At 43.3% G+C, this 64,019-nt stretch overlaps 1 protein-coding gene across 2 annotated transcripts; it reads right to left on the bottom strand.

Moving 5' to 3' along the window:
• Positions 1 to 13,674: 13,674 nt before the first annotated feature.
• lnx1 (ligand of numb-protein X 1) lies at positions 13,675 to 47,795 on the bottom strand. 2 transcript variants are annotated; one of them, XM_080032401.1, is made up of 11 exons: positions 47,525 to 47,795; positions 42,387 to 42,901; positions 25,825 to 26,072; positions 23,311 to 23,466; positions 21,045 to 21,253; positions 20,538 to 20,960; positions 18,852 to 18,986; positions 17,214 to 17,391; positions 15,720 to 15,963; positions 14,944 to 15,102; positions 13,675 to 14,731 (listed from the first exon to the last, which is right to left on the bottom strand). In XM_080032401.1, exons 2-11 carry the CDS (start codon positions 42,794 to 42,796, stop codon positions 14,596 to 14,598), a joined length of 2,298 nt encoding a protein of 765 aa, XP_079888527.1. In that variant the 5' UTR covers positions 42,797 to 42,901; positions 47,525 to 47,795; the 3' UTR covers positions 13,675 to 14,595. The 2 variants fall into 2 exon arrangements, with proteins under 2 accessions (XP_079888527.1, XP_079888528.1); XM_080032402.1 differs by having other exon boundaries at positions 25,831 to 26,072.
• Positions 47,796 to 64,019: the final 16,224 nt, after the last annotated feature.

Genomic DNA, 64,019 nt, shown 5'->3' with positions numbered 1-64,019 from the left:
TTCTTTGGTTGTTTTCTTGAAAGGAATTGCCTGAAGTGGTTCCTCAGCACTAGAGTTCTGGCCTTTCTTTCTAATACTGTTCAAAGTGTTTTGTGTGTATGCACGTGTGTCTTCCCTTGGGTGTCTAAAGTGTCTGAGTTATCAAAGGCCTTGCTGGGTCAGTGTTCCATAGTGAGTAGTTCAGGCCCTCTCAACTCTGTGGGACTTGTATTTGAAAGGGAAGGAAGATGTTCTTCATTTCACTTACAAAGCACTGGAGCCCTGTGCTCTTTTTCATATTCAATCTTGCCCTTCCAACAGCTCTTATTATTCTTCCTCCTGTTTCAACCTTTTTTTTTTGCAGTTCTTTATGTTGTTGAAAAAAACTCTTAGTCTCGTTCACGTTAGGGGTCTTTACTGAAGAAAGAAGGGGATGGTAGCCAGATGTTGAAAGTGTGTTTTTGCCTAGACTCTTCAAAGGAATCTCTATGTGTGTGTGTGTGTGTGTGTATGTGTGTGTGTATGCGGGCACACACTTGAGAGCGTGTGTACTCAGTGCAGCCTAAGTGTGTGATTTAAAACTGATTGTATTGCTCGGTCACGTAAAATAGAAGCATTATAAAAAATGGGACCATTAACTGTGCACCCAAGCGTTCAACTCATTCTATTTTATTGATGGAGCAAGGCAAGTATATGACGCGCCACATTTTGTTGCTCTGACATTTTGAGGCTGATCTAATTCCTCTACTTTAAAAGGACTAGCTTCATGAATTATTAGGTAATGGTGTTGGTATTGAGGGATGTTTTTGAATTTGTGACTTGTGTTCCTGTTATTTGTTCCACTATTACTGCTGACACATTGATCTTCCCACAACTTAGTGTGCCTTCCTTTATATAGATATTTCCATATCAAACCAACTGAAATATGTATCTGTGTTGAACAAGATTACTCGGAATTCATTTAATTGCATTATTCTTTTAAGGTATTCTGAAAGCCAAAGGCAATGATTGTAATATATGTTGTAAATGTGAAACTATGCCAGGTTGCTTCCATAATTTTCATGTTTTTCATTTCAGTACGCCAAGTAATTTAAGCACACAATATTAAGTCAAATTAGCCATATGAATGTAAATACCCTAGCATAATTATCCATTAAACCCTGTCAAGCTGTCAGGCGCTCTATACAGTGCCAACACCTCTGCTCTTTTTCACAGCTTTTAGTTTTTCCTGCTGACTGTTTTCCTTGCATTTTAAAGCAAAGTCATCTTCTGCAAAGTCAGAAATTCAGTTAGCGAGCTGGACACGGAGCCCCAGCCACTAGCTACCAAAATCATGTTGTGTGTTGTCGATAATATGTCTACTCCCTCCCATGACTCCATTGAATTAGGAAATTGGACTTTCTAAATTGGTGAGAAAAAACCAGGGGAGAAATAAAAAAAGGATTCCACTGAAACATACATTACATTTTTCTACTTTCATTCCAGTACGAGCATGCACATTGTTAAGGGAAAAAATAATCTCAAAAGTAAAGATGATGGATACAAATTATTCTGGATTTATTGGATCGTTTTTACAGTTTCAGGTTGGATTTAGTCACATTAGTGATATTATATCATAAAATCATTCCATATTACATCATATGTAAACCTGGTCAGGAACCTTACCCAGTACTCATGGCGTTGTCTTCTTCCCTTTCACACAGCTATGCCTTACCGATCTGGACGCTCTCCCCTCTCCCCCCGTTCTACTTTAGACAGGTGAGACCTTGCATTTGTCTTTGTGTATGTGTTGTACCACAAAGGTCTGTACTGTATGTAGTGGCTGCAGTATGAGAGCAGGACAAACTGCAGGTGGGATGGATTGTCAGGGGAACAGTACATTTATTTCTATTTCCCAGAGGCGGTTTTGCTCAGGTGCAGGTCCAGGTAAGACACACATTCAGCAAAACTCTGAGAGAAAAGAAGAAAATCATTAGTCAGGGGCTGGACAAGAGATCATTAATAAAATAGTGGAATAAGTGCTGAAAATTTAAAACGAGGTAATTGCTGTCGGAAGCAGTTCCCTGATGGCACTTAGACAGCCCTAGTTGTTCTTAGAAACAACAATGGACAACCTGTATTTATGCTGCTTTTTCTTCTGAGATGGATGCGTTCTATCGCTGTACACTGTGCCTTGTTACTGATCTTGCAGCTCAAGCAAATGGCCAAATAAGGTAGAAAGCGAGACAGCAACCTTGTTTGTGCCTGTTTATCAGTACCCACTCCTCTCTTCCGATCTATGTCACAACCTGTCTCAAAACTCCCACATCTCAGCAATAATTTACACTACTTAGATCACAACAGTGGGCCATGTTGTACCCTAGGTTGTCCTGCATTCTCTTACAGGGCTCCCCTCTTGTTTTGTTTGCAGCTGAGCTTGTTGCTCTTGAAGGTTGCCTGTATTCCGCCTGTCTCATTTCATCTCTATGTTTGTCTGTCTCTGTAGCTTCCTGTCCCTTCATCTTTTTTTGTCTTTCCTCAATCCCACTCTTTCACTTTCTTTTAATTTGCTGTGTCTACGTGTGTCTGAATTCACTCTATAGGCCTACTCTATCCTAAAAATATGTCTCCCCCCTCACATCTCAGTCCTTTGGCCAAACCCTCACATCCTTTCTGGAACTTAGTGTTCATAGAAACTCTGCCAACCATCTCCTGTACGCCTTATGAATCATTTCCTTTATAACTTTTCTTTTACACACACACACACACACACACACACACACACACACACACACACACACACACACACACACACACACACACACACACACACACACACACACACACACACACACACACACACACGTGTACACAGATAGTCCCTGCCTCACAGTTGGTGCTCAGCCTTTTTCCCCTGGGGATATTAGGAACAGCAGGTATTTCTGGCACCATCTGGGCCCTGGCTTCCCATCCTACATGTAGGGGCCAAGGGTCCATTGGGCTCCCAATGTCTATATTTAGTTTTTCTAAATACACATTTATGATGAGAGTCAAATAAATTCTGCTGCTGAACATCCATGGGTTTCAGCTTCACGTTCGGCCTAAATTTAAATCTAATGTATTTGTTGAATGAAAACAATCATCACTGAAAAAATGCTGAAGAAGTGAAACCAGATCAAAACACTTTAACATGCTGTTTCATCCAAACCCATCACTACTGTACCTGCAACTGATTTTCATAGAAACGCTTTCCAGTGAAAATAATTGCATATGGCTTTTATCCTGATAAAGCCACAGGTGTTAATCCCTGGCCTATAGTGTACTTTTTTGAGGGGGGGGTTAGGCCAAAGTGATTTTTATAACTTTATTTCAGTTATGTTATTTGATTTATTTGGTTGAGTTCTTTGTTGGAAATATGACAGTTTTATTGCTTGTGCACGGTCATACTGTATTTGCTGGAAAGTATATAGTGCTAGAGAATCCAATTTGGATATATTTTTCAGTAAAGCATGCCTTATACAACAGGTGATAGGACTTTTACATAGACCAATATGTATTATGATACTCCTTCCATTGAAAATGTATCAAAACCATAAAATATACTATTGGCCATTAAGGGACTCGTGTTGCATTTAGGATGAAGCTAGAATCATCAGTGTTTACATTGATGAAAGACAGAGGCCACATAGTGAGGTGTGAGTGAGTGAGTGAGTAGTGCAGAGTGCTTTGATGAACCATTACATATACAGTTATTATCCCCCTGTTAGGGCCCTGCCAGCAGCCACATGCTCACTCAGCCAGACTCACTCTTCCATTCACTCATTCCGTCTCCATTCACAAACAAGCCTCGCTTACATATCCACGTCTCTGCTTCACCGCATGAGATTTTCACGAGACAGAAAACTGGCCAGGTCAGTGCTGACATACACAGGAAATGATGGACTTACAGTTGCTCGCTATGGGATCATTGTGATTGAACTCACACCTGGCAGGGAGCAGTTTCATTAGATTAGCTTTGAACACGCAATCAGACACACCGGGAAGTTTTTAATTTGAAGCAAGTGTGAAGTCCAGGCCACGTGGACAGTCAGAAGATCCAGATAGTATCAGTAATATGCCCGCCATCCGTTCCTCATGGGTTGGCCAGCGCACACTGCTCCTTGACAATGAGCCAGTCACTTCAAACGCTTGGAAAACACAGCTGTGCATTTGGATAATAAAAGTGTTTTTGATCAAGATGCAGACCCATCCACTTGTTCTTCTTTTGTTTATTGATTCATTTGTTTGCTCTCCACTCTCTTATTACTTTTGTCATTTTTTAGAAACTATAGTTTACAAGAAGGTTGCCAACTACTATACACTGTTGAATTCACACCAAAGGCAGCTCTGAAAATTGGTTTCAGCAAAAGTTGTGTGTTGCAAATGATAGGGTGTGGAATCATATAGATATTGTATGTTTGACTTGACAGTGTGTTTACTTTCTCAGTCTTGGACAGTCCAGAGGTTCCGATGGCCCCTCCACTTCACTGTATCCATGTTCATCAGGTACATGTCCAGAATACACAATGTCATAATGACTTCCATACACAATATGCCATCATGATTTTACATACAGCCTATCAACCCACTTAACAACCCCTCTTTCTCACTTCACGCCCTCAACTGTCTTTGAGAAGTTCCCATCAGGACACTGAAAGTATGTGATTTGGCCCCAAAAAGCCTTCATGCCTTTTTGACAGATCAATGTATATTTACAGCCTTTTCAGGGTTTGCTCTTGTTGTTTTCAGCACCGCGTTTTAATGTATTTTCCTTTCATTTTCAGTAGAAACCCTTTTATTACCTGCCGTATATATTCTGTTTGAACCTCCAGTGAGTGTGTGTCCTAAATATGCTCTTTGAAAGAATGTTACTGTTGAAGAGTTGCTCCCAGAAGTAACATGAATCATAAATAAGCATTGTTTCTGAAGTATGTCAACGGAAAACGACCCACACCGTAAAGGGGTGACAGGTGCAGCTCTGTATTCAATGGTTTGGTGAATGCTTAGTTTAAACGTTGAATAAATGAAAACGGATGCATTTGCCATCTGCTGCTGTTTGTTGTCCTCTCCAGTCAGCTGTACTGTATTTCTTTATTGTCTTAGGTGTGTCATCCTCAAACCCAAAGAGTAAGGCCTGCAGCGCTGGAGCTATTGACGCTGCCAAGGCCTGGGAATGCTTCATATGGCAGGAGAGGTGTGACAAGGGCAGAGAAGAGCAAAGCCACAATAGAGACAGTAAAAGAGACAGGGAAAGCTGTGCCTCCTCACACAACAGGTGGGTCTCAGTCACTTATTATTATTAGTGGTAAAATTACCCAAGGTCAGTTGATTTAATGTATGATATTCTGGTTCCCTTTTGTATATCATGTTGATGAAGCACAAGTGTACCCCCTTCCTTCACATATCCCTCTTTCCACTCTTGGGTGTAGTGTCTGTAGTGCATTCATGTAAATGTCTGCTGAGCAGCTGTGGCCTTCTGGATTGGTTAATATATAGTAGATTGGTTCTGGTCCACATATCCAGTCTCTTTTGGACTTCTTCAATATGTGTGCATTCGCAGACAGCCTCTCTTTACCTCTATCTCCCTCATGATAACCTCACAGGCACGTACACATGTGTATAGTAAGAATGATTTGCTGTAAAGTGATTGAAAACTTCAGAGAAGGACACATATAGAACAAAGAACGAGGTGGAGGAAACAGTCTGTTTGCCAGGTGAGACAGGAGATTAATGCAGATATGGAGTTGGCACCAGTGCTGGGTAACATTTCATCACGACTATATAGTAGTATGGGATGGTTTCTGTATAAGCCTGCGTAAAACTTAATGCCTCAAGTGGCAGAGAACCAAAGCTTTGAAGAAACGTGAACGAGGAAAAATGAATTGGAAATATATTTGGCTTTCATGTTTCTTACTAACGATACTAAGTATATTTGTATATAGTTCTAAGAGTGACTTTTAAGTAACTCTTCCAACTCTCTTGCTGATAATATAGCCCCACTTGTGTTTTAAGTAGTGTTAAGTCAGAGTATGTTCGTTCGTAGTGTCCATTGTTGCAGACAGACAGGAGAAAGTTACAGCTGGGACTGTGCTCTGAGTCACTTGACTGGTTCCTCTCTATATCTCCAGCTGATAGCTTTAATATAACCAGCTATGACTGTGAGAAAATGCAAAGCCATTATGAAGAAATGCACACAGTTGCAGAAGAGGGTTAGACTATATAGTGACAGATATCAAGACTATTGCAAGGCCAGGAGAAAATGTTGCCAGCGTATGCAAAACTCCCTTTTTTTCTTCTTTTCTTTCTTTTCTGGTGCAGTGAAATGGGCCATGGTGCAGTTTAGATCTAGGAATAACTATATTTCCAGCAAGTGTATGCTTCTCTGCATGTAGCTTGAGCCTTTCCTCCCTGTTGCTCACTGATGATAAGAGTCAATCTGCAGATGTACAATCCAAAATGTCCCATAGTGCCCTACTGCCCTGACAGCCATTAATGCAGTATATCACTCTTGCTCACATACATGCACAAGCCAAATCCTGCCCTACATTTCCCTTGTAGGCCCAGTGTTGACCGGTAGCCAGACGTCTCTTTAATTATTATCAAGCTCAGGCAGTTGCCAGCAGTAATATACAGATACACATCTTTACTCCTTCTCACACACTCCTTAGTTGACCTAACTGTATGAATGGATGAGTGTGACATTTAGCTGTGACAGAGCATTATTTACTAGAGTGTGTAAATGTTAGGTGTCAGGGATAAGCATAATTGATGAAATGGCATCAGATCTACAGCTAGGACTCTTGCATTAGACTGTGGCCAATTGTGCCTAATATTTAAAACTATATATCTGAACTTCAGTGTATAATGAAATAAGTGAAAAATGGCAAACTGAGGTGTCTCTTAGTCCACTAAACTCTGTTAAAATATTCTCACAGACTTGTTCTGCTTTTCAGCACTTATTCTACTTAAAGTGGTGAGCTTTTGAGTTCTGAAGTACTTTGACTGGCTTCAGCTTTGTGACATAAAGCTCAGAACTTGTGGGTCAAACGAGGGAAGTGGGACACGGGGACCGCTGGGAAGCTGTAGGCTAACTACAGAACATCGGAAGCACAAGAATCCCATGTGCGTGACAGACACACAGGGAATGCACAGGAGATTTGGGTATTTACACCATGGATTTGCTCCCCTGTCCCAGTCACATAGGACTGTTCCTGAGTTCAATATGTGCTTTTCAATATTCTCCTGGCTCCACTGTTGTGTTTGTCCTACATTCTGGTCACATGATTAGGCATCACAGTGTACACACACACACACACACACACACACACACACACACACACACACACACACACACACACACACACACGCTCACACACGCTCACATGTGCAGGTTATGTGTTTTCTGTTACATTGATTTATGACTTTGCTCTGAGCTATTTTTAGACTGTATCCAGAGGGATTCATTGTTAGTGTGTATGTGGGGAGTGTGTGTGTGTGTGGGTTGTATGTGTGTGTGTGTGTGTGCATGTGCAAGTGCGTGTGTGTGTGTGTGTGGGTGTGTGTGTGTGTTTGAGAAAGAAATATAAGCAAATGGAGCCTTCAATAGCTCTGCTGCTAGCCACCCTTATTGTTCAATGGTGAGGTCAGTGTGAGTGTTAGATTGTTCCATTTGGCTACTGACGGCTGGAGCTGTGTTTGGTAGGCCACATGTTCTGAGTCACACACATGCAGCGGGTGGCAGCCTTCAAGGCATCAGCTACTGGTTATCAGCTGTGGTTGTGACCGCATGCCTCCTCAGATTTAACATCACCACTAATGAGCTTAAGACTAAGGTTTTTGACCATCCGTTCATCTAGTGACTGATATACAGTGGGTGTTTTGCAACCAAACACCTTAAAGGACTTAAGACATAAAGGACATAACTTTAACCTTTTACCAGTGATTGAAGGCTGAGGAGATGATTAGCCATTAGGTTGATAAATGTTGCTTTATTATTTCCAGCTGGCACTGCCTCTGACTCATCATCTCTTTCATGTGCACATATGCACACACTCGCACAAGACAATTGCAAGACTCAAGATCCACTTTTTTGTCTTGGTCCATTCCTTGCACATGGTAAAAGTTCACATGTTAAAAGAGAGTACATCTAATTTAATCCCCCTGGGCTGGTTTGATCACCAGTTGACAGAAAAGCTTGCATTGATAAGCCAGCAAGTTTGTTGGCTAACAATTGAGTGCAGAATTCCAAGTGTGAAGAGAGAATTAAAATTATAATTGTTTCCCTGCTTAAAGGTGCTAAACGCTTCATTAGAAAATGCTGTACGGCTGGTTCCGGTGTTAAGAGTTTTGCTGACTCTGAATATGGAACTAGTCATTGAAAAAAAAGGCAGCTGTATTACAATGCGTCCAAACCGATTCCGTGCGCCGCTAATTCGGAACAGAGAAAGCATGGCAATAACATTTTACAGCCCGACAACAAATTTGCACCTGTCGACAATAACAGCCTCCTTCAATTTGCATGAATGCACAATAGAGGGATTTCCATTCATAGCTGAGAAACATTTTGGAGAGTTACACTTCCAAAAGTTTTATAAGTCCATGCCTTCAATGCAACTTTGATGGCAGCCTTGTGGTTTGGATCAACAGCCCTGTCTCCCTTTCAGGTGTTGTTTAAGATTTAGGAGGAATAGTTAGATCCAAACGGCCTCTTTCCTTCTACCATATGCGGGGAAGGGTACGGTTAAACCTGTCTTTCTCTTGATTTTCCTCAGCTGCATTTGCGCCTGATGCCACTCTTATCCTGGCTTCAGGGCCTGTCTATACTTCCACCTACATCTGTTTTGATTCTTGCCGTACCAAACTTTAGAGCTTTTTCAGAGCCAATCCCCGAGGCCTGTACCTAATCACTTTTACTGTTCCTTCTACAGTGCCTTTACCATACTGTCTGTCTGTCACTTCCTGTTTTAGCTTTACATACAGTACATAACTCTTGTCATAAACATTCCTCTACATTTGGATCGTCTTATCCCTGCCACTAAAAGACAGCAACATTCGCTCACTTGGTTGCTTTGTAGAGGTTAAAGTTATCTCTGTGCTCCTTATCTTTTGCAAAACACGAAGGCTGATAATTAATTAGCTTTTTCAGGGGACTGGGCCACACAGCCAGATTAATAGGTTGGACAGCTATCTTTGTGGCTGACATCAAAATATGTACAGGCTCTAAAAACTATTATCATTTTCATTCTAATTTCATCACTGTAGCGCGGAATAACTTAATGTGACTTCATGATGATATTTGGAAATAAAAGGCATTAACCAACTTTTTCTTCTCCTCTCTCTCTTAAAGTTGGACATTACCTAACTCTTTTATATACGTCCCATATTTAAGTAAATAGATTTATGAGCCGACAAACAAAAAGCAAAAATACTCACTATACCAAAGACATAACTTCCCCCACTTATTTTTAGCTGGAGCCTTACTTTTAATATTTAAAAATTATTTGTAGGGTTTTTACCACTTCTAATGCTATTCTAGTTAGTTGTTTGTATATTTCACCTCGTTAAATATAACATTTTGTTGTGGCTTTTAACAACTGTTCTTGTGCGTATCACTATTTTAATACAATTTAATACTTTTAATGAAATTAAATTCAAATACTTTATTCATTCTTAACAATTCAGTAACACTTCGTAAATTCATCAATGGTTCAGCAGCTGCTGCTTGAATGAAACACTCTGCTTCTTTCACATGAACGTGCTCATAGCTGAAACATGAAATCCAGAGTTGAGAGTTGAGCCAGTTGATAAGCAGCTACATAATACCAGTAATCTAGGATCACAAATGGTCAGGTCAGTGAAGCCAGGTAATCCAAAGAGAGACAGACTATAAGTGAAACCTGCCTCATTCTGTCATGCGGTAACTAATGTCGAATCAAATTATAAGCCTTATCTTCTGGGGAACAATTTTAACCGACAAACATTAATATATCTTTATGTTAAAAAAAATCCCTACAAATCCCAAAGCCTCTCACTCTCCAAAGAACTAAAACAAATGGTGTTGAGGGCAGATAGACAGCACCAGTCTGTCACTGGCGTCAGGTGGGATCCTGTTAGTAACTCTAAACTTTATTCCTTAGTTCAAACCTTCCATATTTGGTCTCTGCAGTAAACAACACAGTGTTTACATACTGGTGCACAGTTAGAGAAAATACAAACAAGGCAAGTGTCTGAATTCTTTCGCAGTGGGACAGAATGTGCAGTTTCACCATGGGATGTGTCATAATGACCAAATAAGGTCACATTAGTGGAATGTACATATTAATTGGCTCTTGTATGTAAATAAGCATGATTATCACAGCATATAATTGGACGTAGGAACAGGAGAGAAGAGAGATAGAGGGAGCGTCATCTTAGCCTAATAAGGTCGCATTAACTTACCTGAATTGCCTTAACATGACCTTAACAATGTATTGAATGATATTTGATAGAACAAACACTTGCCAAAAGTACTGCCACACTGGCACAGTTGCGTTTCTATTGGCGAACATATTCTCCACCGTAATGTTGCTGAATTAATAACCTCTCCTGCTCCACCTGTCAAAAGATAGTAGATTAATTCCATCCACACACAGCTGCTATTCATTTATGTTGTTATTACTTTCATGCTAATTGTGTCAACCATAAATTGTGTTTGATATCCACAGTGCGGCTCACTGAATCATCTGGGGGTTTTTCTTCAGTTAAATGACTGCAGGGATGGAGTGAACAAAATAATGCTCAGGCATCTAATGAAATCTGTAATACTGCCCCCGCTGACAGGCCTGGGAAATACTAATGAATAATATCTTTAATGTGAAAACAAATCCTGAGGCTGCCACGCCAATAATTTAGTCTCTCACACACACTGTCTCCTTGGGAACCGTTACACTGTGTTGTGTGAGGTGGATGTCTCAGTGTTAAAGCTAATGGCTCTGAGCAAGAACACATGCGGGCCTTAGGTTCTCATCCCTGCTGCTAACAGAAGAGCCGTCTCCAAATATTGAATATATTTAGCTTTGTACTTGCAACAACTGCCCCTTGAGGCTCTCTCTCTCTCTCTCTCTCTCTCTTTATTGAGCAAGGGAATGGTAATAATTACTCCAGCCATGTGTGAGCTGTTTGCTATAGCTGTCCTTTTCCCATAGACTTCTTTGAGCAAGGGGATACTTTTATAGTGACAGTGGGGGAAAAAGTGAATTCAGTGGAATGATCCGTAAAGGTCACAGTGATTATTCTAAAAATGTAGGCTGCCAGAAGTACCGTGCATTAAGGTGAGGGGATGTGTGTGTGTGAGAGAGAGGGAGAGAGAGAGAGAGAGAGAGACAGGGAGAGCGAGAGAGAGACGGATGCACACGGCAGCTTCCTCTTCAGACTAATTTCATTTGGATTGAGTGTGTTCTGTATGGACTTAAATACCCATCTTCATTAACTGGAGCACCTCCCACAGAGTGTGCCGTGTGGGACTGTATATTGAGAGGCAGCATAGGAAAGACAAACAGACCAAATTGCTTTTAATAAAACAATGTCACGAACAAGAGCTCACACTGATGTTGCAATTGAAAAGAGCGGAACATTTCTCCTGGAAAAGTAAGCACAAGTTGCATTATGCTACATTATCTAAATTATGTTTTTGGGAAACCAATAGGCATGTAAACTGTAATCCACATTACGTAGAAGCAGGCAAAGTGGAGCTTAACATGCCATCTTCACTGTGCCGTTTGTCTTATATAATTACTGTGGAAAAGTTTACGTAACTGATGAACTTAAACATGACAAAGTAAAAGTCTAGTAGTGGTGACATCTCATTATGTTCTGGGGAATCTCAGTGCTGCAGCCAACCAGCCTCTGTTTACTACTGTAGAGATGCCCTCTGAAAGTCACACACTATAATAGACAACATCCTTCAAAGGTGGCAGCCACTGAAATGGGAGGCTATCCTTCTTTATATACAGTCTATGGAGGCTATGCAAGTGGTTCCCACATTTTTTTCAAACCATGAGGCTTCATAGTGATGTTTATCATGGCACTCCCTTACACTAAAATGTAATACAAATGTGGTATGCTAATAGGGAATTAATACTTTTCTTTCCTTTTGTTTAAAATTAAAATGAGTTTCCATTTGAGGTTTTTCAAAATGTTGCTTGGTTGTACTTTTTCAGTGAAGACAGGGGATTCTGGTGTGGGATGGCATGAAGAGCTTTCACGTAACTTTCCGTGTACTATGCTCTTTCTCGGCTTGGGTTCATTGGACTGTGTAGAGGCCTGAGATGTATCAACATGCATTGAGATTTATTTTCAGTGAGAGATATTTGCAATGCTTGCTCTGCTTGCTGTTCACCGGAAAATATGTTGCCATAAGCAGAATATAACAACCAGCAACTAGAGCAGCTATTTTGCTATATTAAGTTTGCAAAGATAACACAATGTATGACACTTCATCCTGTTATGTGGTAAAAAGTTATCAAAAATGTATAGTAACCATTTGTTAATAGGCACCGCAGGGGGCTCCAGCCTCCTAGACTTAGACCTTGACTAAAAAATATGAGTATCTGCAGGTGTTTAACCTACAAGTAACACTTGATATCAGGGATCAGTCCCTCCACTGTGGCTTTGCACGTGTGTTTTTGTGCGTCTCATAGGACTACAGTGGATCCAGCAGTGAATAATATATTGTTCTCTTTAGCTCAGAGGATACTGCAGCATGGCCGTTAAGCTTGAATGTAAAGGGCATGCCGTGACACTCATGTTGGTCCTCTTTATCACTCAAAGTGTGGGCCAGAGGGCATGGTGCAGAAGCTAAGGTAAACGGCAGGCACTGTCGTTAAGGTTTTTGTCCCTTGAGTTGTGACTTACCAATGTCTCGGTGGAGAGGGGAAGAAGGCCAGAAGTCTCAATTCATGAGCTCTTCTACCCTTTGTATTTTTCTTCACAATGAATACCGCCTCCAGTTTCATCAATAGCAAATGCACATGATACTGCATATGTGCTTGGTATTTTCTTTTCTTCAGTGGACAGGAACAACTGAGGCACCGTGACACTGCGGAGCGCGTGCACAGACGCCACAGCTTTGAAAGATTCAGTGGAGAGAGAGAAGAATGGCTCAAGGAGAGGAGGCACAGAGACCAAAGCGAAGGATGGCACAAATCACCGTGCAGGTCTAACAGACACACACACACACTCACACCCACACACACACACGCACACACTCACACACACACACGCTCACACTCACATACTCCTAATGGAAAAAAAGAATGAGGGGCGACAGAAGTATCATGTGATTGTAATTGATGTCCTCTACAGCAGCAGCAGCAATAGGAGGAGGAGGAGGAGGGACGATGTGGAGGACAGGGACAGTCAGAGTAGACCCAAACATAAAAAGGCCAAAAGAAAGAAGAAGGACAAAGAGAGCAAGACGTGTTGTACTGACCAAGAGAAGAGAGGAAATTAAAATCTGAATGACTTTCAGCTGTCTCCCCATCTTTTTAATGAGCTGCCCCGTGGCATATTACTGTGCGTTTCATGATACTCTTAACATAATTCGATGTATGTATTGTATACAATGTCTATATTGTATCAGATTTTAAAGTTGTTTTTGTTGAGCTCACACAAGTAAGGGCTTTTTCTCACACGACACAAAATTTTCAAATGACTTTATTGATCATTTTAACCAAATGTACCATCAGATATACTACACAGGCTGAAGCGTGACAGACAGAACCACAGCAGACAGGCCCCAGTCCATCCACTGATACACAGAAACCAAGTCAGTTTTTTTTTCTTCTTAAAAGTAAGAAAAATTAGTAAGGCCTCCACAATGACACCTAATTAAATATACTTTTTTTAACATGTTATGAACACACTGATCCTTTATATTTTTTAATATACATTTTTTATTGCCAGTGGTTTGATAATTTAGCCATTGCTTCTGAAATAAAAATAAAAATAAAACCTCAACACTGACTACTACTTGGCAACGTGTGTTCAGGTCAAACAGATGAAGATGACAACCACTGTCAGTACAAACAGAATGGAGCCTATAGTTAAAAGGCCATACCACAAACAAACAAAATAAATGTATTACAAGTGCTTGGATCAGTACCTTTTTTTTAAAACACCCAACATTTACAGTAAAGTAATGTGAGTCCAACTTAACGCATACCCTAATATATAACTACTGGAATTGGCAACGTGTTGTGTCTCCACCCGTTCCACGCACACTACCGCTGGGTGCTGTGCCAGAGAATGTCCTCCGTGTCCTCTAAACAAATACTGCCCCCAACTTCCCAGTTAGAAGGGGGCTCAGTCTCGCACCCTCCCAGTTCATAGATAAGGGTGTCCAGCATTCTTGGAAGGGCAAGTTAACCTCGGGTTACAATCCAGTTTCATGTTTGTCCCTCTCCAATACTCCTGGCAAAAAGTCTCAGCTGTCCATCAGAAGTGAGTTATCCATACAGCCACTGCACAAGTCTAAGCTTCCACCACACAGCAAGCTTAGGGTGGTCAGCCATTCTGAAGCTCTTCCTTCCAACATTCCTTGGTCGGTGACTGTGAGCAGTGTTACAGCAGGCTGCCCGGCCAGGAGACAATGGTCAGGGTGATCCTGCCCCGAAGCTCCTTCAGAAGGCGCACCAATGCCGTGTGGGTCATCCCCCATGTACTCTTCCCATTCACCTCCAGCAAGATGTCCCCACACCTACGCAGATGGCCAATGTAAAAAAAGCCCGTTTGAGTTAGGATTGTGTAAATGGGCATGGGTAAGACATACAGTACCGAGAAATGATTCGATCGATATGATAACAAATAGTACCATCTTTATGCATAATACAGGTTGTGTCGAAGCTGCTATGAAACATTTTGTTAATGGGCAATAATTAGTACATATACCGTACATAGGCCGTGGCATACCTTATCCTGCCATCGTTATAGGCCGGTGTCCCCTCCACGATGGAGCGGATAAAAAAAGATTGATTGCAGTTGACCTCCTCCTGACCCCCCACTATACTGAAGCCCAGGCTGCCCGAGGTGCTCCGCCGCAGGACAATGTCTTTGCAGCAGTACAGATGCCTGCATGAGCCAAGAGAGAGAGAGAGACAGAGACAGAGAGAGAGAGAGAGAGAGAGAGACAGAGACAGAGAGAGAGAGAGAGAGAGAGAGAGAGAGAGATTAAAAATGTAATCTCTCAACTGCATCTTTAAATTAAATATACTATACATTCAGTATGTGTGCAGTAGCAAGATTCCTGAAAGCAGCCCCGCTCCGAAAACAAAGGTCTGGCTGCTCTTTGAAATGAAGGTGTGACTTTTTTTTTTGCCTTCCAGGAGAGGTAAAAGACTGAGAATAATTGGACATGTACTGTATGTATATCACCTTCATAAAGATAGTCCAGGGCTGTGTGAAAATGATATTCAAAGCCTTCTATTTGCATTGTCACAATGTGAGGGGAAAGTTTTTTCGTTCTCTGAAGTTCTACTGATATGACAGCAGCAAACATTCAAGCCGTAAAGTTAGTTTGAAAGTATAATGAGAATTCTCTCCCCAGCTGGCTCTGTCAAAATTTCATTTGGTACCAGCTGGCAGAGGTCACAAGGACCAGTGGGGGCGGGGGGGGGGGGGGGGGGGGTACCAGGCCCATACAAAGTAGTGAGGAAAAAGTAAGAGAAAAACACCATGGTATGGCTCACCTGGGTAGCTGCAGCCATGACACCCACAGTGGGGAGTGATCGTCGTTGGGCAGCGGGCTCTTGGTGCTGTCTGGTGAGGGGCTGAGACAGGGCGGCAACGTGAACTCCTGAAGGCAGTCTTCTGGAGGACGCATCTCCAAGACCTTGAGCACCACGGGAGATGAGGTGTTCTTCAAGTTGGCCACGGCTTCGCCCCGCGTCACCCCCGTCAAGTCCACCCCGTTCACGTTCAACAAGATGTCACCTGCGGGGGTAAGAAGTGGACAGCACAGCTCATCCTTCTGCTCACTGTTTTTTTCCCCCTGATAAATGCATTTTTCAAAAGGCCTCACAGAACAGAGACCCATCATCTGCTTGTTTAATATTCATAAAACCTTCCCGCTGCAAAACAAAAGGATGGAAACCAAGCACCACCTGTGCTTTGTAAGCCTCCTCCTTGTGATAAAAGTGGTGCAAAGAAAAACCAGACGGCATGGCCCAGCTTGCTAGTAAGTAAGCAACTCAAAGGACGGCAAAATGCAAATGCAATGACAGTCTATTACAATACCGAGCATGTTGCATAACCACACAAACAGAGAAGCCTGCTGCTGCTATTTCCCATATGAATAGTAATATGCACCTTGAACAGTGCACAGGACAAACACACTCAATATACTTTGGTTAATTAATTTGTGTTGTCATGTATTTGTATTGTCTTTTTATATGGAACTTTGAGTCCGGAATAAAGTATTCATTCATTCATTCAATATAGTCTTCATGCTACTTCTATGCTCTCATTCTTCTCGTAAACAGAGCCACATACATAAATATGAGTGTGATGACAGGCTTAATATGGGGGATGTTTAAATATGGCAACGCTGGAATAAGCAGATGGGGCTAAAAACCCTGCCTTGAAATGTAATAGGCTATCAACATTGCTGCTATTATAGCCAGTTATTTGTGTGCCACTCCATGTTTTGCTCTATTTCAGAGCTGACTGATTTCATTTAATGAAATAATTGCGTACTCCACACGTATTATTATGTTCCCGAGGAGCACAATAGGTCCAGATTATTGCTGCGCTAGTGTTTGTTTGTGTATAAGTGTGTTGGAGCCAATTTGCGGAGCAGTGAACCGCCGCAGAGTTTCTCCGCTGGATGAATGAACTTCGTAATGAAACATGAGTCTTAAGTGTTCATCAATCACCCCGTCTGTTATATAGAAAGTAGTCATCATCAAAGGCAGATTCATGACAGTCTGCCAGCTATAACGCCAGCTCCAGTATAGACATCAACCTCACTAAACAAACACACTCCCACCACGAAATGAACAAACATTCCCTGTAATGAATAACACAAGTAAGGTTCTGGTTATACATTTTTAATCAATTGTAATTTTAATGTTTTCCTATAGGCCTATTGCAAGTACTTTGAGCTACATGTGACTTGTGTGAAAGGTGCTATATAAATACATTCTGATTGATTGTTTGAACAGGATCAAATAGGTCGTTATTACCTTTGCGGATGGAGCCCTCTTGTCCCACTACGCCGTCAGAGTCCACGTTTGTGACATAAATGGGAAGGTCCCACCCTCGGCTGGACATGCCGCCTGCCACCGTCATACCCAGGGAGTCATACGGCTCCTTGGTCAGAGTGACTGTCTTCTCGTAGCATGCAGGCTTCTGACAGGAGTCCTTCACAGGGGAGAGAAGACAAGGGAGAGAGTAGTGTCACTGCCATGGTACAGTGGATATAAAAACACGCAGAACGCTGTCACAGTGCCTTTCTTTTTACATTTGCATTCTTGTAAACACAATAACTCATTCAACAAACATGATCTGAACTTGATTGTAATGCCAAGGGTACCTTCTACTGAGTACATAATCTAATTAGGTTTGGGAATTGCACATTTGCATATTAATAAAGACCAATCTCGCTGTGAATTTACGATAGGAGAATTCATATTGAATACCACCCATGTTGTTGTGCTATGGATGGGAGCAAGAGCATGATGATATAGTTGCTAATTATCGAATGACCTCATTAGCATACCTGGTAATGTATAATATATGGCGGTCATTAGGAGGGGACATCCTCTTCATTTTGTGTCCATGCTCAAGGCAGAGGAACAGATTTATCCAAAGATGTCGTGACGTGCGATACGGATGAGTTAAACCGTGTGTGGGATAAAGTCGTCAGGATTTTATTTATGGCGAGTAGTGTGTTTGTGTGTCAGATGGGGGGGGAGTGTGAGGGAGAGCGGAGTAGAAATGAGTAACACATGGACACATTGGGGTTGGTGGGATGTAACCTACGCTGCTTCGCTAATGTGCTGCATTCACACATTTGTGCTGCGCTCACAGAGGAGATCGCCTGGTGTCACGTGACTGACCCAGGGGCACAGCAGCCACCCTAGCTTTGCAAACTGCCCACTCCTTCTGCCAAGCCACACAATACATGTAGAGTGTGTAGGCTGTGCTCTGAACACTTCTGCAGGGTGCACTATGTGTGTACAAATATAGCCTACGGATGTAATAAACCTTCTTGAAGCCCTTACTGATAAGATGTTTTTTTTTTATAAAATGGCAACTTTCATTATTAGTTGAGACTCATTAAACGTTTATGAGATTTATTTTCTACTTGCTGAGAGTTAGCTTTGAAGGTTAATAACACTCTCATGCCTGTACGGAAAATATGAAGCAACAGCCAGCAGCCGGTTAGATTAGCTTAAGTAAGCATAAAAAGTGGAATTAGGAGGAAACTGCTACCCTGACTCTGTCCGAAGGTCACTAATGAACACATTATATATCTTGTGAATAATTTCCCAGAATTACAAAATAGGCTGATTTATTTAACTAGTTAGCCCTTATGCTGCTTTTACGACAAATTGGAAATCATCTGCTTAAAAATGTGATGGTAAAAAAACTGCTCTGCATTGCAAAAAAAATATATGGCTGACATTAATTCAACTATTCTCTGGGAGAAGGCGAAGCTGTACTGCTGTACTGTTGAACGGCATGCTCAGCTTTGATGGGGGGGGGGAATAATACCTCCATGGATCATTTGCACCTGAAAGGGAATTTTTTATAAGGGAAAGGGCAGACTGAGATACAAAACTCCTTTTTGCGTATGTGTCTGTCTGTGCCTGTCTCACCAGTAGCGTTTGCTCTATATCCACAGGGGAATATGGAGGAGGACCGTCCATGCCCCACGGAGCTTCCTGTAAGATGTCAGGGGTAGGCAGGCAGATCTGACGGGACACGATGAAGTGGACACCCTCCTCACTCGCCTGGGGAACGTTAAAGAGACAACAGAAATAAGTTGCGAAAGACACTTATAGTATTTTTTATAACAATATTGAGAATATTGAAACCACTCTCATGTTTGCTTGTAAAAGCTAGAGTCAGCAATCCTGGAGAATGCGTATTGTCAAAATCAGTGAATATCTCCTCACCATCCGCTACCTGTCTGTACTGTGTGTGCGGCATTTGTTTTGGTGTTAATACAAAGCCTTGGCTCTGTAAACAGGAATGTTAACAAAGGGTATGTAGGCCTACACAAAGGGGCCCACTGTAGCTAGCAACATGCCTGTTTACAGAGCCTAGGCTGTAAATAAACAACAGTTTCTTTTTTCAGCGCAAACAGTACAGACAGCCAGGTAGCGTAGTTTGTGAGGAAATATACACTGATTTTGACATCGCTCATTCCACCTTTTAATTTAATGCTACAACAAAGCAGCTGGTTAACACTGAAAACGGGGTAAAAACAGCAAGTCTGGTATTATCAAGGTCTCCAGGAAGTTACTAGTCATGGTCGTTTTGCACATAATCACATGTAAATCTTGTTCTGTGACTGAAACTCCCACAACTTAACTGCCAATCCGGCATCACTCAAATAGACACAGACTGGCTGGCTGCTTCCTCTTGCGTTCTGAGATTTCCCCTCTATTCTCAGTAGCACAAAACTGACTCCTGAATTAACCAGTCCGGCCCATTATTACCTTAATTGGACTAATTTAATTTCTTCTCTGCCAGTTCTTAATCTCTGACAGAAAGTGCCCGCTCTGAGAGGCCATGTTGGCTCCGCAGAGACCCAAGAAGAGCCAGTCAGACTGCGTCGACAGGAACTCGGGGGCCCAGAGACCCTGCACAGTAAGCCACAAACACACTGCAATTAACCACGATTAACCACAAACACACCACCAATGGCATCTACCAGGAACCAAACCATGGCCAGGTCCTTTAGGGAATCACCACAATTAAATACTATTAACTGCAGTAAGTGCAGACACAACCACACAGCACAACACAATTAGCCTGAATCACCACAATTATCTATAATACCTCGGGGACCAGGAGTAAGAACAGAACGACTCATTTGACAACCATGAACTTTCTATATATTGTGAAGAACCGCTATCTTACTAAAAGCGAGTGCGTAACTTGTTCATATAAATACATTTCAGTTACATTCAAGCTATTGCCAAATTAGTTGATACAAAGTTGATTAAGCCTATCAGCTCCAGAAAACTATCTCTGTGTTTCTCAGTATGGTAGCGTTTACAAACTGGTGTCACCCCCTGACACTAGTGCAGGAGCTCAGATAAAATCCAAAGACACCCACAACATTTTTCCAGTTGTTGATTCTACTACTACTAAGATTAAAACCTGGATGTACAGCAGAAGGTATAAAATCCATGCACGATCACCGAAGGCATAGCTCATGTATGTAGATACTCAGACAGTGTTGTTGTCATTACTAGGAATTCCTCATGGGGGCGACAGAAGTTACACACTATAGCTATAGAGCATTACATTTGAAGATAAACCTGCTGACTTACCTGGATAAGTAGAGCAGCGTGTTCTGGTGCTCCGTAGCGTAGGTCGTGCCCGTTGATGGCCAGCACGCGGTCGCCGACACACAACTGTCCGTCTCGTGCTGCCAGGCCGCCTTCCAGCAGGTGAAAGATAAAGACTCCGTGCTCCTCTGGCCGCCTCACTAGCTTGATGCCCAGCTGCTCATCTGGAATGTTTTTACTGAGGACCACATGGATGCTATCGTCCCTCATGGGATGGTGCGGTGGGCTGTGAGACGGGTGGCCCCCGGCTCCATCGAGGCTGTGCCCGTGGCCGTGGCCATGCGAATGGGAGTGGTAGCGATGGCGCTGTTCTCTGAGCACGGTTAGCCGAAGGAGTTGACAGGGCTGTTTGAGGGTTGCCACAGCGTAGCAGTGGGGCACGTTGCTGATGTCAATGCCATTTACCTGAGAGGGCAACAAACGGTACAGTTTAAAATGGAACTCTGAGCCCTTCCTACTGATCTGTGAGAAGAATTTTTACCGTGATACCTTCAGGATCATGTCCCCGGGAAGCAAGCGTCCATCCCGAGCAATGACACCTTCTCTGTAGATATCCTGGATCAGGATGCGTACCAAGGGGGTCTCATTGCCGCCGACAACGCTGATGGCCAGCGGTTCCGATTGGTCCAACCGTGTGATCTTAATACTGGTAAGTTCACCGTCAGGGATGAGGTGATGTAGCTGAGGAAGAGGCAGCACTGAAGGAGAAGGTACAGAGAAGAAAAGGGCCTAGTTTAGTGTCTGAATTTCACTGTACTTCACTTGAGGGCCACATTCAACAAGGTAGGAAGTGGGAGAAAGAGAGTGTTGCAGAGGGTAATATAGACACATCGAGGGAGAAAGAACGGTAGACCGTGGTGGAGAGGTCCAGCAGTGGAACCAGCTGTCTCCACTCCCTTAGGCTACTAAAAACAAACTCGTACAAGCCAAGAAGGAAAATTGACTTGGCTGATCATCCCACTCCATGTTTGTATCATTAGTCATATACATCTGTAGCAAGTATGCTTGGGAAAACCCTCGATTTCCAATTTCCAGAAGGTTATTGCTCGGGCGGGGATGCAAGAAAATGTATAATATGAACAAGCTTTGCACATATTCTCAAAGGAATATTTATTCTAGTTTTTTTCGAACGACGAGGTGAAATAAATCCGTCCAAAGGTAGTCAAGGAACTCAATGGGTGCCAGAAAAAGATTGATTTCAAAATTATTTATGTGCATAGCATATATATTTTTTCACTTGTTTTCACACCAAACTCGCTCAACATGTCCAATACATAGGATTCGGTCTTTAAGGATAAATGCAGAATTTCACAAATAATCAGATTCATGCATGCAAAACTCATTGTATACCTTGAAACGTCTGAGAAATATATGCTAGTATATCACTCTGGACTGGACCATGTGGAGGTGGTGGGTGGTGGGGGACCTTTTGTGACCATTTTGGCCAACAACCCTGGCCAATAAATGACAGAGTAGATGTACTCCCCGTCCTTATTAATTTTCTTTGGTTATGACAAATGTCTTTCTCTCTCTCGCTCTCTCTCTCTCTCTCTCTCATTCTTGTTATCCCTCAGTCTCCCTCTGTGTCTGAAGCGCTGTGGCCTCGGCCGTTCGTTCTACTCATGCTGCACTTTCTCCATTCCAAAGTCAATATTTTGTCGTTATCGCGGCAGATTGCTTCCAGGGCGGCGACCACATTAACACAGAGACCTGCATTTATTATGTAACTCTCCCTTTCTCTCCATCTCACACTCTTCCAACCTCCGTCTGTCCTCATCTCGTCTTGTTTTTCATCCGCTCGTCCATCCATTGGGACCCCGCTATGCCTTTATTTGTTTCCCTCATCTCCATTGACTTTTTCTGTATCCACTCTTCCCTCCAGTTCTTCTGTATGGATATGTATCCCTATACAGCCTTCCATCCTCTCCCTCTATCTCTGTCTCTCCAGTGGGCAGGCAATGAATATTTAATCTATTCTCTCAGCCTCCTCAGCGATGGCCTCAGAGAATAATCTAGTCCCTGATCATTCGTCATCCTTCATTCTTATGCAATACCACATGCCTTCTCCTCTTCCCATCAAGCTGCACTTCCACTCTCATGGTTGACTATATTTTATCCACTTTTGCTCTCACTGACGATATTACGTTTAATATCCCTGGAGCACATTTTCTTTACTACATCGCATCTTATGGATCTACCATGTCAAGAACACTATCCTCCTGTGGGACTACTCCATCAAGTTGTTGCGAAACCCTGTTGACCCTGGCTGTGTTGGAGGACAGAGGAGGAAAGGGGTCGTGAGCTAGAGGTGGAGAAGATCTGGAGGACGTCATCAGCCTCCTCTCCAGTGGCCTCCCGTATACCATGCCTGTCCAAAGTGCCTCAGGCTACCACTCTCTTTCTCTCTCTCTCTCTCTCTCTCTCTCTCTCTCCTGATCTGGCTCCAGTGATGCACCAGTGGACTTATGCAATCTGCAGCTGAATTATTAAAGAAACATATGCTACTGTTACACTGTGGGCTCCCGAGCGTTTCGCCCTCCTCGTACACAGCTGAGGGAACATCGCAAATACACACAGTTGGAAACACGTTGAACCCCCTCCCTGCACCTTCCTCAAGGGAATCACAATGTGCAAATGCAGCAGCAACCGCATCATACAAGAAGCCACAGGATGCACAATAAAAACATTAAAAAAAAATATACACAAGCTGAAGAAACAAGGACAAGTGAGGACACGCAGGCCCCCCAAATCATACCTTCCTGGGGCACACTGGAATTCCTGACATTGTCTCTCTCCTCGGATGTCTCGTTGCTCACTGCGTTGCCGCTCTTGGTCCTCCGCAGGACGCTGAATGCCCGGTTCAACCTTCTGAAGGAACGGCTCCTCACCGAAGACCGGTCAAAGTTTCTGACTGCAAAGAAAGACAGGGGAAGGAAGAGAGGCCCTTTATAGATTACCTCACCCTCAACATGCCCAGACATGTTTGAATCTGCCTCCTCACAGCCAGTTAGAATGGATTCCTCCTTGTGGCTTAGTAACTGTTTTGGACCTGTGCTGGTTGTGTTGCTATAGATAGTGGTGAGCAGATTAGATACCTGAAGGCCTAAGATCCAGGAGATCCAGCGTATGTAATTCACCCATGTCTTTTGATTCTTACCAAATGCCCTTTTTCTGGAAGATAAACTATAGAATCACATACTGTTTACGTGCTGTTTTGGCCAGTGCATGGTATTGCTGGATACAATTACACTATTAAATGTAGTTGGGTATTTGTTTTACCAAAACAACTGGTTTCTGTTTCGTTGGAATAATGTTGAATGTGAGATAAAATGAGTCCACAGCCTGTACTAAAGGATTTTAAGTTTAACAGATTGTGGAAATGGTACATTTCATAAGGACAGTGGCCTTGCAAATGTTTTATGAGGGTGGAAATGTGTTCGTTAGACCTTAAGGATCCACAGTGCATTCCTGAGAGAAACACTGGATGTAGGAAAACAAAGCTTTAGGGCAAAGGTTGAGCCAGGACCAGGATCAGCTTTTTTGGCAGGCATTTCTGTATTTTTTATATTTTCCTGAGCCGTGTATATTGTGACACCCACTGTGTCACTGCAGTGAATGGGTGTTTCTTTTGCCCCCAGTCCATGCTTCTCTACCAACGTTTATTTGCTGAGCTACTTTCAACATGCTCAAACAATGTATCTTTTATTGTGGACGGAGGAGCTTTCAACTTTAACTAACAAACCCAATCTGTGCTGAGTAGAGTTGCATGGTTGCGTAACTACTGCGGTGATGTAACATGCGGTCGACTCGACTGTAGTGACCACATCCACCAGAGACCCTCTGCAGAGATACTGTTTTCTGGTCCTTAGCTTGTCTTAGAAAAAGACAGACAGGTTCCAGGGGGCTGCAGTGGAGAGGCAGCAAGCCCCAGCCTGGCTGCACTGAGCACGGGGCAAGCAAGCCTCTGCAGAACCCCTCCCTCCCTTCCCCAAATCCCTCTGAGTACACAGGGAGATGCGAGGGCTCCTGACAGCCACATTATTCTTTAAAAGCGCCAGCCGCTTCTGGAGCTGACAGCTTGTTCAGCAGTAGTGGCGCTCGTGGTGGTGGTGGGCAGCTCAGCCGGCCCGGGCCTATAAAGTGCTGCTGCAGCGTCATTTGGTGTCCCCACTAGCCTGCACGCGCAGGTTTATAGTGGGTTGGGAGGGGTGGAGTGGAGTGGGCAGAGAAAAACGCTTGTGACGCTTCTTGGTTTTCACAGGTGAGAGAAATGGAGGGAGATGGGTGTTGGCGTCATTGGACATTCAACACAGCTATATTTACACTACCACTCCTTCCATTTCTCCTTGACCGCATAATGTACCTGCCCCCTCAGTGACTTTCCCTGTATACTGTTTTCCACAAAGAGAGATTATATAGATTGGTGGGGGGGGGGGGGGGGGAAGAGCTAATTGGCTGATAGGATTTCTATCAGAGACCATCAGGGAGAACAAAGGCTTTATAGGAGCTTGAATGAGCGCCTGTGTTATACTGTATGTTCTAAGTCTGCATGTGGTGATGTATGTGTGTGAACGTGCATTACTGGCTCTGGTTTTGACTGGGAGACTATATGCAACTGTGACCACAACAGCTCTCTCTATTGATTTCCAATCTGTATGTGTCTGGCAAACACATATACCTCTCTCTTTCTGTCTCTTGCCGTGTAGGTAACTTTAGGGTATAACGTCATGCAGGACTGATCATACACCACCACACACAAACACAAACACATACTAGGCATGGTACGATAACCGGTTTCAAGGTATACCATGGTATGAAAAAGTCAAGGTTTCAAATGTACTTCCATTATCTCTGTCATACCATTCTGAAGGTACTAGAACACACAGGATGTTAAAATACAAGTTTATTAATGTTCAAAATATTCCTGCATCATTATCACTTATACTAGAAAAATGCTTAAAGTGAGCATGTCTCTAAAAACCTTGTTGAGCTGCTCAGTAAAAGGACTGCTTTTAATTAAATTGTGGTTAGAAAAATCAATTATTGTTATCATACAAGTTTATTAATGTTCAGAAAAATTCCATATGTCGTTTAAAAAATAATAAAAATTTTGTATTTTTCTGAGACATTTCAAAATAACACATTTGAGAGCTGTAATCGCAATACCGTGAAACCGTGGTATTTTTTGCTTAAGGTTATCGTACCGTGAGAATAGCATACCGGCACATGCCTAACACACATCCGTTCGTTCGTCCGTACGCTCACTCACACTCACACTTCTTGGTGCTGCTGCGGGCTGCCAGGTTGGCCGTGCTGCCTGACTGGCTGCTGTCCTCCATGTTGGGGTCGAAGGCGGGGTTGACCAGGCCGGGCTCCTCTGCCAGGAGGGCCACGGCGGAGCTGGGGTCATTGGGTAGCGTGGCGATGGTGAGTTCAGTGGAGCTGCCGGTGTACTCGTCCTCCTGCGAGCGCCGCTTCCTGTCCGCAGAGAGCCCATAGTGAGAGGCCCCTTTACACCTGCACGCACACACAAAAGGTCAATAAAGTCAGTCTCGAAAACTCAAGATTTACAAGTTATACTGGAATTGTTGATGAAATGATCAATGAATGAATCAATATAAATATCCTTTATTTAATGATGGTCAAATTCCTGGCCAAGAACAGCAGCACTATGATAAATAAGCACTATCAACACAGTCACATACACTAAGATGCTCATACACCCACAATCTACATTCAATTAATATACAAAACAAGATTAGGGACAATAATATGAAATTTGAAATGAGAACAGTTAAAAGATAAAAAATAAATAAACCAGGACAGATAAAATGGACGTTTAATTTTTTTTTTTAAATGATGACATTGATGACCTGAATGAGGATGCTCAAACTCTGTAATGAACTGCCTGTCCAAGCAGCGGTGGCAGCAATAAACTGCATCCCTTATCACAGTCTAGTGAAAGTCAACGTAATGAAGAAATGTCACATTCTCAAGACTAATGTGAGCAGATTTCAGCATGTCCATTTTGGGCTTTGGGACTGCCTCACACAAACACTTCTTATCTGACCGTAGCACTCAGACAGCACCGCTATCAGATACCACCACACAGCCTGGACAACAAGCCACAACAACAAATGTGGCAGAATATATTTCCTTGAGCTCCTGCTTAGAATGTATGCAGCCCCCTCTCTCTGGAATTGTTCCAGAAATGTCATATTAACTCTCATAAAAGGAACAAAAATACCCATTTCTGTTACCTTTTTTGTGACAGTATCTTTAATCAGACGTAGGATGGGTTTTCTCCGTGGCTCTGAGTGCGAGCATTCCAGACAGATGATTGAATACAAATGAGGGAAACCTCCCGTAAGAGAGGAGAGAGGGGGTGGGCAACTGACACCATATCTCAATATAAAACAAAGATTGTATAAATGTTGTTTCTCTGAAAAACAAATCTAATTCCGAAGTTCCCAGATGCCTTCTCCCTGTCAACAACACTACAACCACAACAGTCTCTCCCTCACATACACACACACACACACACACACACACACACACACACACACACACACACACACACAGATACACTCCGCTGCACACATTATGCTACACGCAATAAGAGGATTTTCAAACTGACAATATTAAATATCTGAATGCAAATTAAAAGATATCCCCACAGAGAAGAGTCTTGTATTGTCGGAGAATTTTCCCTCCATCTGTAAACCATAAAGGCTTTGAGCTGACGCTTCTTCAGAGGCAGGAATAACACTGGCCTGTCTCTCTGGCTGTCTCTGCGGGGCCATCAGCACAAACATTACTGGGTTTTAATGAGCTGGATCAAGCCCAGCTTCTACTTCCACAGTAGCTCAGAAAAACAAGAGGATCGGCATCCATCCTCCTGCGCTCTAAGATGGGCTGGGTTCCACTACGGGGAGGATATTAAACTGTACAAAAGGAGGGAGGGTTAGGTAAAAAGCCAAGTAAAATGGTGGCCATCATCGCAGACACAAAAGAAACAAGATTACCTGCTGGTGAGCCATTTGAGCCCGGGGAAGGCCATTGGTCCCCCTTTGGGCAGCACATCACTAGAAGTAGCATTTTGTCTCAATAACAGAGCTGTCAGCGGGTCATGCACCCAGTCCATATTTCATTGGGAAAATCTTTTCATCCCAAAGTGGGTTCTATATCTCACTTGTAGTAGCCACAAGACTCACAGTTAGATACAGCATAACACGAAGCTGAACTACCTCTATTGATCTCACTCTGAGCTATGTGATGTGACGTAATGCTGCGATATATACAGTGCATGTGTGTGTGTCCGTCCATCCATGAGTACCTGCTTGTGGGCAGTGCCATAGTGAGTTATTCTTGTTCATTCAGTTAGTAAATTGAATGCTATCAAGCATGTCCGCGCAGCAACATACCACTTAACTGAGTGAAGTAGTTGCATAGAGCAGTATTTCATTCAACAGCAGTATAGCTGCAGCCTTGAGGGGGCAGAAGCTCGCCTCGTGTCACTCACTATCAATTAGAAGAATTAGCTGTATGCAGCAACACAGCTGGCAGCTTCAACAGAAACAATTCGTTGAGAATAGCATAGCTTCCCAAACGTATACCTGTGTGCATGAGTACACACGGACAAAAGCTATTCTTAAGCAGTACTGTATATTTGTTATGATTCAGATAGCATTGACCAAATAGAGGCAATGTTTACATATGGTTTATTTCTATGGAGCAAAGTATTGGGCAAGCATTGTTGTAGACTCTTGATCTTTTGAATATTTCACAACACTCCAACTTACAGATGAAATATAAAAACAATCTCTTAAGCAGAAAACAGTACAGATTGCAACTTTAATTGTCGTCATTGTTACGCAACTGAGAGCTGCTGTGACCATTCTTGTGTAACAACATTCTCGTTAACTTTAATTTCTACCAGCTGCTGTGAATTTCTTCATCTATATATAGATTCACTCCCTACCAATGTCTGATGTTGCAGAACTGACTGCGGACACTTGAATCAACTCCCTGCACGCACGCAAGCAAGCAAGCACGCACGCACGCACACACACACACACACACACACACACACACACACACCCCTACACCTTATGAATTATGTGGGACTTCTGGTCCAAGCTGACTATATGAAATTGAAGACTTCGACAACATTCCCCTGTTCCAGTATGGGTAGTGGAATATGGAAAACCACAGTCTGTCGGTGGAGATGGGCAAGTACCATAACATACAGGTTCATTCAGTTACATAAATCTTACAGACCACCCAAATGTTAGTAAAATGTCTGTCAATGTATTAATGAATAGACGCTGCACACAGTATTTGAGTAAGGAAGCTTTTAAGGGATTCATTCCTACATGCCCTGTGATTCTGTATTTCTAGAGATCTTAGGCACAGAGCATGAGAACCAAAGAAAATATTTAAGTCCCAGAAAACCCAGAGGCTATCACTGTGCAGAGCCTCTGAGACACATGCAGTCAGCCATTGTTTGGTGTGCCACTGGTTTATTGAAGGCTTTGTCTCCCGTTAATTAAAATCTCCTTCCTCAAGGGGGGGATGAGGGTGGCCTTAAAACAAGTGGCCACATCTCATATGCTTATAGTTTTAATGTTAAAGGTGCAGTCAGTGATTCTGGAGAATGCATGTTGTGAAAATCTCCCCACGATGTACTACCTGTCCGTACTGTTTGTGTGCTGAAAGAATAAAACCTGTTATTACACAGTCCATGCTCTGTAAACTGGTGTGCAAATAAAGGGTATATAAGGGGTCCCATCGTAGCTGGCATCCTAGTTTATAGATCCTAGGCTGTGTATTAATAATTGTTTGCGGCCCACACAAAGTACGTACAGGTAAGTGGATCGAGAGGAGATATTCACAGATTTTGACACAAAGTGATTTTGACAACAGAGTCGCTTATTTCCACCTTAAAGGCCACAGTCTGTGCCGTCTGAAGTTAAAGGCAGGAAAGCATGACAGAAACCCCTTGTGTCTCTGGCCAGGGTGGTCCTGACTCCTGGAGTGTCAGAGCCAAGGTAAGCCAGCCAATTACGACCACACACTGACAAGGTGCAGCGCGTCGAGGGAGGTGTGCTAGCAAAAGAAATCCACGCAAACACACCATACACCTCCTTATATTTCTTTCTTCTCAAACAAACATCCCCTTCGTGTATAATAATGTCAGCTCATGTGAAGCTGTATACCCTTTTATCGTAAAGCATCATTTTTCAGGGGGATGATCACTCATGAGCTCAGTGGATGCTCATTAGCGCTGCAGTATATCCCTGGGTGGGTCAGCCACATCCTCAGTTATCACATCTCATCTCTCTTAAGTCCCGGGATCTGTGGCCGAGATAAGGAGCCAAGACACCGAAACAATCTTCCGCACTTATCCTTCCTCCCCCCCTCCTCCTCCTCTCTTCCTCTATCCTCGTATACTTCCCCTGAACTCTCTCCAGTGCAATAACAATTTCCCGTGTTGCTATCGGTGACCCTGCTGCTCTGGCTGAAGCGCGCTGGCTGTGACACAAACAAAAAAAACCCGTCTTGTGATGTGAAATAAACACCAGGCTCACCACTCATCAAAGCCCGTGAGATGCTCCAATCCTCTTTAGGGGAGAGTGGATTATCCTCCCTAACCCAAATACTCTCTGCGCTCTCCGACCGCCACGGACAATCATGTTGGGCCACACTCTGCACACAAAGCAAATCCCCCCCCCCCCCCCCCCCCCCCCCCCCCCGCCGAGGGGATGATTCCAGGTCAGGTAGTCAGACACGGACACTGGGCTACTTACTATTATCTAACGTGTGATGTCATGCAAATGGTTTTGGGAAGCATTGTTGTAGTTTGTTGTTTTATTATTTTTCAACTCATCCTCCAGGTACATCCGCTGACTAGCCTGGAAATCCAGACCCACATTTAGAACGATGTAGGGTTGGCAATGAGCAATAGAGCTTCCCAACTCAAGAGGGGGCACCAACCTATGCATTTTAAAATACCACTGCACGCAATTCGATAGCACTACTACGACCGACTTTGACCAATCAGAGCAATGGACAAGGTGACGTATACAGAGCAACAGAGTTCAACCTTTGCTGTGTCCGGTCGGCAAATCAACAATTACATCTTTCTTTCTATTGAAAGATTGAAGTGCCGACTTCCCTCAATTTTTTAAAGAAAAATCTAAGTCCAAATCGTTAAGTGCCTAGGCCAGAGCAGTTTCAAGCAACGTATCCGCAGCCATCTTTGTTGTTTACTATCACAACTTTGACGGCGCAGCACTGTCGTAATCCGGTATGGCTGCCCATTTCAGATAGTAGGATTTGATTGGTGACTCTGAATTTTCTGACATAGTTAATGAGCTCCAATGGTTTGTGCAAAGAGTTAGCTGCCTAGCAAATTGAAATTTGCTAGCGGCAAAAGAGTCTGGATTTCCAGGGTATCCGCTGACCTGTGTATGACCCAAAGTCTTCCTGAGCTTCTCTTTCTCTTCTTGCCAGTTCCTCTTTTTAATCTGAAAGCAGCAGCAGGCAATTGTTTCTGGCAAATCCAGACATCGCAGCCAACTTTCTGTAGCTCTTGAAAATATACCCACGACACCTGCCATGTAAGAACCCAGAAGAAAAAAAAACAAGGTAGCCTCCAGTTTTTTTTTCACTGAACAATGTGTGGAATACAACAAGTGTGTGTATGTGTGATACATGGGAGATTTCTTTGTGCGAAAGAGAAGTGACAGACTGTGCGCAATGGGTTTATTCTCGGAGCACTAATGAATATGGGGAACGCACAGGTGCTAGTGGCGCAATGATCAGCAAATTCCTAGTCCCCACTGATCTAATCAGTTCAGAGAAATAGTGTTGTTTCCGCCACATTGTGAGCTAAAAAAGAAATGTTATTATTCTCTAACCAACTGCCTGTGGACACAACAAACTAAATTTACCAAGAGAGAAAACCGTCTCTATAGCAGCTTTTGGCTAAGATACATGAAGGAGTAACTTGTTTTATCCCAGACTGAGCAGGGAGGGAAAATACAGCGCTCTTTGGAAGCACTTGTGGCCATAACACACAGACATGCGCATGCTTGTAAGCACACACGTAAGCGCGCGCACACACATATGCACAATGTAGCTGAACGATGGAACGCTTGTGCAATGTAGGTAGGGCTTGTGGTCATTAATTACATTTATGTTGATATAGGCATGTATTAAACATTTTTCCTTGATCAGAGCAGTATATCAATTACGGTACCCTTTTATCATACAGTCGGGCCACATGCTAAACACATAAAGTAATGTTTGAACGGGCAGGGATGATAGATAGATACATATAGAGATGAAAGGGTGGCGCAAACAACAAAGAGAGTAATCCAGTTAATGATGAACTAGTGAGTGGTAATCAGAGGATGCTCTGGTGTGTTGATTGGATGGACCCGCTGTGAGGGGTAATCCCAGCTGCTGGCTGAGAAGTGGGGGTTTAGACCGCAGCTACAGGGCTCAGTCTGTGCTTTGGGAGAAACTTTTTGGCTAAGCTTTCTTTTTTTCTCTCCTTCCAAAGACAGATCTTCCATTTTGAAGGACACTAGGCGAGGTTGCTTTGGGTGTGACTTCCTACTGCCTTTGAAGATGAATGCAAATCAAAAGTGAATATGCTCAAAGGCAGCACACAAATTCCCTTTGTCTGTGTTTTGAGCTTGTCATTGTACTCCGTTGCAGTTAGCACTGGCTCGGCAGGTTTGGCAACGCTGGATGCCTCTGTGTGTGTGTGTGTGTGTGTGTGTGTGTGTGTGTGTGTGTGTGTGTGTGTGTGTGTGTGTATGAGTGCAGAGGCTTCCCAGCTCAGCCAGCGCCAAGCCAGCCTGTTAGTGACAGCCCAAACTCTGAGTCATGGTTTTTCAGCCAATCAATATGTACAATCATCAGTCGGGGCCCTGACCTCATGATCAGGCTGGAAGGACTTTTATTGTGTCAGTATCTGGTTTCAACCAAGAGGGCAAGCTCACTGCTTTATTCAACAGAGGAGAAGAGCACAAGAAGGACTACAACTCATGTATTCTCTCTCTGGCCGAGCTGGATATCAGCTCACCAATAGGTTTCACCTCTCAGTCCTGCCGTGTGTACATGTACGATTCTCTCACTGAAGGGCAGGCAATTCAAACTGTAATGCCCTACAGCACCGCACAATACACAACGTGTCATCATAGAGAGTCCCCGCCAGGCTGTTGTCCCACATTGCTCCTGGCACCTTTTCTAGCCTGTATTTCTCACTCTGTGCCACGCTAGCCCTTGGCAGTGTTCTGCTTCCTCTACCTCCAACGTGCCATGGTACAACTGCCTGAAACCCAGCCAGCAGTGATCGGCCCAACCCAGAAGCCCTGGCACTCAGTGGGGCGCTGTTCACGGGAGAGATTACCTTCTACACTGCTGTCCCCTTTGCTGTCAGTTACGCACTGCTGCCTCCCTCCCTCCTACAGATAAGCTTCCTGCAGACAGGAGGCTGCAGAAAAGATTCCATGTTAAACATGTCAAGCCTCAGAGACCCCAAACACCAGCCAGACTTTGAGTCAGACAGAGGCAAATTCTGGCTGACATTTCAACAAAACGCACATCTGCAATGAGACGAACGTAGGACACCTGATGTAAAGGACTCTGCTCAGATATGAAAGCGCACTGCATTGCGGAAACAAAAATCATACATTTAAATTTTGTAAAATGCTTTTGGTATAAAGTACCAAACTCAATCCCATCTTTAAAGCCTCTCTGCATGCTGACACTAATACCTTTCACCTTGCTGGTGTGATGAATTCTGCTTGAACAGAGACACACCTGACAGGAAAGCTCTGCTAACGTAAACAGGATGACCTGCTACTCACTACCGCTCATGAATAAATGAATACATACATATATTTCAGCTGTTCTATATGACTCCATATTTACACATGCAACATGCAGACTATAAAACATATATACAGAAGATATACATGTATAGATAATACATAGTCGGATGTGTGTGTTTGCTGTGTGTTTTCAGGCATACTTATTTTATATGGAGTGCAATATGTAATAGTGTCCTACGTGTTTCCTCACCCCATGTTTTCTTTCATGTTCCACTGTGTGTGCAGTGTACACTGTCATAGCTTATCGACCTTGCCTACTCATGCATATACATGCTCCCATTGTGGATTCACCGAATGTGCTTAATACTGTAAATCCCACGCAAAGAAATAATTAAGCTGATTTAATGTTATCTCTTTTTAAAGAGCTGTGAAAGTTGTTCAGGAGGGTAGGAAGTAGGCTGTTAGCCTGATTTCTATCTCGCAACCACTCTCCCCACGGCCTCTCCTGTAAATCTGGTCCTGTAGATTCAATGAGACAGCAAGAGCTGCCTCGCTTAAGAACAGGGATTAATATTTAATCCAAACAAAAGTCTAATTAGTGAAGCCTGCCCCCACACTTGAAGCAGCCACTAGGCCAAAGAGTGCACGGCATGGTGCTCTGCCTTCGACTCCAGATGGACTTGGCATAAAACAAATGAGTCATATTGTTCAGATGGAGGGAGCGCGTGGCGGCCGGGTGGCTAATCCTGTTAGAATGCGTCCATGCTGAAGATGTCCGGAGCACTGCGAGTGTGCACAGATCTTTGTGATCAAACACATACTAGATGAAGGCTGAACGCAAGGAGCAAAGCTAATCATAGTGTTTAAGACATCTCAGCACAGAACCAGAAATGAGCAGAGATTAATCATTAATGCTCTACAGCACTGCACTGTTATTATCAGGGGAAGGCCATGTTGACTGGGGGAGGGAAAAGGCAAGGAGTGTGTGTGTGTGTGTGTGTGTGTGTGTGTGTGTGTGTGTGTGTGTGTGTGTGTGTGTGTGCGCGTGCATGTTTATTTTTATATGTGTTAAGTAAGGCGTAAAAAATTACAATCTAGGAGCTTACCAGTACTGTTTTTTTTATTGGCTGGTGCTGACGGAGAGAAACGGCAGTAACCAAATTAAGCATTTTATCACAGAGAAACATTGCGCCGTTAGTTCCATCTACACCCTGCGTATACAGCCAATATAGCCTGTGTTCAAACATTTGTGTGTGAATAAGACAGATTGCAGCCATTCTCATTTTTCCCCCACACAATAGGAACTCACTGTAGTGACCACGGAAATTAATACAAATCAGGAGAGGAGAAAGAAGGAATGGAGGGCGGGAGGGAGGGAGAAAGACTGAGCTGGGAAAAAACAGAGGAGAGGTAGGTAGAGCCGGTGGTCACCCCCTGAAGGCTGCTCTCCTGTCAACAGTATGGATAAAGACAAATGGTGTGCCACTGCTCTCTAGCCAGGCAGAAAAACACCACGTCCGCGTTTGTCTGCTCCTGGTTTCTCTCACTGTCATGTCATAATCAGCACGAAAACAAAAAAAAAAGGATCACTATCACAAGCACGGAAGTCCATAACTCTCTCTGGAGTCATTTTTATTTATGAAACGAGCCACATATTCTGGGCATGCTGTCTATATGTATGTATGGCCAGATGGACAGGAAGTGACCTTTATACCCTCCTGTCCCCTCTCATCTCCCCCTATACACACTGCTGTACTCTTCTCTTCACCCACCTCTTTTCCCATTCCATGCTTCTTCTCCGTCCAACATTTATTCTGTGTGTAACCAAACATAATGGATTTCAGCTCTTCCTCCATGCCTCTTCAGTCAATTTGCCTACTCCGCCACTTGCTTCCCTTTCTCCCCCCTTTTCCCCACTTTGGCATCCATTCTGTGTGTCTGCAGGAGCTAAGGCCCCACTCAGCAGAGAGAGCATACAATGAAATGAGGGCCGGTGGATTTGCAAGGCGATTCATTGTTCTACATATTCATGCAGTATAATGGGATATTTCAGTAAGGCCGGAGAAAAGAGCGCTATAGCCCAGCTTGGGGATCAGCAAAGCCTTGGTTTCACACGAAGCGGCTGCATACAGTCAACATTAACTCCCACACAAAGGCAGACTGAAGGGGCCGACAGGGAGCAGAAAACACGCTTCAGATGGAGAGGAGCCAAGAATAAAGAAAGTGACGTACAATATAGTGTCAAAAGATGATGTTTGGTCTGTTGTTTTTTCTTGACTTGGGCTGAAGCGATCAGTCAAGTTGTCAATGATTAGTTGAAAAATTAAATTGAAGTTGGTTTTCTAAATGTGTAAAAAATAAAAAAATAAATAAAACACTTGCTGGTTCAATCTTCTTTTCTCTGTTTTGCATCACTATATAGTTGAATATATTGGAGTTGTGGACCGTTCGGACAAAACCAGCAATATAAATAAGTGGCCATGCGCTCTGTGAAATTGAGATATTTACTCAATATTTACTTATTTCAAAACATTTTAAACTATTCATATTAAAACAATATTTAAAAGGAAAATAATCCTAAATTGAAGTCCTAATGGTGACACATCAGAGGTTTGTGTCTATGGTGTCAAAATTCAACTACAATACCCAACATGTTGACATCTACATATTATATTGACATATATTAAAAGGGAAGGTTGTGAAAAAAAAAAAAAAAGAAGAAGATGCACCAACAGGTGTGTTTTAATGTTAAGGGTTATTCTATGTATTGATAGTGATCGTGTTTATTTTAAATGAAATATAGATAATGTGCCCATAGAGAGCTGTGTAATGTGTATTCAACAGACCTGACGCGAGAGTGGCCAGCTTTGAATTTTTAACGCTGAGGTGAAAGTGTATATTCCCCAGCAAACACAACATAGGCACAGGTCGTCCATATGTTTAGCGGGATGCACACAGAGCTAACGTGTGCTGACATTTACCTCGAATCAATATAGAAGTCATAAACACACTCACACATGCCGCTGGAGAGAAAGAGAGAATGAGAGAGATAGAGAGAGGAGAGAGAGAAAGAGAGAGAGAGAGAAGCCATGGTGCAGTGCTGTAGCATCCAAACTGTCCTGGACAGCACAAAGCCCCTATACCTGCTGGCTATACTGCATCCCAGTGCCACAGCAACAAATGAGCAGGGGCATTCGGAAACAATTCGGTCAGCAATTATTTCCCACCATGAGGCACAATGATGAGGAAAATGTCAACATTGGAAGCATAAATATGCATGAACGCACTGCACTGCACACACACACCCACCCACCCACCAACACACACACACACACACACACACACACACACACACACACACACACACACACACACACACACACACACACACACACACACACACACACACAGCAAGTGACGGACACAAGCACATAGTAACACAGTATGGCTTGGAGGGTGTTGATGGAGGGGAGAGATGGGGTGATGATGGAGTGATACTGGTGACAGGAATGCAGGTGGAGTTGTTGTTGTTGTGGTGGTGGTGGTGGTGTGTACTCACAGCTCAGAATAGAGGATGTGCAGGTTGCCCAGATTGTCTGTGTAGTTGGCCGGGCTGAGCCAGGGCAGCACCAGCAGCAACAGAGCCTTCATGGTCAACGCTGCTCTGTCCCTTCTCTGTCTCTCTGCACTGCTGGAGCTCTCTCCTCCTCTCCTATGTCCCCCTCCACCTCTTCCACCACCTCCAATTCTCCAAACCTGGCCGTGCTGACCCCCCCACCCCCACCCCCAACCCACCACCCCCTTTCTCTCAAATCACAATCAATCCTTTCTACAACCTCCTACCTTTTTTTATTCCAAGCCTCTTTCTTTCTTTCTTTCTTTCTTTCTTTCTTTCTTTCTTTCTTTCCTTCTTTCCTTCTTTCTTTCTATCCCCCTCTCCCTAGACCCCTGTGTCTTGTGTGAGCTCGGCAGTTCTTTCTGTGCTGTTCATGTGCCTTCAGGCCGGCTGCCTGGTCATCTCAGCTGCAGAGGCAAACGGGCCGGTTGCCAGAGGTTGAAGACGGAGCGGAGGAAGAGGAAGCAGCAGCGGCATCAGAAGCAGGTGCAGAGGAGAAGTCCCGTTGTGGCACAGCGGGAGGAGGAAGAGGAGGAGGAGAAGAAAGTGTCAGAAGAAAAAGAAGAGGAAGCAGACCCATGCAAAGGTGGCATATTTGGAACACAATTGGAGATGTGCAGCCCCTTAATCTGCTCCGGGCACTGGCGAGTTGTAAGAGGATTTGCGCTCGTATGCGTGTGTGTGCATGCTGGCTGTCTCCCTCGGCGTGTGTGTGTGTGTGTGAGAGAGTGTTTTGCGTGTGAGCTTGCGTGTGTGTGTGTATGTGTGTGTGTGTGTATGTCAGAGAGAACAGCGCAGCCTGTGACTTATACTGCAGCAGAAACCACTGAGGGAGGGGGGGTGGGATATGGAGCAGACCAAACGGAGACAGGAGGGGTGGGGAGGTACTTGGTGATGCTCTGATTGGCTCGGCCCCCTTCACACGTGTACACACACGCACACGCCTCGGACATACACACACACACACACACGCACAACCTCTGCATTCACCCTCCCCCCTCCTGCCTGCACATATGTCGCGCAATACAGAGGAGGGAGAGAATATGTTGCCTCCGAACCCCTCACCCCTCACCCCCTTGCTCTCCAACAGTAGACTGCTCCCTGTGGCAGCACATTGGTCCGATCGCTCAAAGGAATCTGCCTACATGTGTGGAGAGTGAAAAAAAAAAAACCTAAACACACCGCCAAATCAATAGTCTCTGCAGTGATGGAAGCTTGTTATTCTGGGTGGATGTGGGGCAAAACATTAAATGATTTGAAATAAATCCATAGAACCACTGTCCCAGTGAACATTTCATTCATCCAGCCCATTCATTCATACTATCATTTAATTTCATAACACAGCGTACAAAGGGAGATAGAGGGAAAGAAAGCATGTCACAGTTACCACATCTTTCATCACTACCTGATCTGAATGGTTGGGAGAGAGGTGTGTGCCGATGGACTGTGTTTAACGACTGGCATTCACTTAGAGGTGTTGAAAAGCAGAGGCAAGATGCATTTTCAACGATGTTTGAGGTGTGTTTTTCCATCCTCTTTCATCCATTTCTATTTTTTTATCTCTCATCTGTTCTCACCCCCATCCCTGTCTGTCATGTTCTGAACTGAACATAATGCAGAATGGAAGAAACGATGGCATAAAAACTTTGAATGTTAAATACTGCAGCAGTTTCTTATGAATTTTACCTCCTACCTTTCATTCCAAAGTAGAGTCAAGGCCCCAGCATTTACACTGTACAGTTCACATTTTACTCAGCATCATGCAACATTCTCCTATTCATTTTCCCTTTTGTTTCCCTAGCTTTTCCTCTTCTTAACTTTTTTCCCCCTTTTTTATCCAATTCTCAAAGCGCTGAGCTGTCTGCTACCCTTGAGCAAGACACTTAACTGGTGTAAATACCCCGTCTGAATGAATATTTCATGTGTGGAGAGGTAGTGTGGTTACGGGGCTGAATTTTGCATGTGCGTGTGCAGCTTCTGTTTTGTGTGTGCGCTAATGCAATGCATGCGTGCGTACTACCGAGGCACAAGTTATCCCGTGGTATCTGAGCGGTATACGCACAGCAACGAGACCACAGGGCACGCAGGAAATGTAAATGTAATTGGATTGTGACAGGATGCAGTTTGTGAACAGAAACCAGTCCGCCCCGCAGGAGTCGTTTCATACATTAGCACATTAACTCGCGCTCACAAAAACACCATCATAACATACACATAGTACACATAGCCTACCCGTTATTCATTTCCATTTCCAACTCACAGTTGCCAATTTCTCATACTGACGTGAAGCTAAAGTGGTTATGTCTTGGGCTTGAATGTGTTTCCTCGTGAAAACGACCTAACAAGACAGGTCTGACGAGTATAAACCAAGGAGCTATCTGCATGTCAATTCATGTAATACTGCTTGAAGAAGAAGAGATTATTGAAGCTTTGGAAATGACCAGATGGCATGAGGAATATAGAGTCCATCCACGTTATAATTCCTGGCATGAATTATGAGCACCACTTCTGGTTCATTCCTTCACCAAACCAGGGTCTGCGAAAGTTAGCAGCATGCTACAGGTGTCTATTCCCTCTTCTAAGCTTTTTGTGGAAATACATTATGTGGGAAACCACCGTCACATCTTAAACAGGTGATATGATGTAATACACCACTGCCTTCTCGACTATTAAGGGATGGGAGGACGACCTGAAGGATTGGCCTCAGATAACAGTAAAAAAAGCAAGTTAGCCCAAAATGTTTCGAAGTGGAGAGATTCAGGTACTTTGTTGATTGCTATGCTAGCAATTGGGAAGCAATGAACTATTTGTAAAGCTCTGAGGCTTATCAGCACTTTCATAGAAATAAGGTTGGTCATGTTTTGTTGAAGTATAGGTGAGAACCTGTTATAAAGACGTGAAAAGAGCAAAGTGAGGTGTTTTCTGCTTCTTTCAAGGCTTTGGCTCCCACCCCAAATGATCCTGTTTAAGGTGTGACAGGTTGCGTTGACACATCTTTCACAGAAAGACAGAAACTGGCAGAACCATGAGGCATGAGTAAAAACAAGCTCAGCTTACCTTCCTGACACCTTCCGTCTAGCTATGGCTGTAAGGTGGCCTTATCCCTTTTACAGTCTCTATCCTCAACAACAAAAGTAATTGCCACATCTAAACATGCAGCATACATTTGTGGTAAAACGCCCACAAATTGTCCCTGTATCCAAATATTCACACAAGCCTCAAGGAACTCCTCTGTTGGTTCTGAACTGAACAGTACATTTTTACATAAAGGAAAGAAGAAAAAAGAAAATAAATACTATCTTGCTTAAGGTAGATCCACAGTAAACCATACACATGAAACTGGCTAAATGAACTTGACTAATACGAAATTATGAGAGCGAGAGATATTGGGGGTAGGTAAAAACCTGTTGTAAGCATTACCGGCAGTACACGCACATGTAGCTACACGTAATTGGCTAAGAAGAAGAAGAAAATACTTGGGCTGGTGGGGAGGTGCTTTCTAGCTGAATTGTGGGCAAGCCCTCACAAGACTGAGTAACAAAACCAACAGGATTTAATGGTGATCAAATGGTTTCAATTCTGCTGATTGCTGCTAGTTGTGTCCAGAATGATAATTTCTCAAAACTGGAAAGGCCAATAAAGGTCATGAATGATTGGATGAGTATGAAATCAGCTCCGACCAGATGGCGTGGCTGTCTCAGTCATTACGACTCCTGACCCAGTGCCAGACTCTGGGGTACGGAAAACAGACAGTGTACTCTGCCATCCTGGGCATATTATAATATCTGCAGAAAGACATGGCTGTGGAAGGAAAGCTGTAATGTCCAAAAATCTATCCAAAAATGTCACCTACTTGGCAAACACAGCACAGTCATATCTTACTGTCATGTATACTATGAGACACGTTACGCACATCCCGAAATTAAGACAAAGTTACGCAAGCTGCACCTGGAAAATGTTGACGTCAGCTCATGTTTTCAGTCCATTGTTATAAACATATTAGATACTTTACCAACAGATAGGTGACACATTAAGGGACAATTAAGATTAAATATTAGGACTACCCCAAATTTAATGACACAATACAGTGCTTTGTAATCACCATATTTCAATCATGTTGATTACCTATGGGTTTTTTTTTTCAGGGCAATGTGTAGGCTATGGACTTTTGTTTTTCCTTTAGTTTCTCCACCTTATCTGAACTTTACAACTCAACAGTTATCAGGCCAAGCCAAACAATAATAACCAGCTCTCTAACACAAAAACTATTCAGCCGAATACACATTCCCTCCACCGTGGCCGACAGCGAAAATCAGTGGACCGAATATAAAATGTTGAAGTGGGTGTTCCAGTGAAACTTTTTCAACACACTGTGTGGAGTAGTCCCTCTGGACTTGGCCCCTCACCTCCACAGATAACACCTCCTAACTACAGTATGGCAGAGCAGCTGAAGCCTTGTGGGAGTCGGCCTCGGAGCTCCACACCTCATTATTACACTCACACTGCATGGAGGAAAAGACTGGGCAATGATGGAGAAAAAAAGATAGAGGGAAGAATGGACAAACAGAATAAAGTGTAGTGTGAGGAGGGTCGCTGGAAATACTTTTTTTTTTAGTTCATACTGTTTTATGCAACTTGAGGTTTTGTATAGTGCAAATGAAAAGCAAACACTCTGCTGCTGCTTGTTTGTGTGTGTGATGTGTGGTGAGATGCACTAATTATCCCAGAGGCCTTTGGGCTAGGGGAGTGTTAATGAGCATTAGAGCCCAGACTGAGAGAAAAAAACCCAAGTACTGCCTTTTAATGATATATAAACAGAGGAGCCGGGCCTAGTTCAGATGAAAGCCTGGTTGGAGGAGGAACACTCCGTTTGGAAAAGGAGCCGAGGGTTAATGACGCTGGGCAAAGGGGAGTTTGGAATCCTCGAGTGTGTGTTTACTGCAGGTCACTGGAGTTCCTAACCAGATAGCAACGGTAAATAGGAGGGAAATGAAAATTAAAAAAAGAAGCTCAAGTACTGGCTAATTATTTAAAGCTACCGTGCTTTTTCATACATGAACGTCGGTTGCGTTCAAGCCATTGCCAAATGAGTTGACACAAAGTTTCTTAAGCCTATCAGGTCCACACAACTCTGTTTTTCGCAGACCCCCAGCCCCCCCCCCCCCCCCCACACTGGTGTACCAGCTCAGAAAATTCCTCATGGATGGAAGGCCACAGAAGTTACACACTGTAGCTTTAATAAGGCCGCTGATTACAATATAATATCCTTTAAATGTACATGCCTGCAAGGGCTTCTAGGTAGGGTACACTCTGATTTTACCATTGTGATTCTTGGGACAAACTCAACCTTTGCTCCTTGCATCCTACCTGCTCTTGATGTGGTCTTCCAGGTCACCGCGGGGCAGCGTTTCAGTGCAGTGGTCGGTGAAAGGGCAGCCCACCGTCAGCTTGTCCAGCAGCTTGTGCACTAGCAGGCTGGGCTTGCGGCAGCTCTGCAGCATGAGGGGCGCGCGGCACACGGGGCAGAAGTCGCTCTCCAGCAGGAAGCTGGTGAGACACTCGGTGCAGTAGGTGTGTCCGCAGGGCGTGTCCAGGGGCCGGATCAGAGCCTGCAGGCAGATGTGACACACCAGGTCGTCGTCCACATCGTCCTTGTAAAGGTACTCGTGGTTCTCCTCCAGCTGGTGACTGTGGCCACAAGAGGAGCACAGGTCAGGGGGAGGGGACAGCAGACCATAGTCTGCGGGGGAGAGAGGCGGGGCCGACGCTTCAGCCATTTCAGTGGCAACTTAGGACAATACACTCTCCTCCAGAACACTCATTTAGTGGAGGGCATGATTCTGGATGTTTGGTCCAGTGAGGAGGTCAGTAGCAGGAGTCATCTGTGGGGAACAAGTGATGAAAAATTGTGAGAAAGAAAGTAAAGGAAGAAAGTCTTCAGATGCTTTACTCAAAGCATCAATACAACTGTGTGAACATACCCTGTAAAGCAAACAGTCTCAAAAGTAAAGGGTTGGTTGAATGTCCCTTGTGACCAATATGTTATCATATTTCATACTTATTATATGTAAGTTAAGTTATCTTTAATAGTCAATTTACACAAGGCACATTGAAATTCATCTTTTGGCATATCTCCTCTCTAGTTACCACTTTTCGGAGGGGGTGCAGGGTCAGCCATAGTTCAGCGCCCCTGGAGCAATCAAGGACACAATGATAGAGATGGTGGGCACCGTAGATGTAACACCAGCCACTAGTTTTACAACCAACGCCCTCCTGTCCGGTGCCGGGGATCGAACCAGTGACCACATGGTTACTAGTTGGCCCCTCTTCCTCTAAGCCATTGTACCACCCAAGAAAAATTGGTAATACTGATGCATCAATGTGTCTGCAGCATTCTACTGCTGTAGCTGCTCCAGGTGGAGCTAGTTTCAGCTACTTAATATGGTTGGCTAGTTTAGTCCAGGGGGGTCCCAACCTTTGGATTGGGCCCTCCAAAAGGTCACCAGATGGGGTTGTGAGATAATTAAAGTTCTGATACATTATTCATTTGCACTCTGCTGTAATTTAAATGAAAAAACTTGTAGAGGGGAACTGCTAATGACTGTCCCTGAATAGACAGACTGTGCCACTTTATTTTAGAAAAGAAGGGCACATGGTTCTGCATAGCATCAAATGGAAAATCTCAAGTAGGCTACCTCAAAGTTGTACATAAGGATAGTACTAAGTAATTATACGTAGTTACTTTCCACAGAGGAGACGTCCAATGTAACGGGTTTGAGAATATTCCTAAACTGTGCTTCAGAGCAGAGAGCAGGAAGGCTGGATTCTGTAATTCTTTCACAGAAATGCACAAAGGCAGCACAAAATGTCCTTTTTCTGAGTTTCTTAGATTTCCTCCTCCGGCTCAGAGAAGTGATATCGAACAGGCAACATCAATACCACTCATCTCAGCAGCAAGTGCAGAGACAGAACAAGTCTCCAGCTCTTACTCACTGCACTGCATGACCAACCCAGTTGCTGTTTAAAGCAATATATAGTTAACATTAGTTTATAGTACTTCACTGGTTAACATTGAGCTCATCCCTGTGAGTGAGCCAATGTTTACGTCATGTCCAAAACAAGCAGGCTCCCTGAGCACATGGACACTAACAGATGGGCTCAGACACACGTCACCTTGGCAACAGCCACCTTGTCGGCGCCCCACTACGGCTGCTTAATGAGACACTACATCTTGTTGAAAAATAAAAAAAATAAAGAAAATACCAACAACAACAGCAACACAACGTGCATATGAAGTCTACATCGGTGCTAGTTCTATTTTAAATTGGACACATTGCCATGCTCCTGAAAAATCTGAACAATATAGTTTGATGTACATCCCAAATATGCTAATCCACACAAATATGACATTACATAATCTTCCGAGTTACCATCAAACTGTCAAAACAGACATGGGCGTCCTCATTTCTTTTTTTATGTAAGCAGTATGAATATGGCGCACGGGCAAGTTGTGACAGCCGTAAGAGCTCAGTGTCTGGGAGCAGAGGGGCTGCCTAGAAGAGGCTGAGCCTGTTTTAATAAACATGAACTTTCCCACTGAGACCTTGCGGTTACATGGCTGATTCATCACACACTGGGGCACCTGCTGTGTCTGAGGTCTGGCCTGATCTATGGACCACAGCACTTTCATCAAAAAATGAGGAGAAATGAGAGACAGAGAGGGACAGAGAGAGAGAGAGAGAGAGAGAAAGAGAAAGAAAGAGAGAAAGAGATATCTAGATTAAATAGTCAGCAGAGGCTGAAAATGAAAAAACTAATAGGTTTCATATTAAAGAAATGAAAGCTGTTTGATGTACGCTGCAGCTGAACAGGATAATATAATCTCCTTTAAGATAGCACCCTTTTCTCTCCTGAGAAAGTTTGGTGTTAGAAGATAAGAACAGAGTAAAGCGAATCAGAACGTCTGCCTCTAGTCTGAAACAAAATGGATGGCAGATACCGAAGAGCCTGACTGGAACCCATTAACTATAATAATCAGAGTTTGGAATGAAGATCACACAATGACAATTCTTTCCAGAACACAAATACATGTACCCACATGCAGGGACATGCACTTGAAGAAAACACACACACACGCACACACACACACACACACACACACACACTCTCACACACACACACACACACACACACACACACACACACACACACACACACACACACACACACACACACACACACACACACACACACACACACACACACACACACACACACACGCAAGCGGGCCTACACCCACTCACACATTCAGAGGACACACCCGACTCCTGAGAAGCAATAGCTCTCTTTGGTTCATTCACTCCGAGTCCTTATCCCTGAAGTCACTAAACGACAGAGACACAACACTGGTCTTCTCTCCAAAAAGAGACAAAAACAGATAGCCGATAAATGGGGAACTACATGAAACTGATGTATTATAACATTTTTATACCTGCAATTCTGTTTTCAAACAAGCAAGAGAAATGTAAGGTTTTTGGGTTTGGCTGCATTCTGTCCACATTTCCTTTTCACTTTTGCTCACAAAGCGAAACAAAAGGCTGTGTTTGGATTGTAGATTCAGCACTGAGAGAAAAGTGTTTGCGTTGCCTTTGAACCAAAGTTATGTACAACTTTAGGCTGTCTCCTTTTTCATATATGGAGAGCTGGGCAGGTTGTTTGTTTTAGATGGCCTACACCACCTCCCTCACAGTTTGCACACGCTTGATGTAAATGGAGCTGTTGATTCTCTCCTGGCTATACTCTCCTGTGATCTGCGATGACTTGACCAGTTAATAATGACACAAGGCTGTGCAGAGTCAGCTCCTTTTCCTAACGATTGAGTGTGAAAAACAGCTCAACGACGAGGTAGCTGTGTCTGCGTCAGCACTCTTCGCCGTCCGCGGCTGAACTAGCGTGTTGCTATATATGTACAAACCCACTCCTCATATTCAACAAGAAAAATCAAATCATATCTGTATCAATCAGGCAAACACGCCCTCCGAGAAAAAAAGGCCTAGTCAGCCAAAATCCCACAACGTGGACAGCCCGCCTTTTGCATAACGAGTTTTTTAATCATTGCGGATTTTACTTTATCTGCCATGCCCTGATAGGTCTGCACAGTACTGGAATCTCTGCTTTAAAACTATTTCAACGGACACAAGCAGGTGTGGTCTAACGTCATCATGCTCTGTGAGTCATGTCAAAAGGGGGAACGCAATCACAGGGCCCACACACGCCAACACTGTTCCAGCACAGTGTGGGAGTGCTGGACAAGTTACTCACAAACATATCAGTCCATTATCAGTTCTTAAAAAACACTGAATAGCGTGCTGATACTACATCATCATCTGGTGTGAGCCGCTCAATACACATAGACCCTGAGCACAAATGAACACGAGGCAGCCTGGAGTGAGAGGCACAAAGACTGAGTGTGTCAAATTAGACCAACACAGACTTCCAGCATAACATGCTGTGTTCAGACACGTCCCTAAAGCACTGAAAATTCCAGTAAGCCCAGTTTTCGTTTTTTTCTTTGTTTCACTTTATGCAGCGATCTGGTCCAAAACAACACAAATCAGAACTACAAAGAGGGTAAAAACAGGGGGAAAGAACAACTGAAAAATCTCTATATGGTTAATTAGGATATACCAGTTCCAACCGGTGAACTACTTCTACACACTCCACCAAGAATCTCCCCATGAGTCATTTATTCATACCTGTACATGTGTTGTTGGTATCGCTCTACTTGATAAGGGTGATGGTGGCTATGTAGCACAAACATGAGAAAACAAACTAATGTGGAATCTTTATGTCCATCTGATCTTTATTTCATTAAGAAATCAGGGATGTACTGTACAGATGATGTTACATAACATAATAAAGCTTGTTATGTGCAAATCTAGTACATCTCGTCCCATTTCAAATGAACATATGGGAAGAGGAACAACAGTAATGTGATTCCCGCACTTTAGATCCTCTTTAGAACCTCCACATAAGTCGCTTGTGTGTGTGTAGCTATGCATACGCCGGCCCCTCTCTGTGTTCATAGCAATCTCCACAGTGATTCTGAGCCAGACCTGACACCTCAGTCTGGGAGAACAGCTGTGGGCAGATGTGAAGCTCTGGAGTGTCTCTAATATGGGAATGGCTGACTGGACCTGTTCTGACTGTACTGAACACTAAGTGAGACGCTGAGATTAGCAATAATACGCCTAGGTCACAATAAATCTACACATAAAAACCTCATTATAGGCACTCTGTATGCCTGAGCTGCATGTAGAGTGAACACACTCACACAGAGATTGAATGCAAACTAATTCTATGCAAATAACACAGACAAGCAACAGGTAGTGGAGCAATGTTTTGTAGCTACTGAAACAGTTTCACTGCAAGAGCATTTAGACAAGCAACAACCCCCGCTTTAAATTTTAAAAAATATCAACTTTTAGTGGGGAAAGTGTACTTACATGACTTCATGGGCGTCGTTCACTTTCAGCAGTGCAGTCCACCTGGACAGGTAAACCCTTGCGGAGGCTGTAACATTAAACCATTCAGAGAGGGGGGGGGGGGGCAAAGGAGAGTTAAATGACTCAGTAAAGAGGACTTTGTCCCTGTCACCGGGTCTGCCGATTGGCTGCAGCTCTTCAGGTGGGGAAATTGTATCCGACCACCTGTCTCGAGGGAATTCTGCAACCCAAAGCGGGGAAAGGCAACTCCTCCTGTGTGAGCTCAGGACCTGCTCACCTCCAACAGGCCAAGGTGATCAGGAAGTGGCAGAGCTGCAGGGGGTGGGGCCAAAGGAAAAGGTAAACAAGTGAACTGCCCAAACCTGCTCTAGGAGTTCAGGAGAGGCTGGAATTTATCACAAAGGCGCAGTGGAAACTAAAGAATGGGGGTTTTTGAAAAGCAGCGTCAGTGCCACGAACAAAAGAAAAAAAAATCTTTCTTTAAGACATATTAAAATATCTTGCAGAAGTGCCGGTTGAGCTACAAGTTCTGACAGGGCTTCTTCTATAGGAATAAAATGAATAATCCAACCATCATTTTATATACTTAGATACTTGATTCCCTGCAGACTGTGTGTGTGTGTGTGTGTGTGTGTGTGTGTGTAAACAGTAGGACACTTCAAACAGGAAGCCCTTAATCTGATGAACATGCTATCAGGCTTAGATAATTCTACCATGTACTGTAATACCCGTTGCTTGTACAGGGCTCTTCTTGTTTTGTCGTGGTTGTGCCTTCCGAGGCCAATAGCTGGTTCTGTAAAGCTGTGCGTGCGACTCTGGCTTTGGACATAAACAGTTGTTATCCCTGTTTTTTAAGATGTGGTTTCCCACTCAGCTATGCCTGCCTCACCGTGCTCTTTAAAGCCAGAGACAGTGAGCCACAGGTGCTCCAGACAAACACAAAATGACGGTTCTCCATGACTCACTCTGTGACGCAAGCAGGGCTGAATCATTAGTTATCCAATAAGTGGAGAACATTCTCAAAGCACTTACAGTTTGAGCCAAATTCATATGATTATAAGCTGAGAGGAACACTACATGTCTTGCCTTTTTGGTCATCTGCTGTAATAGCGCCTGGGCAGAATATACACACTGTGTATGCGTTACTTATACTTAAGCCGATGGTTGCATGAGGGTTACCACAGACTATCAATGGTGCTATTCAAGGGGGCGCCCTTAGCTCAGTTGGTAGGGCGTCCCCCCCCCCCGGGCCGGGCCCAGCAGCAGACCCGGGCTCAATTCCCGCCCGCGGTCGTTCTCTGCATGTCTGCCCCATTTCACCTCTGTCTCTCTGCGCTATTAATAAAGCATAAAAATGCCCAAAAAATATCTTAAAAAAACAAATTGATATTCAATCCTCATTTAATATCCAGGAAAAAAGAGACCTGTACAATAAATGTTCATAGCATGTAAGTGGTTTATAAGCTAATGTTGGCATTATATCTCACTAAATTAAGACGTTGAACATGGTGAACATTAGTTATACCTATACAATAATGTTAGCATTAGCATTTAACTATAAGCACCGCTGCAGAGACACCACCATGGGGATTTTTAGGTGAGCAAAATGAACAGCACATGTCAAGCAACATGACTGTTTTAATTAATCTTTGTTTTGTTTTTGTTTAGTCTCCTGGTAATCATCACTCCTTACACAAGCAGTCTTACAGTGCTGTTGGGTTTAGTGCATTTTTTATTTCTAGATTTCTAGGTAAATTGGATTTCAGTTTCAGTTCACGTCCTCCCCCGCAACAAGTGTTTTGTTTCCAAACAGAGAAAGTATTTGTGGTGTTTCTTCGCACACTGGCTGAACAATCAGGCTGAGTCAGTGTGTAGTCTCTCCACTGGAGAAGCGAGGGACTGATGATCAACAAACATTGGAGCGGTTCCCCTGTGACCTTTACAGCTGTCATATCACTGCCACATCCCTTTCCACTTCTTCTTCCATTCTCCTCTCTCCTTGACTCCTATGAACAGCATTCTACAGCCAGGATGTGCTTGCTTTAACCGGTAGGAATTGCCTGTGAAATAGTTCTCCTGCTGAATTACATGGTTGTGTTTTGCTGCAGTGATTCAAAGATTTCTGAGTTCCTTGCACTTCTTTCAAGTTCTCTCTCTCTCTCTCTTTGAAACGCTGAGTTGAACCTGCATCCTGTTTCATTTTCTGCTGAGTCTTCCAGCTCCCCTGCTGCCGGCGTTTATCTAAACACTGAGGTGCAGGTGAAACCAATCTCCTCCCGGACACTTTCTCTTTTGCTTCTCTTCCTCTCACAAATATACTCTTCCCGCTCCCTCTATATGTCCTCCTAGCTTAGCTGTGCTTCTGACACACTTTCCTTCCAAGTCCGCCGGCAATAATTTGAATTATATGGCAGATGAGAAGGTGAAAAGTTGGCTGATACAAAGGCCTATTCCCCTTTTCAACTAACTTTTTGAGGGAGAGAGAGAGTTTCTTTTCCTATCCGTCCTCATGTGGCGATGAAAGGTCGGCTGTCTCTCCTGCTTCCACACAGCATCCATATTTCATGGCACCAATGCAAATGCTCCTCACAATGTGAATATAGAAGGGAGGGCCGTCAAATAGTCAGACAGCCGAGCCGATTACGCCGTCACCACGGAGATGGCCTCCTTACCCGACCCTTCTGATGTGATCACTGAGCGCAGACTGTGTGTGGGTGCAGGTGTGAGCCCGTGGAGATGCATGTGCCTGGGTGTTTTTGTGATCATGTGTTTGGCGCTCAATCCAAGAGTAAGGCAGTTTGTCGAACGCAGAAGGAATACATACTCGGTCTCATAAGGTTTTCTCTTTTGTTTGTTTTAAAAGGAGTGATACATTAGCCTCAAACAACCCCCAGCAACGGTTGAGATACAGCGGGATACCTTCAGACCTCCCTGCACTCAATAATCCTATTGAACTACAAGTACATAGTATATAGTATAAGAGCTGCTACTGAATATTTATACTTTTTGTATTGTTGGTAATGATTCTGTACTGCAGATATGTTGCAAGTGTGCGAAATGAATTCTAATTCCATCTCAATTTACAACAACACTAACAAATACTGTAAGGATGTAGTGCAGAATTAAAGGGAAATTTCACCATTTGTGTAACTCGTTATTGTGACTATGGTCATGATAGCAATTGATTCGCCGTATCGGTTGTTGGGATTTAAGAAAGACCTTAAGAAAGAAAGTCGCAAGAACAAGAATGATTAAAGCAAGGAACGTGACTTGAAAATGTATATCATGCTAGAAAACACATCTTTGACTTTGAGTAAAGCAGAGCGAAATTTCCCCTGGAATACCTTGTAGCTATTACAGGAAACTGAACAGTGTAGCAGCCACTCCCTGCAGGCGGACCTACCTGCCGTAATCATGACGGATACCAAATTTCCCCTTCGCTGTAATTTGATTTGACCAGACTAATACAATGGCACTGACTGCAGCACAGGTAGAACGTAATTGATTCATTATGATCATCTTGTTTGGTTCAGACTACCATTATCTATGTGACAAGACATGGCTATTTTTAGACTGAGTTTGTTGGGGAGGCTTACCCCAACGGGGTTGGTAGAGTGGGCAAACAAGGTTAATGCTTTTAGACTTGGTCCCTGTGTAATTGTTCAACATCCTAAATGAAAAACATTTCAGCCTCTTTGCACTGCAGGCGGGTGATCCATGGCTGAAGAAAGAAACACTCCTCTTTCCAGCAATCACGCTGTGCCATCTATCTGCTGGTTTACCGTCTGAACATTTCTCATCCCTTTTTCATCTTCTTTCTATTATACCTCCTCCTCTCCTCGTTTGATTCAATCTTGAAGGAAAAAGATGCGGTTGACCATAGCAGTTTATTTCTCATGAATACATTCCCTGAGTCAAACACTTTCAATTTCTCCTGGCATTCATCAGCCAACTAATTCAAGTTGGCATCTGAAATACTCAAGTGCTCCTGTCACATATTGTTTACTTTGCTCTTTCACTCAACACAGTAACAGAACGTGCCTTTCCATCACTCCTATAACCAAACATATAAACATATGCACTTTGCTTTCACAAAACACGAACAGAAAAACGTCACCCGTCAGACAGGAGCTTAACCATTCGTGTCTGCCTTGACACCCTTTGTGCACCGCCGCCTATTACCAAACCCCACCTTCCTATAACACGCTTCAGTCTGGATCCAGACACACACCAACACAAGACACAGTGAGTTTTGGAGCAGTTCCCTTTTATCACTGCTGGTCTCATTTGTACAGAAAAAGTAAGGCGCTGTGATAAAGTAGGGCAGTCGATTGTAATTTTCCCATCTCTTGACAAAATAATATCAGGGCAATAAGGACATATTCAATAAGTCATCAGTCTGGTGTCAGAGGGGGCTGAGCACTTGACACATGAGATAAAAGAGCCTGGCATGGGCCGCCGAACATGCATGGCTGTGTGCTCGAGGGAAGATCTGACAGCTGCTCTATAAGCAGTAATCACTGGTGTGAACATCATCATTCAAAGAGCACTGCATGGTTAGTGCTATTTGTTATGCTGTTTGTCAAATGTCACCGAGCCAGATTGTGACAAAAGAGGGGGACATTTGTACTTTGTGGGACACGATGGACAGGATGCTGAGCTGAATACAGAATGAGAGGGCGAGGGAGAGGTAAATTTAAGAGGGCAGAGAGAGAGCAAGCAAGACAGACAGCGAGAGAGAGACAGAGATGGGGAAAGGGAGAGGGGAGTGAAGTGTCTGGCTCAGTTTTCCGAGTTGAATCGGTGGTCTGAGTCTCAGGGGGGTTGGGGGGAAGCAGAGCGTTGCTGTTCAAGCAGGTAGCACGGCCAACGCCGGGCGGCCAGCAAATGAAGATGAATGCACTTAATCTCTCTGCTGCCAAAACTACACCTTAGCATTGAGACACCCATTTATGCGTGGCCACCTACTAGAGGACCTCACACACACACACACACACACACACACACACACACGCACTCACACACACACACGCACACACACACACACACGCACACACACACACACACACGCACGCACGCACACACACACACGCACACGCACACGCACACACACACACACACACACTAGCCATCAATCTAAAAGAGGCTTCACTGCTATAAGGTTTCAGCATTTTACATTAATTTTAATACTTAATGCTATAATAATAATATTGTGACTGCTCATAAAAGCCTGGATGTGTGTGTGTGTGTGTGTGTGTGTGTGTGTGTGTGTGTGTGTGTGTGTGTGTGCGCGTTCAAGGAAAAACTAGAGCAGGGCCACAGATGCTTGTCAGCGGGACAGTCTCATTATCCCGGTCCAGGGCAAGAGGCTACCAGCGACCCCTGCCAACCCCGTATGTCACTCAGAAGTTGCCTTGGGTAACAGCGGATTAGCCTGATTGGCTGCAGTAACTGTGTGAGGAGAAGGCTTGATTAAAGTGTCTAACTGTGTGAGAGATAACATGGGAGACGTGCATTTCAATTGAAAGGTTTTAAATTTGATCTGGAGGCAATAGTGTACCGATGACTGCGTATTAGTAAGCATGCAACATTTAATATTAGGGTCTGATATGGCTGCAATCCACTCATCAGATATCGCACTTGATGCCAACGATCCACGTACCGATACCAATTTTTTAGTTAAATGTAATAATTTTAATTAAATTGGTTGTTTTTCATGTTGTTGTTTGATAAATAGTTGTTTTTACTGCAATGAAGCCCTACTTCATTCATCACGTTCAGATTTAGGAAGCAGCCAGCAGTTTTTGTTGTAGGGCTTTTTGTTTTGTGGATATTTCTTTCTTGACATATTCTTGCACTTTGATAGAAATATTTTCTTTACGCTTTCAAATCCTTCAAATCTCTCTTTTAAAATGGAATTGCTGTATTATCTAAGCCTTTATAACCTAAAACATAAGATCACCACCAAATAAAAACATGTATAATGATTATGACAGTTTGGATATTGGCCAATAACAATAACACTCTGTGTGTACAGCTCTGGAGTGTCTTCTCCTATCAGGAAAAACCTCACCTGAAAATCCCATCCTAGTCCCATTCCTAATGGTAGTAATGATTACGTCAGAGTTGTGGCAGGTTGCAGTGTACAGTAAATAGAGGTCTGTTGGTCTTGCGCCCATCATTTCATAGTATTTTGGAGTGATTAAATTTGGCTTATGATGCAACAGTCCAGATGACCAGGACTTACAAGAATGTGAACAGACGGCGTCATTCATAACAGCCGTAATCCCCTCGTCCTTTATTAGACAGTCACGCCACTCTGCTGCCATGCTCGCCCCGAAACCACATGCGCGGGATCAACCATCTCAATTAGTTTAAATGAGGGAAAATCGATGTATTGTGTTATCCAACTGAAACCAGACTTTTAAAACCATGTAAACATTTAAGTCTCAAACTGAAGCTAACACTCCCAGATAATGCAATTGGAAGTAATTACTTCTGCATGTATTCGGTCAATCGAACAGTAACTGGCCTAAGCTCTATGTGCATGCTCCACAATTTCCCGCCCGGGGCGTTGACTCGGAAGCAGAATAGCATTCGAAGCTAACAGAAGAACAACCACAACCAAGGTCATACGAAATGTAGAGCTAAAAAGTTAGCTCGAAAATGTACTTTTTGTTTAAACTTTATTGAAAGAAACTTCTCGTAAGTAGTCCAATTAAATGGTCTAGTCTAGCTATAACCGTAGCTCTACTCGGATGACATGCTTGTAACAGTGTGACAGGGTGAGGTGATGCAGAAGTGCATAAAAAGCAGCAACAGAAGCGAAGTCACGCAAGTGAAGATGCTGAGGGTCTGTTTCTGTTTAGTGCTTCTGAAAGCAAACATCATTTTGGTAAGGACTGTTGAGCGCAGAGTGAATTAAGCTTCATAAATATTCACAAATCTCTCCTCCTCTTGCTCTACCTACCCTACTGTGATAGCTTAGCTGCTCATCCAAAAGCCTCAGATCTTCTTTGGAGGCACTATCTTTCAAGGGGGCTCTAAAAACGTATTAGCACAGTGAGACTCGACATGTTTTATTTGTTGCAAAAAAAAAAAAAATGCATGCATCAAGAATGAGACGTGAAAACCTGCCCCGGGAACACGCTGCACCAATTCGCATTTCTCTCAAATCATACCCGTGACATCAGTTTGATTGCTCCGTGTGTGTTCTGACAAACATTATTTTCTACTTGACTGTTGTTGCCATGGACACAGGTATATAATTGAATGTCTCTTGACGAAATCTTCGTGCTTGTTGTTGCCACTTTGATGGCCGGTGTTTTCTGACTGAATGTCTAGCGTGTCTGTAAAGCCTCTTATCCCTGGCTACTTCTGCACTGTTTCTCTCATATATTGATTTTCACTGTACACAGCATGTCTCTCCCTGTCGCTATAGTGGAGTCTGATGTGTCACCCGGGCCATTGTCCTTACTGCTCCACTCACCGCAGCTGCTCTGCTCTTTAAGCCTGGCTGTCGCTGGGTTACTTTGATGTGAAGCATCTTCATGGCTCTCCTTCGGCCTCAGGGGTTTAGCTTTACAGCTTCCCATTGACCCGGACAACAGACATGTTAAAGAAATACCTCAGAAGGACAGATTTGATATCTCTATCATGACTAACTCCTATCAGTATGAAGTACAACTAGACTTTCTCTATGTACTGTATGTATTATGTGCTGTACCTGACACTGTTGTATAACCGAGGCACCGCTTTATTATGTTCCTACACTATATATATTAACAGATATGTGGATATTATACAATAAATGTTAACCGAATCCAATAAAAAAATGCATCAAATATTAATAAAGAAGTATTTAACTACTATATTTGAAAAAATTATATGGTATGTGGGGAAATATGCTTGTAAGCTTACTTAAGTGAGATGGCATATTGTTATATAAAAATATATTACTGAACGTTATGAAAACCTTTTGAAAACCCTGTTTTTCACATACAGGCTTTTACACAAGGCTACGCTTTGTCTTTTATTGTGTATGTGTGTGTGTGTGTGTGTGTGTGTGTGTGTGTGTGTGTGTGTGTCCCATACGGTGTGTGCAGAGTTACCAATATCTAGAAGACACACACACACACACACGGCAGACACGGTTTTCATAACCTCAGGGTGACATAAGATATTCAAGCGGCGCTGCCCAAGCTTCTGAGAAGAGCTTAGCAGAAACAGGGTCAGAGTCAGATAAAGAATAACACTGTTTGAATCTCAAGTTATTGTGATGCGTGGGAGACTGAGGGAGCCGCTGTGGTGAAAAGCAATAGAGCTCTCACGTCTCAGGGCAGAGAGAGAAAGACGACATGGCTCATAAAGGGGAGGCGGGCAGGACGAGGAAGGTAGTAAGAGGATTTTAAAGGTGCAAATATGTTAATTTAGGTAAAAAAAAATGTGCTATTATAGTATATTCCAAAAAAAGGAATAAACAAGCTTTCCTAACAGGAACAACTTAGAAAGCTACCTAAATGTAAGGTTTCACTGTTGTTGCCCAGAGTTGTGTTTCAAACATTTTATTTGTTTCAAGATGCCTTAAACTCATTTTGTTTTAATATATGATTATAGAATTATTCAATACTAAGAATTACATTTAGAGTAAATATGTTTTGTAATCGCACTGCAGGCTCTGCAAATGTAAACAAATCCCCCTCCCCTGAAACTGTATAGCGCACCGTTAAGCTAAATGACACCGGTTCAGACACTATAGGGGACGGAGAGAGGCACAATGGTCAGATGAACGTGAGTAAAGCAGAGACTGTGATGAATAGATGTGTGTTATGATAAGGCCGGGAAGCGCCACCCCTCCCTCTATCCTTGCTTTCCAGCAACAGCTCCTTTCAGCCCTCTCCTCCTTAGCCCTCTCCCCCTCTCCTTCCATCGACGTCACTTGTGGTTGTCCTGTGACGATGAGCAGACGTAGAGGTTAGCATCACAGTGTAGATGAGGTGGGAGGCGCAAAGGGGGGGCTTAGGGTGGGAAGGGGGCTCGACATAAATAGAAACTGACCTATCATGAACACACAGTGGCTGTAACCACACATTAATGCAAGGGCAGAAGTCATTTAAAGCTACAGTGCTTAACTTCTTCATATAAATGAATGTCGGTTACATTCAAGCCATTGCCAAACGAGCTGAAACAAAATTGATCAAGCCTGTCAGCTCCACAAAACTCTCTATGTATGGCAGCGTTTACAACAACTGGTGTCACCCCCTGACACTGGAGAAATGGCTGAATATCCAAAGACGTGCACCAAAACATTTCTCAGTTGTTGATTCTACAGGCACGATAAAACCTGGACGTACAGCAGAAGGTCTAAAATCCATGTGCTATCACCGAAGGCTTACCTCATGTAGATACGCCGACAGTGTTGTGGTAATTACTCAGAATTCCTCATGGGGGCGACAGAATTAAAGCACAATAGTTTTAAAGGGGATCATACCATCTCATCCTTACATAAAGACATTTTCACCATTAATTGAAGCTAAAAAGGCAAAAGTGCATGCATACAAATTAGCCAGAATGCAAGGAATGAAGTGCTTAGAATAAACATTTTCTGGAGTAGGCTCCCTTAGCCCCCTATTTTATCTCCCCAACGTTGGAAGGAAACCTATGCCCATGGCATTTACCACACATTTACTAACAGGCAGACTTAATGTAACTGATGTAAATGCAACAAAGGTTACACAATGCATTAACACATAATCTCTTTTCTGTGGATTTCTGTTAGGATTAAGATAAAATGCCAAAAACCACAAGCATGTCTGTGGCGATTCATGGAGCTGATGTCCTCCTCTCCTCAGATGGCTACTCTCTTGCAAGTCTATCTTTCTTCTTGGTGTGGAAGTGTAATCAGACATCTCAGGTTTGCCCCGGCATGGCTGTGCTGCTGTGCTTTATCTGCCAGCAGGCCTATGCTGCACGGTCAGTGACGGAGCAAGGTTGGAACAGAACAAAGCCGTTCAAGGCGAACCGCTGGCAGACACGACAGGAGGACACACACACACACACACACACACACACACACACACACACACACACACACACACACACACACACACACACACACACACACACACACACACTCACACACACACACACACACACACACACACAAACAAACACACACACCTAAGGTACCTAGGAGATTGCATGCATTATGAAGGATGAATGAAGAACAGAATTAGATTTTCATCTGTTTCACAACAAAGCCGCCCCATGTTGAGATGACATTTAAGGCCGTCAATACATGTCCGGGTATAGGAGAAGGAGTGAATAACAAAGGGGTCCGTGGACTGGTGGTAATCCCATTTAGCTGGCCCCTAATCCTGTGGTATAGATGTCCTGATCTGGGTAGACTGTATTAGAAGCTAATGACAAAGTGCCTTGTCTGTGGTGAGCTCTCTTTATATGTCCATGGTGGTGAGGGGCCAAATTGTTACATAATTAAGAGTGGATCGATAATTCAATTGAAGGAGAAAGAGGAACAGCCACATAGCCCACATACAAACACGTTGACAACCCACAAGGGAGCTGTTTGCATGTACTATCCTTTCATCAACATGAACACACTTGTCCCCTTTCTCTCTCTCTCTCTCTCACACACACACACACACACACACACACACACACACACACACACACACACACACACACACACACGCGCGCACACAAATAAAAACAAACATAAGACTGAATTCCCTATGAGTATTATGCATAGAGCTGCCACACATGAAGGTTGAGTTGTATATGTGAGGCTAAATATCCCCTGCTGCCCATAGCAACGCAAAGGAGGGAGCAGTGAAGTGGCCTCAGACCAATAAAAGGTAAGCAGGGAACCGGTGAGTTGGGACATTATGGACAGATTGAAATTCATTTCTATCTCTTTTGTCATTTTTTATTACAAGAAAGAAAGCATCTGTGTTTAGTCATAATGAATATTATGCTAAATTATTTAAATGAAAGCAATGAGTAGCTCCGGTTGGTGCAGCGTAGTACTCTGTTTCACCCATTTGAAAATGCTTTGTTACTGGTACTGTGTCACTCCATTTGAAGTGTAGGGGGAAAAAGATTATGTAAGAGTGTGTGTGGTGAAAAGGGGACACATCACAGACAGTTGTAACACAGTGTGGGGTAAGTAAAGAGTAGCACAGCCTCTTGTCTTGCCATTGATCTGAGTTGCATTGCTGTGAACAAAGCTTTGTGGAGGTTTTCAAATTCAACGTGCAGTAAAAATGGACCTATGGAGTGTCTGAGCCTAATGAAGCAGCCTGGATGTCACTGTGGCAAGGTCCATGGAGCTAACACACACTGTGTGGCCTTTACCCTATTTGCATTTAGTGCAAAAGTAATCTTTACTTTTGTTTGACGTTTATTACAGCATTAGACTATAACAGCGGTAAAATGGCTAGCCTGGCTACCTCTTAACTAAGGTAACAAAATATTGTATCCCTTTGGTAGCAAGTATGACATTGCTTGGTCCGGAGTCTCCACTTGGGGCTTGACTAAGATATAGTTTGGCGTAGGATCCCTGGAAAAAAAGTTGTTTTTAATACAGGTTAAAACCAAGCCCCAGGGGCGCCCTTAGCTCAGCTGGTAGGGTTCACTCTAGCCGCCCGCTGGCCCTCACTTCGCCTCGGAGGTATACGTCAGCTAGATGGGCGTATCCCTCCCCCCGACGTCACATCAATGCTCTTTTTCGGTAAGAGGTAATGAGGCGGAGTACAAATCTGACAAGATGGCGATGCACATAGGCCAAGACGATTGGATGAAGTTGAATAACTGAGGTCAGCCCGGATGCTACATCCATTTTATATACTATCTATGGTTAAAACGTGCTGGTTAGTTAACCTTGGAGGTGCAGGTAGGTGGATTTTGTTACTTCTGGACAGAGTCACTGCTTCCCTGTTTCCAGTCATTGCTAAGCAAAGCTAACTGGCTGGTGTAGACTCATATTTAACAGATACGTTAGTTGCCAGGTTTCTCAACTAACTCGCAACGGGAAATGTCAACTGGTTTTTGAGGATAGAAAAAAAAGTTAAATAATTTAAGAACATTCATGCATATGCACACACAGCTCACACGTGGTGTTCTATAGATGTCACAGCTGTATGGTCTTAAAACAAATACTGACCTCTCTGGCACAGTTGGTAAGTGTGATCTAAAAAATCGCAACATCAACAGCAGCTGCAGTGGAAACGTATGGACAGAGCTAGGATAAGCTTGCAGACAGCAAATGAAATGTTTGATGCCGGCTGAACATACTCAATATCTTAAAAAAACAATCATATTTATACATATATACATTCTTGAAAAAAACACACAGTGCATGTGCAGAATTCCTGATAAATCTCCCCACTACAGCTATCGGTTTTGCTACACAAAGTGATGGAGTTAGTGCAGAGTGGTACTGCCGGAGTCATCGAGATGCAACTTCAGCCAGAACACCGTATTTAGCTGTAATGAGCCTCTGACTTTGAGGCACATCACTGAGGAACCTCATTCATAATAAAGAGCTTCAGTCCCGCAGGCAGCAGCTAAATGAACTGGGACTGAATGCAGGCAAACAGTTTAGCCTGCTCCCTCAGCTCTGTGAGCAACGACTGTGATAATTAGCCACACAGCTCAAATCCAGAGGGGTCTGATCGCACTATAGGTAGTTTAGCGAGACACCAGGGACACACATGGGCTGGAAACGTTAACAGGAATTCAGGTTAAGAAGATGAAAATCAGGGGCGCCCATAGCTCAGTTGATAGGGTGTCCCCCCTCGGGCCAAGGCCCCGCAGCAGACCCGGGTTCGAATCCTGCCCGGGTCAGTTCTCTGCATGTCCTCTCCTCTTTGACCCATTTCAACACAATCTGTCTAATAAAGCAAAAATGCCCAAAAAATAATCTTTAAAAAAAGAAGAAGATGAAAATCTTTACATCCGAACTGATTACGACCAGCCAGTGAGTCAAACTCGGATAGATTTTAAAACAATTCTTAACAAAACAAATGAAAACAAAACAAAGAAATAAATGATCTCTGCATCAAAGTGAGGATTGAATGACCTAGACCCTATCAGTAATTCAACAGAGGATTTGTGGGACAAAGACACGACTACCCAAGATGGAGCAATTGTATGGAATGATCTTACACGATAGCCAAACAATTTATGCCGTGGATCCCAAACTATATTCTGTGGTTTGTCACACACTCTCTCCAAATCCCCTGAGAAATGATCAATGGATCAACTCTGCAAATTCTAATATCTAGAGACAAAGCCCACAGTGGGATTATCAATGTTTATCATCATAATCCTAACGGTCCCCATCCAAATGAAATGTATTCTAGGAAATCTTTGCCTCCACGTGTTGAAATGTGTGTATATATATGACACTGAAAAGGACATCACAAACACATCTGAAGCAACCGTGATAGATGGCACACACACAGGTCAGCGCTGATGCTGATTGATCAGCCTCTCAGGCCAACCAGCAATGTCCCAGCCAATGTGACAGAGATGAGGGGAGAGGTACATAGAAGAGCCACAGAGGTGCACAAGAGAGCATTCATCACACAGCAGTCAGGCGGAAAGGTGGGGGTTTGAAAGGCCACGTTCATTCCCCTTTCCTACATTTCTATCCCGGTTCTGTGTTGGGTTGTGTAACATAATGACGATGCAATTTTAAGCCAGAGCCTTTTTGAAAATGACTGGAATGAATAAGGGTCAATTAAGAGATAATTGAATAAGTGTCTGATAGCCTAACAGCTATCCATAATACCTGGCTTGTACCCAATGTTCACAATGTACGTTATTACAGACTTCTGCTAGCCTTCTTTTCCAAATATTTGTATTACTTACCTCTATTGCGTCCTGGCCTGTTGAGGAGTCCGTGACTGGCCAGATCAGATTGGATTATTACTACAGGCAGGGCTGCGTGCTGCTGAATGGACTACCACCAAATGTTACTTTGCCAATGTCACAAAGTTGCAGAAACAGTCACATGCTGCTTCCATGAATTTCATTCCTTTGTGGCTGTAGAAAGTGGTAAGATAAAGCAAGTAAAGTGATGAGAAGGGAAACATCAAGTCAGTGGCCTTGGTTTCTAACGACAGACGTTTAAAGGGAATTGATTTATATTAATATAAATTGGATTAATGGGTTTTTTATACAAAGGAAACGTATCAGTCCTAAAGATACAACTTTCATGAAATCATGAAAGTCTCTTTATATTCAGTTTTATTGGTGGGGTGAATAACAGCACAGAGGGCCTGTTTATTAAAGCAGTGGTCAGACAATGGTTTATAAAATAAAGCAAACTTATCACATCACAAGGCAACAATTTAACTGTTGTGGCGATAGTCGCGAAGCAAACAAAAGAAATACATTGTCCATGTTACACAGTCATCTACCAGGAATGTGCGCTCGCATGTATTTGATTAGCCATGGCATCTCCTTACCGGTTTCAAACCACCAGTGAAAAGGATTGAAACCTTGGAGATTATAATTTTAAATTAAACTGATGGTACAATTACGGCTTGTTAAATTCAGAATCATAAGTGATCTTCAGACATCATAAAACTCAAAAAGCACTGTACTTTTTGAAAACTTTTATAACTATAGAAACTATCCTTTTTTTCCCCTTTTCTATTCATTTCCACCCACCTGAGCCCTTTACCGTGATGACTAAGAACCTGAACCTCTCTGCCTGCCATGACTCACTAATTGACCACATTGGTGTTCTTGAAAGTAGGATGAAATTGCTCCATTAACAGCTCGGAAAATGGCTTCCCTGCTGTGGTTTCTGTTATTCTCTTCCAAAAGCTCTTGATCTTCAATGTCAGAGCAGGCTTTCAAATGTTCTGTTTCTGGGAACATGTCAGTGGGAGTAATATATGAATCAGATTGGAAACAGGCTTAACTTTGCCGTGGTTGTAACATTCAATACATTTTCTAAAGTGTTGGCCAAAGCTCAAAACGCTGGAGTCGAGTTTAAGTTGAAATGTGAGTGGAATTATAAGAAGCCTTGAGTTTGGTTATGGGGTTTATACTGAGGTGTAATCATGAGGTGTTGACAATCTGCATGGGAAGTAAAATTAGAATATAACTCCACTTGACTGATTTACACAAACAGTTTTGTGCCGAGCAAGGCCGGTCTATTCCAGGGTGCCTGGGGCAATTCAGAGCTCCACCACCTGCACCCCCAAGTTATAATTGAGTTAGTTGCCATGGTAGCCATGCTAGGTAAATATCAATTGACATGCTTGTGGCACTGGCACGCTGTAATGCTCACTGTTAAGAAAACCCAACTGATAGATTATAGTTGAGGTCCAAAATGAGTTTTAAGTGTTTAGTAGTTATAGTGAGGTAATTCACATAACTGGCTGGTGTCAGAATAAAGGTCTTTAGTGAAGCTGGTGAGTATATTGAAAAGATTAATGATGTCCCACCACATTTATGTTACAGTTTATATATAACTTATATACTATATATAACTAAAAAATCTCATCATGTCAAGTCACTTGTAACGATTTTATGAAATCATATGTTATTGTTGGTGGTCGGGTAAAGATGAAAGGGGAAAAATATAATCTTCATTCTTCTGGATTCTAATTTGCATGAAGTATACTTGTCATTTCTTTACTATTTACATCATTTTAGCAACATTAATGTTTGATGCTAAAGAGTCATAGGGTGACTGACCAACATTATAACGATTAATCATCTGGGACCATAATCATACCAAATATTAGATCAATTCGCCAATTAGTCAACAGACTCATAGATAATATATTATAGAGATATATAAAATGGTCTTACCATTTCAGTTTCTTTGTGCCTTGGTGGAGCACAGTATCGCACACATTTGGAATTTATTAAAATGACCACATTTTAACGGATACACAGTAAACCTGCTGCAGGCCCTTGGGTCCATTTTTACAATACACCTCCTATTTCTCAGCTTCAGGAATATGAACATAACCTTAGTTTGCAGATGAAATCGGTCAGATTTAATCATATCTCAAAAAACTCAATTTTGCTGATGATACCTTCATTCTTTAGGGGTTTTTATTTTAAGGAACTGAAATACCCTCATCAGTTGTTTTTTTCACACTCCCTGCTAATTACAGAGAAAAATACATGCAAGCATGTGATGCTCATGCATGAACCAGCAGCTATGACCCAGTACACTACTGTGCTGGTATTTTAAACTTCCTCGCTGTCAGGGTGATTTAGAACATTGGGGACTCAACTGTTTTCAAAACCCGGTCCAGAGGCTGAGAGATTTTGGGGTCAGGTCTGCAGATGGAGCTAGGTCACCTACAGCTGAAAAACACTGGCCCCACAGAACAGGAAGAGGCACTCACGTTGTGCTCTCCAGAAATAAACAAGTCAAGTCTTCCTCGCTGCATGACCCGCCAAGAACCTCCATCTTTTATATAAGCAATGATTTCACACAAAT

The sequence above is a fragment of the Ammodytes marinus genome (assembly GCF_949987685.1).
Source record: "Ammodytes marinus genome assembly, chromosome: 8".
Lineage (NCBI taxonomy): Eukaryota > Metazoa > Chordata > Actinopteri > Uranoscopiformes > Ammodytidae > Ammodytes > Ammodytes marinus.
This window is presented reverse-complemented; position numbering and strand designations above follow the sequence as displayed.

What these genes read in the sequence shown, in the direction of transcription:
- lnx1 (XM_080032401.1), bottom strand. Translation starts at nt 42,796, where the DNA reads ATGGCTGAAGCGTCGGCCCCGCCTCTCTCCCCCGCAGACTATGGTCTG. An exon ending in CCGGGGACATGATCCTGAAG is followed by an intron (nt 20,961 to 21,044) that starts GTATCACGGTAA and finishes TTGCCCTCTCAG; the next exon opens with GTAAATGGCATTGACATCAG. An exon ending in ACGCTGCTCTACTTATCCAG is followed by an intron (nt 18,987 to 20,537) that starts GTAAGTCAGCAG and finishes AACGTTCCCCAG; the next exon opens with GCGAGTGAGGAGGGTGTCCA.